Genomic DNA, 72,089 nt, shown 5'->3' with positions numbered 1-72,089 from the left:
TTGTACTTAATATTATATGGGATGTCCACTGGATGTGTAAATAATGACATAAAAAGTTGAAAGAATTTCTGCTTATATACCGCTTAATGGACGTTACGCTGGACGGCTCCCAGGTCTCATGTATGCATGCATGTAACCCTGCTTCCCAAGAGTGCTGCTGGAAATAACTATTTGTTGTTCACTTGCTTCAGGTGAACTGTTCAAGGTGTCGCTTGGAGTGGCTCTGGAGTGAAGCTGGCTGCTGTGGGGGCTACTTTAATTCATGTTACTGCTTTGTTGTGTTTGGCCACCCTGACTTAATAACAAGGTTGGTCAGCCAGCAGGACCCTGCTGTCCTCCGTGTTTCTGTCTCACAGAGCCCAGCCAAGGCTGCTGGTCACGCATGTGTGTGTGTCCCTGTTCAAGGTGGCTAATACAGTGTTTATTGGCCATTGATGGTGCATGTGTGTGTGTGTGTGCGTGTGTGTGCGTGTGTGTGCGTGTGCGTGTGCGTGCGTGTGTGTGTGTGTGTGTGTGTGTGTGTGTGTGTGTGTGTGTGTGTGTGTGTGTGTGACAGCAACTAAAGTGTGTAGGTGAGGGGTTATTCACCTAGAGAGTGCAGGCTGTAATTTAAAACAACTAGAGCAAATCCCTCTCTCTCTCTCCCTTGCTCGTTCTCTCTCACAAACACACTCTATTTATTACACAGACTAGCAGGCAGCTGATTGGTGGAGATTACTAAAACATCCTGCCTGTCTCAGCAGCACCCTGCCGACCCTCTGACAGGACTTGTGTGTGTGTGTGTGCAGTCAGGGTCAGTCATTCTCCATCACCCACAGGGACCACAGGGAATATGTCCTTTAACCGCTCTCCCTACATTCGTTCCTCCGTCCTCATCCCTCCTTTCTCCTCCGTGACTTGTCCCTCCCTCTATTTTCTCTTCTTTCTCTCTTCCTTCCCTCTATCCCCTTCTGCATTCCCAAGACAGACTAATTATACATGTCCCAAGGGAAATTTGGTCAGGACCAACCACTATCTACACCACAACTACAACACAACGACACAACTATATTACCTTGTCCTGCAAACCCCATCCAAACAACACTGCTCAGAGATGTTTTACCCTTAAGTAACACTTCCATATTAGATCAGAACAATTTATCTTTATAACCAGGCTTCACAGCTCAAGCTTTTAAAGCTGCTGTAATTAAACTTTACTTAAGAAAGGCTATTCTTCTCAGCAAACTATTTTTAAATTGTTTGGAAAATCCTTTAAAAAGCTGTCACAAATCAATTATGTGACAATTTGCACAGGACCGGTTTGTGTGAAGATTTTCAGTCAGGATTTCAGTTCATCATAGTACAGAAACAGCTCTGGTTAAAATGACCAATGAACTTCTAATTATGTCAGACAATGGACTCGTCTCTGGTCCTGCAAGACCTCAGCACTGCATTGGACACCATTGATCACAACATTTTATTATAACTGGAGATTGGAACATGTCGTTGGGATTAAAGGAACTGCACCAGATTGGTTCAAATCACACCTATCAGTTTCAATTTGTTCATGTCAATGACGACTCTTTCATGTGCACAACAGTTAGATATAGTTATATACTGAAGTTCCTTGTCAGGATCTCCCAATAAAATCGATCCAAAATGCTGCCGTGGCACAACTGATGGGATTTAGCTTGAGATTGTACTTTCATACATTAGCTTCGCTTTATTGACTGAGAAGGGTTTTGAAATAAATGAATGATTTTAGTGTACTAAAATCATGAATTTATTTTAAAACCCTTCTCCTGACTTGCAAAGCTCATCTCAAAAATTGTATGGTACCATATTATCTGAATATGGCACTTCTTTCTCGGAGACAAGAGTTTCTATAAGTAGAATGGGAGGAAGAGCTTTTAGCTTTCAGTGCCCCCTCTGTCTGTAAGGACTTTACTATGTTAAGTGCCTTGTGATATGGCACTATTTAAATACATTTTTACACCCACTAGCATAGAGTTTTCATGACCTATAAGTGACAGTTAAAAGTTCCAGATTGTTTCTCTTTTATCAGATTTTCTAGCTTGAGCCAAAGAATTTGGATGAAAAAAATCTTAACATGATACAACCAGCAGGTTGTACCACTGTTTAGCACAATTCAATACTGTTAAGCAATAACAGTTTAATGACGGCTTAAGTTTGACGAGGGCTTTTTTGGTACTCTAATGACTCTTTGATTTTGTTGGCTGCTTCAACCTGAAACTCAATGCTCAGTTAACAAACTGCAGAGAAGAGCAAAAACACACAGAGTGCATTTGTGTATGAAGGAAAGAAAGACGGTGTCAGGGACTGTCCAATCATATTAAGTCAAATATTTACAAAATAAGAAGAAAGTGAAAAATCTGAAGCAACCAATCAACGAGCAGCCTCAGGTCACCCAGCATCCCTAACACAGTATGTATACCGTATAAAGCAGGTCAGGAGGAGACCCAGTTCACCTTGTGACATGAACTCGGGTAAGAGAGTTCTCCTTCCCACGGTCATTCACACTTATAGGAATTGGTGAATTGTTGGGCATGTGGGTAGGTCTTGACCTTGCCAAGCAAAATGCCCGGAGATAACTGATGCTGTTATTTGTTGCCATATTAATCAAAGTGAATTGAATTAAATTTGAATGAAATAGAAACAATCCCAGCTTTTTGAATGGGTCTTTTAGTTCTGTTCTAACTCTCTCAGTATTTGCATCAAAAATCTAGTATTTGTTGGGTTTCATGAAATGTAAACGGGGGTGTTCACATACTTTTGTGTATAAGGGTATGAACTTTGACCACAAGATAACTAAAATATTTAAATGAAAATTACTAAAATCCTGAAGATATGTAGACTTCATAGTCGGTTATAGAGCTGAAAAGCAGTTGTTAATTCCATCTAGCACTTAGATTGAGGGGCATAATGAGCACTGCAGCTTGTAGCAGCTTCCTCTCCTCTCCTCTCCTCTCCTCTCCTCTCCTCTCCTCTCCTCTCCTCTCCTCTCCTCTCCTCTCCTCTCGTCCATTAGAGTTGACCCCTACATAAACCACAAGTCTGTAATGACAGACTAAACTAATGCCATTCATCATCTGCTTGGCTTTGACACCGCTCTAACCTTACTGTTCATTCACACACAACAGGGGTTGTATCACTGGACACACACCAACAGAGAGAAATACAGAGTGCATACTGTACACACACGCACGCACATACACACAAAAGACAGAGGTCTCACTACAGAGCAGAGCAGTAAAGTGGAACTCCAGTAAAATAGCACTGCGTGTAAAGCTGTGTGTATGTGTGTGTGTGTGTGTGTGTGTGTGTGTGTGTGTGTGTGTGTGTGTGTGTGTGTGTGTGTGTGTGTGTGTGTGTGTGTGTGTGTGTGTGTGTGTGTAAAGGAGAAACATGAGTCTGATTGCTGTAAAAGTCACTGGCCACCCTGCTGTCTCCTCGGGCTCTGTGCCTCTCTACTTTATTAAATCTCATTGGCTGCGTGTAGCTGTGCAGTTTTAGGGGTTTTAACTGGAAATTTGCTGGTTTGAGTCCCTGTATCAGCCGGCGACAGTATATACATCTTCATTTTGACATATGCTGTGTGAGACTACATGCAAACTTGACTTTCTGGCCTTCATGTCACCACAGTTCATTTCTCCCTATGAGCTATTGACTGGCCACCTATTGATCCCCAGACAATGTATCTCACAAATCATCTGTCTGTCGATCAATAGAGAAATCTCCCGGAAAATTCATATTGAGAAGCGGCGTGTGCTTTCTGCGCGCCTGCTGAATGGGAGATATTGAATGATTAGTTGATTAATCGGGCTGGTTTAAATTTGACCATGGCTAGCCCTATTAAAACAGTGGCTGGTGTAAATCAAGATGCTGCCGTTTGTGATTGAAATGAGCTGAGCTCTGCACACACAGCTTCTGACAATAACTCAGAGGTTGGGTTTTCATATTTTCATTGAAAGTAATAACCAGTAATAACTGGAAGGAAATCTGGCAAAGCCAAGGTCCTTGTTATGATGGATAATTCACATTTGATAGACTGAATATGATATGAATGTCTGTTCATCCACTGTAAGTATATTAAAGGTAGACCAGTATATGGAGCTGGTATTGTCCTGATATTAAAAATAGGATGTGGTCCTTTGGTGATGTGGTCCAGTCACCTTTGAATTAATGGATATGACACGGTGTGATCGATTACGTATTTATTAAACTGATCAATACAACACAGATTGTCTATGGGACAACCGTAACCTCATTGATTACGTAGAGACAGTTTGAAAGGTTTAGTGTATGTGAATGCAATTCTAGTTTGAGTCTTGTTTTAGTCAAAAGTGGTTTCAATGTGAAAATATGAAGCCGATGCTGTTGCATTAAAATACCACCGAGTCAATCTGACTAAATGAAATAAATTAAACATAAGAAATCAAAGTCAGGCAACAACAGTTAGTCAAATGAAGATAACAGCTCTTTTCACTGTGGCCTGTCTCTGCCATTGTATAGAAGCTGCATCAATGATTGAGCTAACCTTTGGAGGATTAGCTCAGCAGACAGCTGCCGCATAAACTGGCTTTTATCTTCTTGTAAAACTGAAACATTTGATCAAAAACACTAAACTATACTGGTAATTTCACTTCAGCTGGACTTATCAAAGTTAAAGGGTGTAATTGTTGCTCCTGGTGACCAAGGGGGGAAAAACATCTACAATTGTGCTGTCCTGGCAGGGATCAGCAAATATGGAAACTGTGAAGTTGTAGGAAAAAAAGGGTTTAAAGTCTGATGATTTTTAACCAAACTGTGAAACAGATATGCAATTTATGAAAGCATATTTTGATTCTGCAACTCAAAGATCACAGAGAAACACTACAAATACACAGTGTCCTTGCTGTAACTTTCTTGCTTATTTGAACCAATAAGCTAGTTCAATGAATTTGTCTTTAATTTAGTAAACATAAATATATGATTCAAAGGTAGCTCAGTCAGAGGAGGCTGTTATTTATACTAATGTTATTTCATAATTTAACAATCAACACCGAAACTAAATATTTCAGAGGATATAAATCCTTCCAACCTACTCACTTACTTCATGTTGGGATGCAAAGGGTTAAATGTAAGAAGCCTATTTTTCACCCTTTTAGAAATGCGCTGACTCTGCAGTGGGCCAAATAATAGTTATTTAACCAGACACTAATTGGTGGGCTGCTAACTTCATGACAACTTCCGCCCACTGTGAGGGACACAAATCTCAACCTAATAAACTAGCTATGAGCCTGTTGGTTCACTTCACTATTGTTTCAAATCTATTATCCACATTCCACACCATTTTCAGTTATGTGGAACTGTTGTGGATTCAAAGTGTGTAAAGGTAAAGACAGCTTGGCAATAACTTAACCACCTTCATTAGGTCATCCCCTGGAAGGGGAGTTACAGTTTTTCACAATTGCTAAGACACGTTTCTTGAAACCTTCCACCCTTTTCAACTTCAACTTCAACTTCTTTAATGTCAGTCCACCATATGACATACAGACCTACAGATGGATCGAAAAATCACAGTCCCACTGTGTGCAAATAAAAGGACAAAACAAGAAAAGCACAAATATACAACAAAAAAAACCAATAAAACAGACAACGTGCAAATATGTGTCCACAGTGCAAAAGTTCAGAGTCCAGTCACTTTTCTCAAAACTGTAAGCACAAAACCCAATTTTCAAACTACATTCACAAAACCTCTAAATCTGAATCTGAAAAACCAAACGTTCACCTCAAAACAGTTTCATCTGTGCAATTCAACAAAAAGTCAATGTGCAGTTAGAAAAATATTCATGCAGTAGAGTACTACTGTAATTGCACCCCTCACCCCTCCCCCTGTATGTCCTTTACTGTATATTTACTGAAACACACATTAGTACTCTAAATTTTCAATGACAGAAACTCATTTTACATGTCCTCTTCTCTGAATCTTTGAGTCGTTGTGTTTAACCTATGACACTTGTGCTTTAATTGAGTTAAACTTTTGCTACCTGTGGTCAACATTATGCATCACAAGTGCATCACAGTGGAAAATGTGTTTTAGTGAGTGAGAATGTGTTTAGAGTTTTGCCAAAAGAGTGTGTGGTTCAACAAAAGGGTTTAGGCTATTTGGTTCAGAGAATGGGGTTTAGTGTTATCGCAATTCAGAAAAGCTGTAACAGATGAGACTTGTCACAAATTAACATTCTTAATGTTTTTTAGATCAACAGTTGTGTTATGCTGTGGTATTGTTGGTATACAGTGAATAGCCCTATTAAACTAGTTAAGTAATCCATGTCATGGCAACTGAGAGAAACAACACTTCATCATTTCTGTAACACATGAAGGTCAGTTTGTCTGGAATATTTCAAGAGCTTTGAAAGTTTCTTCAAGTGCAGTCAAACTGTTTCAAACTAGCAAGATTGGGACGGCCCAAATTCAAACTTGAGTCCTCATAACGGCCGTTCACAAACCAGTGTCACTGTTGGTTGCCCCTTGGCTGAAATGTAGAAAAATTTAACATTAACCAGTCTGCAATTTTATGTCATAATCATAAACAGCAACAATAAAACATACATAAGGGATTAATTTAGTTATATATAACACAATGGTTCAAATTTAGTTGAGTACTGCCCCAATCTGCACACTGCAGTCAGGGTACTTGGTTTATTTCCCTTTTTAGAAAGAGCATAGTAGCAAAAAAAATCTGCCACTGACTGCATTTAGAATATTCTTCAGGATTTGTGTGGCCATTAGCTGCACAAAATATCTGATTTGAATTGTCCAAAAAAAGTTAGAATGCCGGGTTTGTTTACATAAAATTATCCCAGTTCCATAGTTTGAAGACCTAATTGAGCTGGTCACATACATCTATTCTAAGTGATCTGAATCAAGTATCAATAAACAGCTAACTAAACATAGCAAGATAGTCTGCTTCAAGAATTCAACCCTGAATTTATCAATGGCTTTAATGTGCACTTTGAGAACGACAGACATGCAGAGAATGAGTCATTTAACATGTCTCACTGAAAATCATGTTACCATATTTCACAATAAAACCAATCCTGTTTGAAACAGATTAACAATCACTCCTTTGACCTTTGAGACAAGATGACACCATGACCTACACACAAATACACACAGAGCAGGCATGTGTCAGTGAAGGGCATACGGTTGGTGTTTTAATTTGGAGAGTAGATAACATGATGTTATCAGGATGGAGAGATGACAGACTAACAGACAGAAACAGATGCAGGAAGATGGAAAGAGACAGAGAGAGATGTCCAGATAATATTAATATTACACTCACTGCATTTTCTTTTTTGTTTAATTTAGTTACACTTGTGTTGATTTTTTTTTTTTAGGTGAAAAAGATTCAAGTTTAAAAGTTTTTTGGTTCCTTTATTTACAGTATTAAAAGATTGTGTGTGTGTGTGTGTGTGTGTGTGTGTGTGTGTGTGTGTGTGTGTGTGTGTGTGTGTGTGTGTGTGTGTGTGTGTGTGTGTGTGTGTGTAAGTAGAAAATCTGAACTGCTGAATACAGTACAAGGCTTTTGATGTGTATTCATGCGCCTGTGAAGGACACAGGTATCAGCAGAGAGGGAGGGAGGTATGATGTTTGAAGGCAGGAACAGTGGAGACAATGACCTGATGAAAGATGGACAGATAAGTGAGCAGATAGATGGAGACAGAGACACAGAGCGGTGCAGGCTGAGAGGATTAAAGGAGCAGAGGTGCTGCTCTGTAGCACCCGGACATGATACACTACAAACACACACACTTTGTATAGTTACAGCCAATTGAAGGCAAGCAGCTCGGTCTCTGAGTCTACTGATTAACTATATCACAATTCGCAATGATTTCATTGACATACAGAGGAAAGCCATCAGAGGAGCAAAACAAAAGCTGTGTTTATGCTTATAGAGGGGTCAACCAGAGTCCCACCATGGATACAGTACTGTGCAAAAGTTTTTGGCCCTTTGGATGTTTAGATTCTTCTAAATCAGGGATGGGCAATATTTTTTTCCGCAAGGCCATCCTGACTTAGGTAAAGTAAACAAAGGGCCACACATCCGGCAATTTTATTAAAACATGAAACTCAGTACTGAATTATGTTAAACAACTTGAATTTGGTAGACATGATTACATTACAATAGGCTATTGAAGGCCTTGGTCCTTGTTTCAAAAAATATGCAGTAGGGGGTTGTTGTAGTCATTTGCCTTAAGATTCATAATGCTAATTGTGATTGTTATTTTTAGGGGTCATTTTTCTTTTTCTCTGAGGACTTTGCAGGCCAGACGAAGATGGTGCAATAAATGTATTTTGGACATGTGTCCTGTAAGAGAGGGTCTATAGAGCCCTCATCTCAACATAGAGTCAACCGCAGAAGAACTGTGGTGAGTGTAGGTGTTTTCAGTCTGCTAGGACCACAGTCTAGGTGCATTTAGGAAGTTGACAACTAGAATCTGTGATGGCTGCATCAGTCTCTTCTCATCCGTGTTTTCCCATCACGTCTGTGTGGTCCTTGTGTTCCCCAGTTTGTCTGGCTCTCTGTCTTCTGTATGTGTATCTGTGTCTGGCATGAGCATGGTTCTCCACCTTCCGGCTAAATTTTATTGTTTTATCACTTCATCTGCAAATGTAGGTTAAAACTCTACCATGCAAAGAAGAAACCAGATATAAACATGATCCACGAACACCGCCACCTTCTTTGGGCCCAAATTCATTTAAGATGGACTGAGGCGAAGTGGAAAACTGTCCTGTAGTCTAACAAATCTAAATTCTAAATTCTTTTTGGAAATCATGGAATGCTGCATTCTCTACGCTAAAGAGGAGAGGGACCATCCAGCTTGCTATCAGCGCACAGTTCAAAAACAAGCATCCGTGACAGTACATGGATGCATTAATGCACATGGGTAGCTTGCACATCTGGAAAGGAACCATAAATCCTTAAATGGACAGACAGGTTTTGGAGGAACATATCCTCCCATCCAGACAACCCCTTTTTCAGGGAAGGTCTTGCTTATTTCAGCAAGACAATGCCAAACCCCATTCTGCAAATACTACAACAGCATGACTCCGTAGTAAAAGATTCCTGGTGGTAAACTGGCCTCCTGCAGTCCAGACATGTCATACATTTAAAACATTTGGCGCATCATAAAATGAAAACTACGACAAAGGAGAACCCAAACTGTTGAGCAGCTGAAATCTTATATCAGGCAAGAATGGGACAACATTTCACTTTCGAAACTCCAGAAACCGATCTCCTCAGTTCCCAAACATTTACAGAGTGTTGTTGAAGGAAGAAGTGATGCAGCACAGTGGTAAATATGCCCCTGTCCCCGCCTTTTGAAATAGGGGTTGTACAAAAAGCTAACTGAAGCCCCACCAATGTGATGAGTTCACAGATGTGCTAAATCTGAGTTTAATGTGATGTGTATTCTTATGCCGTGTACGACGGTTTTGTGTTATTCTTTCAGCTACAGCCCCGGCAGTGTAAAACAGACAAGGGAGGAAATTAGGCGGTGGTGCAGTGGTTAGCACTGTCGCCTCACAGGAAGGGGGTTCTGCATTCAAACCTCAGCTGGGGGCCTTTCTGTGTGGAGTTCGCATGTTGTATGTCCTCCCTGTGCCTGCGTGGGTTCTGTCCAGGAACTCTGGCTTCCTCCTCCCATCCAAATATATGCTTGTTAGGTTAATTGGTGATTCTAAATTTCTCATAGGTGTGAATGAGAGCGTGAATGTTTGTGTGTTTCTGTCTGTCTCCATGTGTTGGCCCTGTGATGGACTGGCGAGCTGTCCAGGGTGTATCGTGCAAGTTCAGTGGTATTGGTGTGGCCTACAAAAAACACAATGAAATGGAATCTGTAGCTTAAAAAATCACCAGGTTAACCCAAAGAAGTTTATCAGTTTCTGAACACTCCAGCCTTTGCGGAGGACCGTCTCACTCCGCACACAAATCGCCACGGGATCTTCTATGATTGGTGATATTATTTTTCCAAGAGGAAATGATTGGTCAGTGGGCGGTTCTTTTAAATGTTTTGATCCGTTATCAAACTTAACCTTCTCAGAAGCAGGTTTGGTCTGCAGTTTGTTTTCTTAGCCTGCTTGTGGTTTGTGGTTGTAAATAGACATTTGGTTCCAGATTGGTTCAAATCCTACTTATCAGATAGATTCCAGTTTGTCCATGTCAACAATGAATCTTCCAGACAAACAAGAGTTAGTTATGGAGTTCCACAAGGCTCAGTGTTAGGCCCAATAATTTTTACTTTGTACATGCTTCCATTAGGAGATGTCATCAGGAAGCACTGCATAAACTCCATTGTTATGCAGATGACACTCAGCTATATCTTTCTATAAAACCAGATGAAACTAATCAGTTAGTAAAACTTGAAGCCTGTCTAAAAGACATAAAGGCCTGGATGACCAAAAACTTCCTGCTTCTAAATTCAGACAAAACTGAAGTTATTGTACTTGGTCCTAAACACCTCAGAAACTCTTTCTGTAATCACTTAGTTACTCTAGATGACGTTGTCTTGGCCTCCAGCAAAACTGTGAGGAACCTTGGAGTCATCTTTGATGAGGACTTGTCCTTTAGCCACCAGATAAAACAAATCTCCAGAACTGCCTTCTTTCATCTACATAATATTAATAAAATCAGGAAAATCCTTCCTCAGCGTGATGCAGAAAAACTCATTAATGCGTTTGTTACTTCTAGGCTAGATTATTGTAATTCCTTGTTGTTAGGATGTCCAAATTACTTATTAAAAACCTTGCAGCTGATCCAAAATGCTGCAGCAAGAGTACTGACGGGATTTAGCAAGAGAGATCATATTTCTCCAGTTTTAGCTTCTCTTCACTGGCTTCCTGTGAAATCAAGAATATAATTTAAAATTATCTTGATGACCTAAAAAGCCCTACATGACCAGGCTCCATCATATCTTAGAGATCTTATAGAACCATATAATCCTAGCAGAGCACTTCGCTCTCAGTACGCTAGTCTACTTGTGGTTCCAAGAGTTTCCAGAAGTAGAATGGGAGGCAGAGCCTTCAGTTTTCAGGCTCCTCTCCTGTGGAACCAGCTCCCAGTTTGTGTTCGAGGGGCAGAAACCCTCTCTAGCTTTAAGATTAGACTCAAAACGTTCCTTTTTGATAAAGCCTATAGTTAGGGCTGGCTCAGGTAGACCTGAACCAACTCTTAGTTATGCTGTTATAGGCCGACGCTGCTGGGGGACCTCATTACACGCTGAGCTTCTTTTCTTTCCTCCTACTCTTAACTGACTCATACCTCACCATCTTTTTCTCTCCCATAGTTTCTTCTTATTGTCTGTTGTCTCCATTCAGTTCCTTCGCTCGCGTAGTTTCTCTTCTTTCTTTTCCAGATGTCCCGTCATGGAGCTGCATGTCTCTGCCCTGCGCTTGTCATCTCCACCAACAGTTCTTCTCTTCTATCTCTATGCTGTCCTTTTCTCTCTCTGCTCTCCTCTCACCCCAACCGGTCGAGGCAGATGGCCGCCCACCTCTGAGCCTTGTTCTGTCGGAGGTTTCTTCCTGTTAAGAGGGAGTTTTTCCTTCCCTCTGTTGGAGGTTTTTCTCCATTAAAGAGGAGGGGTTTTTTCCCTCCTAGCTTATGTGGGAATTGTTGAATTGTTGGGTTTCTCTGTATAATATTGTAATGTCTTGCTGTGAGGATGTTAATGTGTTAAGTGCCATGAAATAACCTATGTTGTGATTTGGCGCTATATAAATAAAGTTGAATTGAATTTCATTGAATTTTCCCTCATTGTAGAAATCCAGAGACTGAAGGGAAAAAACAAGGCAGACAAGTGAAGAGACAGAGGCAGTTGCAAGGCGAAAACAGCTGTTTCTACGTGCCTCCCCCTGCTGTTTTGCAGTGATTATTTTGAATGTTCTAATAATTAAATGTAAATGAATAATCCTTTTTTTTGTGATGACAGTTTGTTTTTGTTTAGTTTCAGAAGCGAGCACCTAGATATTGTCTAGGCTACTGGAACTATCCATTTATTCTTTCAGTGTGATATAACAGTGAAATTTTGTTTGGTTCTCTAATTTTCTGACACCACTAATGTTTCCTCCTTTTTTAAGTGTAAAGACATCTTTCACAATATGAGTAAAAATTGACAGACTACATTGTGAACTTTTTTATTCTTTTTAAAAATTCTTTATTCACAGACACATCACATTCCAACTTATTATATGAAGTGAATTGTCTTTTAATTGTGTCCTAATATTTTTTTTCATGATGATATATTCAATTTGAATGTATTACTATAGTTAAATATGTATTTTGTATTCATCCTTTTTTTTATTATTGAAAATGCTTTCAGCCCTCTATATAGTATTTTCTTTACTTGTGTTCTGCCTGATGTGCTGTGTAATTATATATTTTTTTGAATTAATCTTTTTTTTTTTTTTTTTTTTTACTGTAAGAGAGAATTTATTTAGTAACACTGAGCTGTGAGTAAGTAACTGTGGTATTTGTCTGAAGTTACAGAATTGACATCAGGGCAAAGGGAGGAAACAGACAAGGAGGCTAGCTTCTGTGTGTTCATTTAATGACCACAGGATTTATTCAATAAGCCGTTTGCTTCCTAATTAATGCTCTAATTAGACTTCCTTCCTCTCTGCCACACAGCCACAGACGTACACACACACACACACACACACTTTACACAAGTGAAGTAGCGACCTTGTGATAACCTGTGTGTTCGTCGGTCAGTGGCCATGCCCCAACACACACGCACACAGAGAGGGTGGGCATGCACACAAAGACGTAATGTAAGAAAAATACACACTCTCGTACACACACACACACACACACACACACACACACACACACACACACACACACACACACACACACACACAGTTGTCCATTACCATCCATAGTGCAGGTGTGCCTCCCCCTGACAGCTGGATATTATCTGTAAACACTCAGATTGAATATATTCATCAGCGTTCCGACCCACGCTGCCTTAATGACCATTCAGAATTAATTAGTAAGTGTGAAGGGCGAGGTGGGGAGGAGGGAGAGGAGGGGAACGCAGTGTAACAGGAAATGCAAGCTGCTCAAGCCCCTTCACAGAAATACAGAACTGAAGAGAGGGGTCAGAGGTCAGGCTCGCAGAGCTAGAATGTGGGAAAGAAAAATTGGGACATCTCTAGTTGGGGTCATTCTCTGTTAGTTCTGTTATTTACCAACCAGAAGGATCAATTCTGCACTGCGTATTTGTTAAAATAAACTATAACTTTGCTGAGAGCAGGGCATCTGGATAAAGCCAACCAAGGCACCTGAAGTGAAGAGATTATTTTCTGTATGATTTAAGGTCAACACAATCTCATCCGCAATAAAATGCCAGCAGCTTTCTTTTAGTTTTCTCGAAGTAGAGCCGTATCACTGCAAGACAGCATCAGTGTCCAACAGGCTGAATAAGATCAGAAATACCTCAAAGGCTATTGGGTCTTAGTGTTCAAAAACAGTTCTCAGTAAGTAAGAAGAATAGTACCCCTGGGAAACATCCGTTTGTGGTATTGAATGATCATGGCTATGTCTGGTCCAAAGGGTGAGAATTTAAATTGTCAGGGGGATATTAATAGTCTGGGCTCATTGTAACTGAATATCTATGTAATCATTACTTTAAAGCAGCACTTACCAAGATCCATGATGTTTAAACAACAACGGATCAGTTGACTGTGTGTAATGTGAAGGTTGTCAGTTTCTTGTGATGAAACAACCAAACAGTGCTTTCCTGCCTCTTTCAGCTTGTTGTTTTTTGTTTCAGACGCACAACTTCACCAATCTGGTCTGCTCTCACTGCTCTCATTAACTTCTTCCCAGCAACAGAAGGCAAAAAACAATTGATATGTTCACCACTAGACGGTAACTATAGCAGAGTATTTTGCACTTACTTATGTTCATCAGGTCACAGATACATAGCTTAAGAAAAATGCTAATGAGGTTCTGTGTGCAGGATGTGTAGATATACAACTGTTTCCTAACATAATACGTTTTCAGACATGCTCATGAGAATGTATTTTAAATACAGTTTGTGTCTGTTAATATTTTGAATAAACACCTGATAGATGTATGTATCTTCTGCGGTTAAATCTGAAAGTTGCATGGTAATAATACCACAGCAGAATAAACTGTATGATCCATCTTCTGCAGACTCACTCATAATTGCAAAATTTTTAAAAAAAGAACCTCCAGATTTAAGATCAGGTTTATAGAGCACTGACACTGGATTTACAAAAGAACGAAAAACTGTAAATTCTGAACAAATGCAGCCTCACTTTCACTACTGGTCTCTCTCTCTCTCTCACTCTCTCTCTCTCTCTCTCTCTCTCTCTCTCTCTCTCTCTCTCTCTCTCTCTTTGTGTCTTTGTCTCTTTTAGATACATGTTTTTCAGTTGAACTATTTAAAGCAAAAATGTTTCTTTGTGTGCCTTTAATTTTCCACTGCCAGCTGAACCCTCACTGTCCTCACTACGGGTGATGTGGAAATTCTGTCACTTTATTTTAAATGGTCCTTATTTTACATAGTTTGAAAGCGCAGGGCTTCATTTCAAATGGTGAAAGTCATTGTGAGAGACAGCCACAGTAGTTCCTGACTTTGTAGTAATAGTGCATATTCTGCTTCATAAATATATTGAGGCAAAGGACAAATAAAAACAAATGGTCAGAAGGTGTTTCACTCTAATATGATTGATCTTAGTTTGGAGTGTCACACCTATATCAGACGTATGATGTTCCAGCTGAGTTAGACTAAATATAATTAATTTGTGCAGCTCATAAGGGCTATGTAAGTTTGGCACACGAGTTGTTTTTGTTTTTTGTTTTTTTTTCGATCAGTGCGATTCTATTTATCTTCATGGACACCCCCAAATTACTTCACCAATGTGGTCACTTTCTTCCTTTTCTAAATGATATATAACACCAAGTATCAATATATGGAAATGCTCATCATAGTCTCATCTCTGTTAGTTTGTATGACACTCCCTTTACTCCTCCATACTCACCTATCAACCTACTTACAACACACAGTTATTAACTTCATATTATTATTTATCACCTATAAATTAATACTTATGTCGGTACCTGTTTGCTTGTGGATCTTGGTAAAAACTCATTGCTGGGGAAAATGCCCTGTTCCATATACATCAAAATAGCATATTAAATCAGTCAATTTAATATGGAATTAGATAGTGCACATATAATATCCTCGTCCTTTGCTGTTCAGAGCTTTTGGGTGTCAGAATAAGCAACATAAAGCTGGGTAAGGCAGAACATGATGGCTGCAGAAAACTGGAGTCTGTGTTTTACTGGCCTGTGCCGCCATCTTATGGACAAAACAGTCTCAATCTTACGAGGAAAGAAAAATTAACACCAACATTTACAATATTTGAACATTTATTTATTCATCTTTGCTGCCATAACATGGATTACTACAGTATTTTAGTTGACAAAGTTTATTTGCAAACACATTAAGAAGGCAGGAAAGTCTACCAATTACCTGCATTTACATGGTCGCTGAAAGCCATTCCAGGTGAGAACGTTATGAAGCTGGTTAAGATTTTGCAAATAGTGTGCAAAACTGTTACACAGTACAACGTGACTAGTTTGAGGAATCTAAAATTTGAAATATGTTTTGTTTTTTATCAGACTACATATAGTTCTGATATTTTCAGTTTTGTTCTACACTGCAGTAAATAGTAAAAATAAAGATAGCTACCCCTTGAGGAGTTGTGTCCAAACTTTTGACTGGTACAGTATATGGTTAAAAAAACAAAAAACAATAACAGTTTTAGCAAAGAAACTTCAGGTATTAATAAGTGATCTGCTGGTGTAAAAGGGGTCCCTCGGTATTTTAGGTTGAATTATGATGGCTGTACATGTGAGTCCAAACCCCTGTTTTTCTTTGTATTGATGTATTTTTTACATTTTGTCTAATGTCATTTAACATCTAATAATATATTTCTGTAATGTCACATTGTTAACTGTGTAGATCCCAATAAAGATTAGTTACTGCTGTAGCATAGTTAATGGGGATCCACCATCAGGATTGTAGAAACATTGATTTAAAAAAAAAAAAAAAGAAATATCTGTTTCCTTGTGGTTTTGTTTAAAAACAGTCAAACTTGTCAGATTTCTGGTTGCAATATTGTATTTGTGTTTTTGTTACAAGTTACCCCAGCATGTGTTTAAGAACCTGGCTATAACAAAGGAACTCCATGTATTTGACATCAACTCAAGAGCTGTGTGATATTCTTACAGAGGCTTGAGTTGGTGCCATTTGTAGCCCACACGTGTGGTTAGCTTGTATAACAGTTTCGGGATTATATCTCAAAAACTGAGTGAGTTTCAGGTGCTGAAGCAAAATATGTTACAACCATACCCAGTCTCCCCTATCACAGTCACCGCTCAGGATGTGCCATTTCGACAACGTCGGGCAGCGCTGGAACAGTTCTGCACATGGACAGCAGATGGCGGTAATCGCGGCAGTATTACCTCACAGGCGGAAACCGATCAACAGGAAAAATAACAAAAGAAGAGACAGAACCATAGCAACGATTAAACAGAAATGGCGGTCTCGGCAGCTTGGATTTCGTACACTGCAAAGCTTTCGTGTTTATTTGTCTTGTTTACTACCGTCAGAACAAACGAAAACACAAGCTACGGCTTTAATACGACCCTGTCTGGTGACCAAAATGTTACATATGACGTTATGGATCATGATATAACTACACAGCCCACAGTCTTTGATTCGACAACTCCAACACCGAGATCCAGCAGGACAGTGGAGCCAACCCTGCCCGAGCCTCTGCCCGTCTCCGGTCGCCTGCTCACCGCTGTTACCAACGGTAACTCCACAATATTAATGTTCAAGTAACTCAACAGTAGTTTCTATCTCTCATATGCATCCGCTTCAAAGTGTTTTAAAGAACCTTGTTTTTCCCTTACCGGTGTATCATATCAAGGTAAGGCAAGTTTATTTGTATAGCACATTTCAACAACAAGGCAAATCAAAGTGCTTCACATAAAACCATTAAAAGCATCTAAACATAAGGCAGAAGAAAGGGACGTTTAAAAACAATTAAGAACAGTGGTTAAAACATAGAGCAAGCTAAAAAAAAAAAAAAAAAAAAATAGGATACAAGTTACAGTGCAGTTTAAGACATCCTCAAATCTGGTTCAGTGAAAGGCAGCAGCAAACAGGAATGTCTTCAGTCTTGATTTAAAGCAGCTAAGGGTCTCAGCAGACCTGCAGGTTTCTGGGACTTTGTTCCAGATATGTGGATGCCGATGGCGTCAAACTTTCTACAGTTAAGTTCAGAGAAATCCGAAATGATCATTATAGGCCCAGATGTATTACAAAATTATATTTCCTCCCATCTCAGTTCCCTGTCAGGTAACATTACTTCCTCCGGCAGAAACCTTGGCGTAATCTTTGACAACCATCAGCACATCAGCTGCTGTCCAATCATGCCTTTTTCAACTCAAATCTTCAAAATCAGAGTCATTTCTATCCCCCAATAACCGAGAAACAGTAATTCATGCTTTCATCGCATCCCGTTTAGATTACTGCAATGCACTATACTCCTGCCTGACACAATTTAACATAAATAAACTTCAACTCATAACCAGGTCCAACTGGAGGCAGCACATCTCGACTGTTTTAAAATCACTTCATTGGCTCCCTGTCCGTTTTTTGAATAGATTTTTAACATTTTAATGATCATTTCTAAGGCTTGCAGGGGCTGGCTCCTGAATATACATAGCTGACCTCGTGTCCCCCTACGAGCTTAAATGCAACCTGATATCGTCCAGTAGGTCGTTCCTGACCTCGAACTAACCTTCAAACTAAATGGACATTTTTCTGTTTGGGCCCCTCAGTTGTGGAACGACCTGCCAGAGGAGATCAGGGATGCTAACACACTGTCCTCTTTTAGGTCACTCTTCAAAACGCACTATTTTAGACTTGCCTTTTGTTGACTGCATTTTTAGGAATTCACTGTTTTATTGTCTTAGTTTTGTGCTATTTTAACATAATATTTTACTAACTGTTGCCTATTGTGTTATAAATATATGTAAAGCACTTTGCAAGTTGTTTTTGAAAAACGCTATAGAAATAAAGTTATTATTATTATTATTTTACACATCCCTGCATATTCTGTACATAATTTTTAATATGTTGTTAACGGTGATAATACATCTCCTTTATCATCTGAAGAAGTTTTTGAAAAAAATCCTCCTGTTGTAAAATGTTACTGTAGCCTGAGTGTAATAAGATGGGTGTCCTTCAGTGTGTGTGTGTGTGTGTGTGTGTGTGTGTGTGTGTGTGTGTGTGTTCAGTTGACAGCTTGTGTCCCTGTGATGATGACAAGGATGTGTGTGATGTCAACTGCTGCTGTGACAGAGACTGCGGTGAGGAGGCGGCTCTGTTCACCAGTTGCTCAGTCCGTGCTGTCAGGCAAGTATCGCAGCCCATCCAGAGGGGGAACACCACATTTCTGTCATTCGGTAGTAGAGGCACAGTTTAAAATTGATTGTGGAAGAGAAAAAATTACATAGCCTGATATTACCAGATCCAAATGCCCTGTGGGATTAGATAGTGTCTGGTCACGCTCCATTGGGGATTGTCTCCAGTCATTGCATTGTAATGGGGATGGACCTCACCTTAAATTTGAAATCATTGGAGCAGCCTTTACCAATTACACGATAGATAGATAGATAGATAGATAGATAGATAGATAGATAGATAGATAGATAGATAGATAGATATAATTTATTTATCCCACAAGGGGACATTTATTTGTTACAGTAGCATGAAAGATACGCCAAAAGCAATAAAAATGACAGAATTAAAATAGACATAGTGAAGGTATATATATATATATATATATAATAAAAAAAAATTGAAAAATGCACAGTATATACAAATAGAATAAAATAAAACAACATTAAATTTAATTTAATTAAACAACAAATTAACCAAGCAGGTGACCACCATGTAAAATGTGTTGCGTGCCAAAACTCACCAAACTGTAAACAGCAAACACTATTGCATGGCTTTGATTCTTTGATATTTGCTAGCATTGCTACAACATTGCGTATCCAAAGCACTTTTTTTCTTAGTACAACCCAAGCGTCACCCATTGGTTTGTGAACTGCCTTTTTTAAGCTTCCATTCACATTCGCATCTTTGTTTTTGGACATCATGTCAATCAAACCAGACAGGCCCCGAACATGGCTCTCCTTGAGGCCTAATGTAGAATTAATTATGGAACTATTTTCAGAAAGACCGCCAGAACACTGATGAGAAGGCACCATATTGATTTGGTACAAAAATGTATAGACTTTTTATTGCATGACAGAGATAGCAGCTTTTTGAATGGGAGTCCATTTGAGCCACATATTCATCAGAACCAGCCCCTCATATTGGTATTGCACTTTAAGGCACTTCCACATTGGCTTCACTTTTCAGACCCAGAAGCTACGTCTGTTTTTATGTATAGTTTATGGTAAAACCATGACACTCATTACTCTGATGCTCAGATTTTCTCTTTTTAACACAAATTCTGTTTTAATACATACATTCACCGACTTAGCCAACTTCAATGCAGTTTAGTTCAAGCAAATCCACACTTAAAAAGACCACTAGACCACAAGACCACTAAGAAGAAACCCTTTGACCTGCTGGAAGGCTTTTAAGATAACATGCATTATGCAGGAAGTCTTGATTTTCACTTGTGGTAGCTTAACGACTGAAAGAACAAGTTCAATGGAAGCAAATGGATATACATAACTATGTGAATAAAAAAAAAAAAAAAAAATTCTCTCTGCAGTTCAATGAAAAATGAGCACAGTGACATGGTGTTAAATATATACAGCTTGCCATTAAAATGCACCCTAATAAATTGCTACAGTATAGTAATCTACATATAAGCAACCTGCTCCACCATCGGAGGCTGTGGCTCCGATGGTGGAGCAGGTCGGAAGAGTGGGGGTTAAATCCCCGGCTCCTCCTGTCCACATGTCGAAGTGTCCTTGGGCAAGACACTGAACCCCAAGTTGCTCCCGATGGCGTACCATTGGTGTGTGAATATATTCCTGATGGCGAGCACCTTGTATGGTAGCTCAGCTCCATTAGTCTTTGAAAGTGTGTGTGAATGGGAAACAGTGTGAAGTACTTTGAGACCACTAAGGTGATAAAGCACTATATACAGTGGGTACGGAAAGTATTCAGACCCCTTTACAGTTTTCACTCTTTGTTTCATTGCAGCCATTTGCTAAAATCAAAAAAGTTCATTTTATTTCTCATTAATGTACACTAAGCACCCCATTTGACAGAAAAAAACAGAAATGTAGAAATTTGTGCAAATTTATTAAAAAAGAAAAACTGAAATATCACACGGTCTTAAGTATTCAGACCCTTTGCTGTGACACTCATATTTAACTCACATGCTGTCCATTTCTTCTTATCCTCCTTGAGATGGTTCTACTCCTTCATTGGAGTCCAGCTGTGTTTAATTAAACTGATTGGACTTGATTAGGAAAGGCACACACCTGTCTATAGAAGACCTTACAGCTCACAGTGCATGTCAGAGCAAATGAGAATCATGAGGTCGAAGGAACTGTCCAAGGAGCTCAGAGACAGAATTGTGGCAAGGCACGGATCTGGCCAAGGTTACAAAATAATTTCTGCAGCACTCAAGGTTCCTAAGAGCACAGTGGCCTCCATAATCCTTAAATGGAAGAAGTTTGGGACGACCAGAACTCTTCCTAGACCTGGCCGTCCAGCCAAACTGAGCAATCGTGGGAGAAGAGCCTTGGTGAGAGAGGTAAAGAAGAACCCAAAGATCACTGTGGCTGAGCTCCAGAGATGCAGTAGGGAGATGGGAGAAAGTTCCACAAAGTCAACTATCACTGCAGCCCTCCACCAGTCGGGGCTTTATGGCAGAGTGGCCCGACGGAAGCCTCTCCTCAGTGCAAGACATATGAAAGCCCATCATGCTATGGGGGTGTTTTTCAGCTGCAGGGACAGGACGACTGGTTGCAATTGAAGGAAAGATGAATGCGGCCAAGTACAGAGATATCCTGGAAGAAAACCTCTTCCAGAGTGCTCTGGACCTCAGACTGGGCCGAAGGTTCACCTTCCAACAAGACAATGACCCTAAGCACACAGCTAAAATAACAAAGGAGTGGCTTCGGAACAACTCTGTGACCATTCTTGACTGGTCCAGCCAGAGCCCTGACCTAAACCCAATTGAGCATCTCTGGAGAGACCTGAAAATGGCTGTCCACCAATGTTCACCATCCAACCTGACGGAACTGGAGAGGATCTGCAAGGAAGAATGGCAGAGGATCCCCAAATCCAGGTGTGAAAAGCTTGTTTCATCATTCCCAAGAAGACTCATGGCTGTACTAGCTCAAAAGGGTGCTTCTACTCAATACTGAGCAAAGAGTCTGAATACTTATGACCATGTGATATTTCAGTTTTTCTTTTTTAATAAATGTGCATAAATTTCTACATTTCTGTTTTTTTCTGTCAAGATGGGGTGCTGAGTGTACATTAATGAGAAATAAAATGAACTTTTTTGATTTTAGCAAATGGCTGCAATGAAACAAAGAGTGAAAAATTTAAAGGGGTCTGAATACTTTCCGTACCCACTGTAAGTGCAAGGCCATTTACCATTTCCTCCATGGTGTACTGGTTTGAATAGGACTAGTATGAATGTTTGCTTTGCACGTATTAACAAACTTTGTTTTACGTCACTTTGCAGTGGCAGCAAGCAGCTGTGCAGCCGTGATGTAGCGTCCTACTCTTTAAGGATTATGATAGACGGCTACTCGGCGGTGCAGTCATCCATCCTGAAGGAAACAAACTATGACATGTTTTGCATTCAGTCACAAAACCGTAAGTCAATCCAGGTGTTCATTTGGATTAAACATCGTTTATGAGGTTTTCTTTTCATTTTTACAAATTACAGCAATTGGCCATTAGTAGATTTAAATGAATGGTATTTAAAGGAAACGGTTGGTGGGATTTTTCCAATTTTCAGACTTTATGTAGACTTTATGTTCAAGAAACTTTATTGCCACTTTCATAAGGGACACACACTGTGGGGAAGCAAATGAACAATTATATAAAAATAATAGACTATGCTATACTGTGCAAATGTATTTCACCATATTGTAGCTGAATACTGTGCAGAATATTGGATGATAATAACTTCTTTGTTGGCTGATGTGGACCATACAGAGTAAGCAGCCATGCCACAGCTCAGCTAACTATTTGCTCTGTTTAGGTGTTGATGGATTATCTCATCCCTCGCCTGCTCTTCCAACTGACAACAACTTTCAGTCGCTCTTTAACCAGTTCACTAGCTTCATTTTTGGCTCAGAGAACTTTGATAAGTTGTCCACTTCAGAGCTCCAGTCCTCACCTGGATACCAGGTGAGTCTCTTTTATGGCAGTAACTGTTACTCTGATCATGTATTTTTCTTCATTTCTGCTTTTTTTCTACATTGTAGAACAAAACTGCAACTTTCATAAATGTGAAATGACACAAATGGATTATGTATTGATGTAAAGAAGTGTAAACAAAGCTAAATAAATTTAATATTTTAGATTCCTCAAAGGGAAGAGCCATTGTTTGCTTCGATGACAGCTTTGGTGATATTTTAACCAGCTTCATGAGGTCATTACCCGGAAGGGTTTCCAGTTAACAAGTCAGCCTTGTCAAATGTTAGCTGGTGGAATTTCTTGCCTTCTTAATGCATTTAAGATCATCAGTTGTGTAGTGGCGAGTTAGTGTTGGTATACAGAAACTATTCAACTAGTTTACTAATCTATTTTATGGCAAGAACCCTTCAGCTACCTAAAGAGGAACAACTTTAAAGTCCCTCTCCTCACATTGTTTAAACCCCTAAAACCACACCTGTTGGTCTAAATTAGATATTTAGAAGTTTTTTCCATCCCCTCATGCTGTAAATTTGCTTAGATGTCACTCTACACTTCAGCCTATATTCAGTATATGTGGAGCTATGAATAAGCAAATTGATTTATCTTCATCCACCAATTGGCCACTCACCTGCAGTTCGAGCTGGCAGCTTGATAAAAGCCCCACCACACAAGGTGACGGGATTGTTTCCTTCAGTATGTGACGTATGAAACCCTGTCTGTCTGAATCTGTGTTTTTGAGACAGTCTGTCACTGCAGTTCCAAAGCGGAAATGCTCTGCCATGGTGTTAAATGCTTATTTCTTATTTATGTCCTCTAGTATGTAAAAAAAAAAGCACCACATGGACATGTTATCCAGGATAAAATCTTGACTTTCAGTGGAGGGTATCTTAAGGACATGAATGTCAGTCAGCCAAGAACTTTTCTTCAAGTTCAGATTCAAAGTTTAGTCATTAAAACTTTTAAATATTGATGTAACTGGTCTTATGAGGACCACTCCCTGAAAAGAAAGGTCAAGAGTTCCCTCTGCTTCATTAGAGTCACCAGCCTCAGAAATCAACATTTAACACCTCAAATGAAGTCAAACTGCTGCAAAGAAACCACAGCATTGAGATGTAGTTAGAATTACACCTCCAGGCTCTGCAAGGGCTGTTTGACCAAGAAGAGAGTGATGGAGTGCTGCATTAGATGACCTGTTACTCATAGACACCTGACCTAAACCCAACTGAGGTGGTTTGGGATGAGTTTGAGTGCAGACTGAAGGAAAATCAGCCAACAAGTGTGGGAACTCCTCCAAGAATGTTGGAAAAGCTCTTATGATGACCTCATGAAGCCGGTTGAGAGAATGTGTTAAAACTGACATCAAACCAAAAGATGGAAAATCGAAATATGAAACATCGTTGGCTTTTTGTTGACCACGATCCATGTGTTATTTCACAGTTTTCATTGCTGTCACTCGGGACACTGTCAAACATAGTAAAAAAAAAAGCAAAAAAAAACATGAATAAGTATGTATCCAAATTTAGTGTGTGTTCATTCTCTGCTGGTGTTATTTGGTTTTAGTATGGTGATGTGATGGAGACAGCAGAAGAGAGCGGACAGAGGGGGATGTTCTGGTTCCCAGCTCCTGGTGTCACTGCTAACTGTGTGGACAACAGTCCTGCAGGTAACTACTATGTCACTTTTAACACTGTGGTGGAAGTTATGATTATGGTAATTGCAAAATGATATATTATTCATTGTTTTACACATAGAGTATAGTTATAAGTTACAAGTTCTATTCAATGAGTTTTAAATTCTTAATTTGGATTTTTCATGACTTTGCTACATTATTGATCCACCTGGTAATTGATGAATATTAATTGTATTCAAATATTTATCATTAACTGATGTTTGTGCTACACATTTGTTGAATTGTATTCCTATCTTTCTTTAACTGTCAAAGCTGTACCTCAGAATTTTGTCAGTCTACTATGAATTGTAAAAATAAATACTGGAGTCAATAGGACCAGAGTCTCTTTGGAACCTGTAGTGGCCCTCGGTGGTTTTGCACTTCATGACACCTCCCCATTGGCCATATTGTCAATGGTAATATTATAAACAGGCAACAACTCGTCAACCATTGGCTTGAACTCATCTTTAGTTGGGGGCAGCCGTACTTTTTTTTTTTATAATATATTTTGATAATAATGGAGTACTTTTAGTTAGTCTTTTTAAGAAGCTGATCAATGCAGGAGTCTGTTTATCTGAAAGACTCCAATATAAAAGTAGATACTTAACCTTTTGCAAATCTGACTATTCGTTGAAGATTTTAGTTTGACTAAACATACTTGATGTAAAGAAATGTATGTCTTCTGATCAGTGACCTAAAGAACCAGTGGATTGGATTCAGGAGGTGTATTGGCAGAAATGGAAAATATTATTTGTAATTAAGTTTTCATTAGTGTGTAATCATGTAAAACTAATAATTGTTGTGTTTTTGTTAACTTTGAGCCTTTCATATCTACATAGCCTTGTTGCACTGCCATGTTTCTACAGTTCCCCAGAACACACAAATCAAACATTGGCTCTAGAAAGGGACTTTTCATATATGCTTAGAAGAGGAAGGTGAGGCAAGGGGTGTTTAGGCTGTTGAAATCTGCAACCTCACCATTACTTAAATGTGTATGTACTATATTTCCTCAAAAGTTGTGTCTGTCAAAATACCATGCTGTTGATACAATTAGAATATTAGTAATACAAAAAAAATAGGTAAATTGGAATAGTGAAATTTTATGTTGAAGATTTTTGTTACATTTGGTATCCTCGAACAGAATGTGACCTTAAAATTGAGATTTTAATTGGTCCTCATTGAAACACTGATGACAAATAAAAGGGCTGTCTGAAATTGAAATTCCTTCAGGTTTCTGTCTTCTTAAGCATTTCACCAGTGGCATAAGAATGTTTAGAACAGCAGTTAGTCATTGGACGTGTCACATGACTGGCCCTCATAATACATACAGCCTTATACAAACATGGTCCAAAGTGCAAAACAAATACAAGTTAAACACAGTAAAGTCTGATTAGTCTGAATTACACCCCGTATCCTCTGAGTTATCCAGCAGAAATTCAGGACAGTAATGTCGTTAAACCTTCATGACTTTATTTAATCATATTAGGATTATTATCATTTTAAGATTCTGCTATTTTTTTAAATACTAATTAAGTGAATCTTTGCTAAAATCCACAACTTGTAATTTCACACAGTAACAGAGTTGAAAACAAAAACAGTATTTTTTTTTTTTTATCTTTATGAGTATTGTTCCTTTAGTTTTCCTGGTTCTATTCACAGTGTTTCTAAAGGACCAGAGCAGTGTGTGTTCCCGGCGTGTGGTCCTGGATCCCGACTGCAGCTTTCTACCGGCCCTCAGCATGGACACCTACACCAACATCCAGCTGTTTGCTGTGAGTCTCACTTCTACTGCGCCACACACTGTTCATCCTTTAAAGAAAAGATCTACTCTTAAAACACTTAATGATGTGATTAAAGGTGCACTCCACCAAAGTTTCAGTACATACATCTTTTGCAAGTTCTCGAACTTTATTCCAGTACAATAGCTGTAGAGACCATTCGAAGAGTTATTTACATTATTTTGGTGAGTTCAGTTATCTCTACCATCCTTTATTAGTCTGCCTCAGTTATTGTCATCTTCCGCATAACAAACCCAAAAGTTGAATTCCTTACAGAAAAAAAGACATTAATTTCACATGTGACCACATACGCATGTGACTTAAAATTTGAAAACGTGAACTATTTAGAGCTCATGTATTTTGCCAATGTGAAACATTGGGTTTCGGAACATTTTCACAGTGTAATGTGTGAAGCCCGTGTAGATTCCCATGTGAAACCTATGGAATTATGCGTGGAAACCATGCATATTTCAATGTGAAACACATACCGTTACCTATGTAAAACCCATGTGCATTGCCGTATGAGATCCAGAGGATTGCATGTGAAAACCAACCCATGACAAAAGAAACAAAAATGGGATACAGATCAAATTTTCATTTTCAAATATTCAATGCACGTGTTGACAAAACTGTCCATAAAGAGTTAATACCAATCAAGTTGACTGAGCAAATAAATTATGGCATGCTTACCAATCAGTAGCTTCACTTTGCCTTTGTCAAAGCTCTGTCTTTCTCTCCCCAACAATCCCCTTTTTTCTTCTGTGATGATTTGGTGCATGTACTGTCTTCACACAAGTTCTGAATGTACCAAAATCATTCATAGATACTGTTGAACCTTTGTGTTTGTCCATGCTCACATTACTGCACTTGTTTAAAATGTGTTGGTACAGTATTATATGTGATAACATGATTTCCACATGTGCTCCACATACTACAACATGTGGGAAACTTTTACACACGTTTGTCCCATGTTATCCTGTGTTGCAACATGTGAACACATGTAGGACATGTGGAAAACATTGGAAGCTAATGTGTTTTTTTTTCCTGTAAGGGATCCTACCATTAAATAATCCAGATACTTTAGCTTGAAAGTGTTTCTAAACTTTTACTTCTTTTTTTTTTCTTTTAATCTTTGATAAGAAAAAAAGCAACATGAAAGTTTGTTGATAAATTGCATACAACGAATGAACTGCTGTTGTGGAAATGCTTAAAGCACAGAGAAACTTCCAAAAAACAATCGATTATATTTCATTTAAAGACTAAATATTTTCTGCTCAACAGGGGAAGAATACAGATGCACCAGTAAGTACTCTTACTTTTTTATTATTAATTATTTTGATAAATGACAAAGTGATAAGGTATTTCCCAAGCAAAGACTACAAAATTGTGCCAGTTGCAGTTTTTTATGTGAGGATTTGTTAGTAATCTCAGTTTTCCATATTGAAATCTTTTGGAATGTTGGTCAGACAAAACAAACAATGTGAGTGTTTCAAACTTGCTCTTTGAAATTGTAATGAGCAATTCTTTTGAAACAATTTTCTTATATTTTCTACATCATTAATGTAGAAAATCAGCAGATAATGAAAATAATCACTCTTTTTTGCATGGTCAAATGCCAGTTGGAGTATATATGTATAGTATAGAAGTGGTCACATGGCCATGATGATAAGATAGGACTTGATTCCTGAGGGGAAATTTATGTTATAACAGCACAGAGAACGGCTAAGATGTAAGAAAAAACAAATAAGAAACTATTCAAATGTTGAAATTAGGCCACATTAGTTGTGAAAATATTTGCGCAAGAATCCAGTATTGCAACTCTTGTGGTAATGATTATGTAACTACAGACTAAATGCATCTACTGAGCCAACGTTACACTGTACAATGTCTAATTGTGGGGTTAAAAAAACCCACCATTTTAAAACCCAAATATTGCACTTTGGAGAGTTACATTTAGATAAAATACTTTAATACACTGTATATATTTATAAGATTCATTCTGAAACTAAAGGAAAACTGGAGCAGAATCAAGGACTCAGTTTGTCTGTAAATCCACCATTTCCCTTGCATTTTCCAAACATAGAGTATCTAAGGTTTATTTTTAGTGTTTTTGTAAGTGCCTGCTTTCATATATGTATACACTGTAGCCACACTGTCTCTCCATAATTTGAGCAATTACATTAGTTCACACTACTTGATACTGCAGTTTTTGTTGTGTTTTTTTATTGTTTGGTTTGTCAGATAGACAAACAGACAGACTAAATTTTGTTTTGGTGCCTTACAGAGACTTCAAATCCCATAATGCCCTCCCAGCCTCAGGCTCATGTTTTGAAATATAAAATGTACTTTTGAATGCGTTAAATGAATCAAAAAGCTGCATAAAAGTCCTTTCATCTTGCCTCACACTGCAAAAGGTTTGCACTGACACAACCGTGAGGTTAACTGCTGCAATCTAAAGAGAGAAAAATATTGAGAAAAAAAAATGTATCCAGAGTTTCCAAGAAAAAGGAAGTAGTCAGCTATGTTCATATTAGCACTGACGACACATTTGCTTTGCAATACTGTTTACTGAGTTGTCTCACAGCATGCTGCACTGTTTAGGCGGTTTCTCTGCTAACCAGGCAGCCATTAATTTCCATTTAGTTTATCATGGAATGAAACTCAACTCACCGAGACTTGATTAAGACACGTCTTCCATTACAGTTAATATTGCTTCTGCTATTATTTTGTCAAAAAAAGCTACTATTGCAGAATATGTACTAACACAATAACTACCTAACTACCCAATAACAACAATGTAACTCTGTCAATATGTAAACCACGCGTTTAAAGCATGCAGTTATATGAAGTTACCTTCTGAGTCCAGCAACTTTCATCTCTCCGCAAGTTGAAGTTTTGTTCTGAAGTGGAATAATTGCAAATCAACCGTTATCTTAGATATCCATTCTGAAAATATAAAAAACAGTCATAAAAAACAGCAGAAGGCTTATTTGGCTACAGAAACAGTGCTATCACCCTTTAAATTTACCGTAAACTAGTAAATTCTCCGTAGTCTGCTGGTGGAGCAGCATTGGAGCCGGCGACACCAACAGACTTAACAAACTGGTTAAGAAGGCCGGCTCCATCATTGGCTGCAAACTGGACAGTCTGGAAAAGGTGGTGGAGAAGAGGACGCTGAACAAACTGTTATCCATATTGGATAACCCGGACCATACTCTCTACCACCTACTGCAGGGACAGCGGAGCACGTTCTCCAGTAGACTCATCCAGCGCCGCTGTCACGAGGACAGATACAGGAGATCATTCCTGCCCACTGCGATTAGACTTTACAATAACTCACCTCTGGTCAAATCCATCACACATCAATAACACTGTTGCACTGTTGTTTGTTTTATTTTATTTTATTTTAGTTAAATTTAATGTTATTCTATTTTTATTTGTATATACGTAAGTTGTATATAATGTGCTTTTTTTATAATTAATGTTCTTAGTACCTCTATTTTATATTCTGTGATTTATTGCTTTGTCCTATACATGCCGCTGCTGTAACGACACAATTTCCCCTCGCGGGAAGGGATATATGAAAGCAGGAAAAATTCTCACTGGTGGAGGCTTGGATGTTACCAGTCCCATATCAAGTGTGTAAATTAATGTGTCTTGGTACGCTCCATAGAGAATTATTTGCAGTCATTGCATCCTACTGGGTGGGCCTGAACTCTGGTTTAATTTTAAAACGATTGGAACAGTTTTATCCAATTGATATCTGCCGAAACTGGCCGAGACTTTCCCCACTGACACTGGTCGCTGGTTGGTCTGTCCTTTAGAGTGGTTGAGCGAGCTTTAATGCTAACCGCATTTCCAGACTATAATCCTAGTGAAGGAAAATGAAGCTGGGAGCAATAGTCTGGTGGAGCCAGGCTAGCGTAGGTTGCGCAGTGGTCGGCACTGTCGCCTCACAGCAAAAAGGTCCTGGGTTTGAATCTGCTGGTCGACCAGAGGCTTTGTGTGTGGAGTTTGCATGTTCTTCCGTGCATGTGTGGGTGAAGAGTTATCTGTCTTTGATGAAGTGGCAATCTGTCCACGGTGTACCCCGCCTTCGCCCAACGTCAGCTCCAGCGCCCCCCCCCCCCCCCCCCCCCCCCCCACACACACACACACACACCATGACCTCGTACAGGATAAAGCAGGTTTAGATAAAATGGATGAATGTTCACTGAGTTTTGGGTTTCGGAAGGTTGTTCCTGTGGAGGTGGCTTCAGTCATCCTGCAGTCTACAGATGGGACTCAGACTGAGCTGAAGATCAGTGGTGGAGAAAGCCTCAGTCCTGTTCTGCTCAACCCCATGCTCTGTGGTAATGTGGTGCTGAAGGTAAGTCACTTAAATCCCATAAATTAATGTTTATGGGTAACTTTAGAATGAAATCTGCCAATGTAAACCTTTTGAAAATATATTTCATACTTTACCTGCCAAAACAGTACAACCAACTTGTAATAATCCTTTAATTCTATCGTATGTTGGGGTTAAAACGTTCTGTAGCCTGGCAACATCTGTCTTTAGAAAGCTTATTATTCCGTTGTTACTGTTTGATTAAATTATGTACCGAGGTCACGGTTAAACGTGGTTGTGACATGCATCTTGCCGTCACCGTGGTTTCTTCCAGCACAAACGAACAATGACCAGCTAAAGTATATTGTCCAAAGTGTTTTATTCGCACACAACAATACCGGTGCCCTTGTGCTCTCCTGGTGGGCATTCGAGCATGTGCTATCCATCCCGTCTGCAGCTAGCCTCCTGCTCCGTGTCCCCAGGAGACAGCCCCGTCCGGTGACCTGCCAGGTGCTTTTGTGTGGGGAGAGACCAAAACATGATTCACTGCAGCTGTGCTAAATAAGCCTCTTCCAGGCACCGTTCCCTGAACCACTCCCCCAATCAGTCCCTCCTGCAGCTGAGCCAAACCATGCCCCACTACCACAGTGGTGTTGGACTGTATAAAAGGTGGTTCTTATTTTTATGTCCTTCCCTTTTACATACATACGGGTGTCTGTAACTAGATGCACCAGCTGTTTATAATGTAAGTGTTTAGTGGAGAAGGGGAAAGCTATAATCTTAATGGCGATGTACTCCCAAGTTTCTTCCCTTGATCATCATCAGTTCCTGAGTTACACAAGATTTTTGTGAGCTCTGTGCCAGACTAGCGACATCATGTCCGTGATTTCTCCACGGACATAACCAAAGGGAGCACATCAAATTTTATGTTAAACTCTGGAAATCTGCAAGGGAGAACCTTAAAATGAATTAGAAAGCCCATGGCAAAGAAGCAATGAGCCTGGAGAGCAATTTTGAGTCACATTCGCGGTTCCGAGGGGCGGAACGCCAAATACCAAAACGCCAAATACCAAAACCATTGGTTTTGTTGTGAATTGGTGCCCCAGTGGTGAGGGAAAACATTCTGTACAAACAACCTGAACTGTATTGCAATGGCACTTCATGGTACCGCAATGGTTCTCTAACATGACAGTGTATTAAAAACAATCATCACACCCATCACCTCTCATCACTGGCTTCAGCACCCTGCTACTTCTTCTGTGTTCTCCAATAATTTGTCACAAACTGCAATGTTGCACTTCCTGCTCAAGTTTAGGTGTGTAAAGAAATCGCAGACGCACCCGGACCACTGCGCACAAAACCATGTGTATGTCAACTGCTGATTTTGATCAAGTGACAAAGCTTGAAATACTTACTCATGAAGGTTATAGCTTCCCTGTGCTCCATGCACAGCACGGTGCTACTCACCGTCCACGAGAACCAGGAGCCGTCTCTGAACTTTCTGATCCATCCTCGTAATGCAATCCAGGGGCAAGTTACACCAATATGCATTTTGCTCTTGAATTAGTCAATTGTAGACAAAACACTTTCACAAACTATCTCCTGGCTAAAGGGCCGTCCACCACATGGATATTACAGTTTTTCTGAATCGCTAAAACACTAAACACCATCCTCTAAACCAAACACTCAGTAGGCTGATGTTGTGCAGATACAGTACATGCTGCACAACATCAGGAGAATACGTCCTCTTCTCACTCAGAAGGCGGTGCAGGTTCTGGTCCAGGCTCTGGTCATCTTACGCTTAGACTATTGTAACTCCCTCCTGGCAGGTCTACCTGCTAGTGCCATCCAAACTCTGCAGCTCATCTAGAATGCCGCAGCTCGACTGGTCTTTAACCTACCTAAATTCACTCACACTACTCCACTCCTCCGCTCCCTTCACTGGTTGCCAGTAGCTGCCCGCATCCGTTTCAAAACATTGGTTCTTGCGTACCGTGCTGCGAACAGATCGGGTCCAGTCCACATCCAGGACATGGTCCAACCCTACACCCGCTCCCTCCGCTCTGCATCTGCCAATCGGCTTGTTGCTCCCTCACTGTGAGCTAAACACTCTACAAAATCACGACTGTTTGCTGTCCTGGCTCTTAAATGGTGAAATGAGCTCCCCAATGACATCAGGACAGCAGAAAGTCTATACGTTTTCCGATGCAAACTAAAAACACACCTCTTCCGACTTTACCTTGAATAGGTAGCACTTTAGTAGCGCTTAAAATGGCACTTACTTATAGCACTTTGTAGTTTGGCTTTCTTGAACAAAATTGTACTTTCTTGATTCTTGTTGTTCTGGGATTGTACCCTCATGGTTGAAATGCACTTATTTGGTTTGGTTAAAGGCGTCAGCTAAATGTAATGTAATGTAGCCTGAACCCATCTATTGAATCACACACTCTTCTGACGAAACCATAAACAATCTTCACCTAGTTGAGACACAATTTGCAGATGTCATTCATTCTTTTTACAAAACTCTTTAACAACATTCTCACTCACCAAAACACAGTTTTCACTGTGATGCACTTGTGGTGCATTATTTTGACCACAGGTAGCAAAAGTTCAATCAAAGCACAAGTGTCATAGCTTAAACACAACTACAACTGCAAATGATGTGATGAAACCAATATTAGCCAGTTCAGAGCTCACAGTTTGTTGACGGTTGAGGATTCATATCAACAACTGACAGAAGCAAGGGATGTCATGCGAGGTTGTAAGGGCACCTGTGTTCTCCCAGCAACAAAAGGCCCTCATAGAACAACACTACTAGACTGAAAAACAGCACCGAGTTACATATTGAAAATCTTGCAGGACTCAACAGTGTCAACATTTGGATCATTGACCGTGTACTCCAATGAAACATCTTCTCATTTCCATTTTGTCTTTGTACTTTTCCACAACTTTACAAAAATGCTGAATCTGCTGAGTTATGAAATGTTTTCCTTTTTTTGGAGGAAATTCAAAATGCATTTACTGTATTGTAAACAAACCTTTTTTCTGGAGCTACATGCCCTGCGTATTGTGTTTTCATTTTTTTTGATGCACTGTGTAACAACTGCTCAGTAGCGTTTTAATTCTGACAGTGATGATCTGACAACAGTTTGGTTTTGAGCACAAAATCAGAAGGGGATGGGTTAATGAAATTCTTCAAAGATGAGAGGATCTAGGAAAATCCAACACACTACAGCTGTACTCTTTTGAAGAAAAATTTGATTCATACTTTCAGATGAGTAACATAAGTTTGATCGTATCCTGGCGATCATAAAAAACATCAAAAAGGACCAAACAAACGTCAGAGTGCCAAAGACCATTTGGCGTTATGTCTCAAATAAATTTACGTCTTTTTTATGTGTAATTTGCAGCCTAATATTAGTTTATATAAGCTTATATAAGTTTTATATCACAGTAGCCAAGTCATTAGCCATTAGAAACCATGGCTATTCCCCAGCCAAGACCACTTCCTGGCCCCTAACAACCAGTCCTCCATGTCATTATGGTGAATGAAGCCTTTCCCCTCTCACGCAACGTTATGCTACCCTGAATGGAAATGACCTGAGTGAGGCTAAGAGGCTGTCCAGGTAAAGGCTATCAAGGGCCAGGAGGGTGGAAGAGAACTCGTTTGGGATCCTTCCCTCCAAGTGGGAAATATATCAATGAAGGTTGCAGCCTCAGGATGTGGATTAAGTGGTAAAGGTGACTTGGTCACTTTACCCAGAATTCATAGCAAATTAGTCTTACTTAAGATCGTCAAAAGGTAAGCATCTTTGTACAACAGAGTAATTAAGATGTAACTCTAAATTCTGACTTAATTAGGTCTAGGCCTTAGTCAAAGTCTGTCTTTGTGAAACAAGCCCCTGTAGAACACCATCCTCAAACCATGTTCTCATTGGTAATTAATTTATACCTGACAGAGTCAGCAAAAAACTGAACATTATAGTCATCATACCGTATAAGCAGACGTAATTGACTGTGCAGATATAACATGAATGATTCACATAGTAGTATAGCTGAACATTTGAACATAACATTGTAGTTAAAGGTTTTACAAAAAAAGTAAGTCATTATCTGCTGGAATAATAACACACTTTTGTCTCCTCAGGTTGCCTACGTGATAACACACAACCCAGCTGGTGAGATAGTAATTGCCGTTGTGTCTATGGTACTTGGATTTGTCCGTAAAGCCAGGCTGTCCGTGGAACAGGAGTTTCAGATCGCGTTTGTCCAGGTAGTATATTAGAAATTACCTTATGTGTAAGGATGTGTTGTCCAAAAGATTAGTGTTCTTGAAAACAGGAGGACATAATCTGTGGTATTTGAAGGAAACTCTACTGCATGTTGGCATTTTCATGGCAGTTTTGGCAACTCTTTAGCAGAGTTATTTAACCCTCTGGGGTCTTTTAGTTTGCCCCAGATATTTTACTATATAAACTATTGTATTGTAAAAGCTCATGAGTGGACCTTGAGCTGGTCGCCTCAAGCAGAATTGCAGTTTGGTGGAAAATCATTTTTAACCCATCTATAGCATTCAACACATCCTTTGCCTGTACACGTTAATAATTTAATGTCAAAGACCATTGGCTACAGGGGTTGTCCCAGAGGGTTTAATGTGGCTTGATTTCTTACTGAAGGCCCAAAAAAATTTAAATAAATGTAATAATTGTATAAATTTGTTATTCCTGACGCTGTCTTTTGAATAGGAGGACGGTGGGGATACAGCTGTCCACTTCAGTGGAAATCCAGGTTATGTTGTCGGACTGCCTCTGGTGTCTGGAACAAAAAAAGCAGAATATCCTTCACCTGCATCATTAGTAAATTTCCTTCACCCTTATACAAGGCAAGAGAAATATATTGATGCCTAAAGAAAGAAAAAATGAAGAAGATTTATTTGCAATTAAAGACAAAGTAAAGTAAAAAAAAAAAATTATTGTTGATTTGAAATTATGACAAAAAGTAAAACTCAAGTCATAAAAAAGTCAGAACTCAGGAATTTTCCTTGACAGTCTTCTTCACTGGGATTGCCAGAAGCGTGAACCCCAGAGACACACTGTCTACGCTCCATAGTGCTGATGACCAAGACTGTCTGCGGGGTCCACAACAGCGCTCTCCTGTCCTGTTTGGTCTGGACTCTGTGTCTGGCTGCACATTAAGGCATAGCATCCTCACACTCAACAGATCCCATCCCTGTGAAGACATACTGTAAGCTGTGTTCCAAATGGCGTACTTGTGCACTAACATTCACACTGTCAAGTACAAAAACATGCAGTGCACAAAAGGTACCAGAATGATGCACTCAAAACCCCCTCAAAAAAGAAGGGTGAAACTCTGGACACTTTCCACCCTAAACGGTGGCCATCTTGGCTATGTAGAGGAAGGGGCGGGGCCACCAGCGTGAAAAACTTTCAAATTAAGGCTCTAAAGACGCTTCAGATGTTCCTGAACACCTCACAAAAGTTGTTTTTTTTCACTACTGCTTGTGGAAAAAAGAATCAGTGCGTTTATTGAGTGTGTTAAACAGAGAAAATAAAAACATTAATTTCGGGGTAAAATAAGTCAAGCTGTAGATATTTGGCATGTGATGTGTTCGCATGCTGAGGTCATTTCCAGTCAGTGCAGAATAGCAGTGTGTGATTTGAAACAATACTACCCTGTCAAAATTCCTGCACTACATAAGTAACGAGTCCTAACAAAGAAGAGCTCTATTTGTTAGGGTACTACGGGAAGGACATCATTTGGAACACAGCAAAAGTGTCTCCTTATGTCTCAATACATTTGTGATGATAACTTGTTTGGTCCCCGTAGACTGCAGGATGTTGCCAACTGCTCCCTGGTCTCTCAGCTGCTTCTGGATGTTCTGAGAGGACCAAACGTTCCCCAGTATGTGGCTTCCTTTGGAAACTCCCCGTTGGACAGCCCACTGGACTGGGTGCAGATCAAGAACAAGTTCAATCCCACGGTGAGAACAATTTAACCATATCCTTCCTCACTACACAGTCTTTGTCATGGTAATCTTATATGTGATAGCAAAATCTTTCTACTGTGTGAGGCTGTGTAGTCAGAGGAGTTGGTAAGTGAGTAATCTTAGAAGACTTGAAGGTCTCAGGTTTTGAGAATGTTCACACTTCATCTTGAATCATGTAGAAGTGAAGCCACTGTCCAGCATTTTGTTTGTCATTTGCAGGAAGCACAGAGTTGCAGCATCCCACTGTCACTCCATTTAGAAATTGAGTGGACCAAATACGGGTCCTTGGTGAACCCCCAAGCTCAGATTGTAAGCATCAAAGAAGTGATCCAGACCAACACCAGCAGTTTGGTAAGACTCACATTTACTGGCACAGCATGCTGTTGGGCCATTGTCTCTCAGAACTAATCATTAAGACGTGTCGTCCTACAACTTTGGAAATCAGGTATGTTTATAGCCCTTCCAGATGAAGCTGCAGAGGGAGGTGAAATGAAAAGCGAGCCAGCATAGTTAGGGGGGAGATGCTTCACTCCTCTCTCATCTCACTTTCTGAAGGAGCCTTTCCATCCTGTCGTTTGATTCGTTGGTCCGGACCAAGGCAAATGATACATTGTATATTAGCTCTCATCCGTTTTTTGTGTACACTGAATTTTTGGTATTTTAAGGTATAGACAGAAAGGAAACCTGTAGGGTGACAGGAGGTTATGTGGTTGCACAAAACCACAGCATCCACGGCTGTCAATGACACTCTGGTGAGGAGAGCTTATGTGAAAATCGGGATTGACCAAAATACTTTACTCTGGACTTGTCTTAAGATCAAAATCTGTGGGACATGCAATATTATCCTTAAAACTTGGAAAAGTATTAAATAATAAATTATTAACTACTGACTTTAGATGCTGACAGATTACACCCTCCTCCTAGTTTACATTCAATACTGCTGGTCTAAAAGCAGGAAGTTGAATCTGTACGCTTGATTTGCCGACTGGATCTCTTTGCACTGTTTTTCTCAACCACATGATACCTGTATACTAGCCTCAATGAACCGAAGCAAACTGATCATTAAACAGGCAATGTGTGAAAACTTTAGAAACAAACAGAAATAAAACAATACAATTTGCAAACTTCTCTCTGGTTTTTAACTTGGTACTCAAGCAAAGTGGAATTAAGATCAATTAATGTGTTTGTGCGTTCTCCCACAGACCCGGCTGTCTGGAGGCAGCAGCATCTTTTCAATCAGAAGCTCCATAGCCTTCATACCGGTGTCTGCTGCTGCTCTTCCTGGATACACAGCAACACCCACTATCGATGCCAAACTGCCCTTTGACTTCTTCTTCCCTTTTGTCTGATCCAACTACAGGTTCCACTCACCACTGCATGGGAACATTTACCTTACACACGTGTACAGCATGTGGCATTTATCACCACGAGCGCTGTTTGGATGATCAGTCCGTCATTGTATATTGTCTGAGCAATGTATATAAGATTTTTCGTCAGACTATTTAATAAATTAAATCACTTTTTCACTTCATCAATCATCACTTATTGAAATCATTTATTTAAATATTTTTGACACAACATACAGTACATCCAAATGTCATTAAGCAGATGTAAATACAATTTGTATGTACAAGTTATTTGTCTGTGGAAGGTTTCACATATTTACAAGCACTTTAACCTCTACGGAGTGATATCCATAACAGCTATATATTTGATGTTCAGTAGATAAATGCAGACATATAAATGGTGTCCATCACTATGATGACAGGAATGATCTAATGATACAGATACTCAAAAAAAAGATGATCTCTACAATGGGATACTGAAATCAGGTGTAAAAAAAAATTTGATTAAGGAGTTTATAGTATGTGACAGTTTATAAAATGATGGTAAACAGTGGCTCCACAACAGTTAGCTGGATGAGTTAGAAGTCTATGCCGTGCTTCTTCAGGAGGGCTTGCAGCTTCTGGTTCTCTTGTGCCTAACAGGAACACGGAGAGAAGAATCAGTTTGTTGGTGGTACTTACTCAAAGCTTTTATGGCATATATTAGAGCATTTACAGACTATACTTAAATTGTACTAAACAATTTCTATATTTGTTTGCAGTACAGTATTATTTGAAATAGATGTTTTAAGTTTCATACCGGAACAATCTACTATACTTAGAAAGAGGCCCAAGCACAAAGTGAAAGCAAACAGAACAAATAATCTATAAAAAGCAGTTATTTAGATGTAAATTAATGAAAATATATATTGGGTTGAACGAGCTTCAACTATACAATTAAACAAGCTTATGGAAACTGTTTCAAAGAAGTGTTGATTCAACTTTCTGTGCTGTTGTTCATTTGCATTGTGTTACACTGACAGGTGTTACAGAGTTCTTTATGTCAGTGAGGGTAGACAAAATAACAGAAACACCTCTCTGTATAATGAAATAGATGACATTACATTACATTTAGCTGACCCTTTTGTCCAAAGCAACTTGCAAAAAGTGCATTTCAACCATGAGGGTACAAAACCCAGAACAAGAATCAAGAAAGTACAAATTTCTTCAAGAAAGCCAAACTACAAAGTGCTATCAGTAAGTGCCATTTTAAGCGCTACTAAAGTGCTACTGTTTTTTTCTTATTCAAGGTAAAGTCAGAAGAGCTGCGTTTTTAGTTTGCGGTGGAAGATGTATAGACTTTCTGCTGTCCTGATGTCATTGGGGACAAATACAGTTCAAGAGCACCGCAGAGTAATAGTCTATTTTATCATGCAAAATATTATCTGTGCTCAATTCAGCTTTCTGCATTACGGAAGTTAATTATGGCCATAAACAAAATATCGTTTGAAAGGTTTATATAGTCTGATTGATTGCCATTTGCCATTGTCATTACTGTTTTAACTCTGCCTAGTGCCAACATTAGATTTTATTTTCAGAGGTTTCGAAAACATCATGCTGGATTCAAACTACATGATACTGACGTGAAAGTATCATTAAGCAGAAGATGGGCTACAGAACATGTGTCATAACATGTCAATACAACCAGAGCGCAAAATTTTTGACTTTGTTGGACTAGTTATGAAGCTGATGTTATTGGAAACAAAGGGATTCATTGTTGACCACTACCACAGACTGTAGATAAAAGTGGACGTAGAGTCAGGGGCTGAAAAATGAGGCCGATGCGGAAGTGCCTTAAGATACAATACCAACGAGTGCTGCTAGAGGTCAGCTCCAAAGTCAATACATTTTTCCCACTCGTTATTACAGTGTCGTTACCTAAGGTCACTCCTTTTTATCAGTTTTCTTGCAGTCCATCTAAAAATAATCCCGTCATTAATTGGAAAATAAACTTTAAAAGCCATGTTTTTGGGGGCGTGTCTGTTTGATTGACAGGTGTAAGGTACAGTCAGGTTACGGCGATCGGTCGGCGCGACATAATATCGGCGGGTTTCTAATCAGATCGAGTCAGGTACACCGCTGGCTCCTCCCCCAGCTCGTCCAAATATGGTTACTTCCTGCTCCAAACCATTTGGAACTAGCAAGATGGCGCAGGACAAAATCTCAACTGAAACGGCCGTTCACAAACCAACAGGTGACGTCACTGCTGGCTGCCGCTTGGCCACTACTTTATATGTAAACATTCCTCATTAATTGTAGATATACTCGACTACCTCAAGACCCTGTAAACGAATGCTCTGTCCTACAACATGTTAATGTAGCTGAGAAACATTTTACCAATTTCTAACATGAAAACATCTTCGAAATCTTATGTCTCTCACTACCTAAAACAGACACCATGTTTTCTGACCTGGAAAATCCAGTACAGAAGGGTTCGATCTCAAACCACTTTTGTGACACACGACCCTTTTTTTCATCCTTCATTCATTCATTCTCTAATGTAAAAAGAAGCGGTTGTAAGAAATCACCAGTTTATCACTGCGTTCCTGCAGCTCAGTGATTCTTTTGATGATATGGTCATAGCTCTCCTTCAGCTTGTGCATCTTCTGGTCTGCACGGGTCTTCACTGACACCAGGATCCCTGCAAGCAAAGGTAAACACAGTTACCTCATCCTCATCCAACAATGCCGATTTGTTTTCAAGATACACATTTTAAACGCCCAAAAATTAAATTATAATCATGTATTGTATGTACTAATAAATGGGGGTGTAGTATTTATTAAAAATTATTTTGTATTAGGTGTTCTGATTATTTTGTTGACTCCCTGAATGCACCGTGGCACTCACCGTTGATAATCCTGGCCACCCTCCACAGTCGCAGCAGGATGAGGAGACCCACCCCATCGAAGGCATCCTCGTGGAAGACAACGACAATGTCTAACACGAAAGACACCACCACCACCAGACCATCAAACACCTCGAACCTGTGCTGGAAGAACTCCAGGCCGTACGCAAACAGCTTCCCAGCCAACTCCACCATGAAGAAGGTGAGAAGAGCCAGGCTCAGGTAGTGAAACAACTGTGAGAGGCAAACTTCGGTTAGTTAACAGCGTAGAAAATGTGTCAATAATAACTCAAAGGTTTCTTGGACTGGGTGGAAAACTGCGTCTCACCTCAGGAGCAAGATGGTTGTGTTCCAGCTTGATGACAGCAAGATCTATAAGCAGCTCCGCCAGGACAAAGATGGCATCCAGGATTACCAAACACACAACCAACACCTGGAAGAAAAGGCAGACAATCAGGAGAGGGTGGCTCTCTTACAGCTGACATTTACATGTCAACAAATCACCTCGACAAAACTCACTCTGATTTGATTGGTAGAAAGTGCTTTTATTTTAATGCCTGAGCAATTCTAATCTAAATGTCCAGTCACAAGAGCAATTTCTCTACTTCCAATACTTTCAGTAAATTTTTTTGTGGAAATATTTTTACGTAAAATAAAAGTGTCCCTCCTTCTTCAGAGGAAAGAACACAAATACAAGGTTTTGCATGAAACAAATGTTTATGGTCTGATATACATCTATTCAAGTAATGGACTTGGAATACTTCCTGCACAGCTGACAGTGCTGAAGCAATTTTATTCAAGTGCTGCTTCACAAAAGTTTTGAAGTTTTGCAAGTTGGATTTTCAACACTTTTCAGTTTGATGATTTTCTTTCTGCGCAATCTGGTTGCAGCGTGTTGAATGTGAGTATCTGCTGCTTTCCTTTCATTTTTTGATTTATATCACTGTGATATCTCAGTATCTGGGAGTTATGGACATGCAAAATAAACAGCTTGAATATCCAACCTTGGACAACTGTGATGAGCAATTTTTTGCCACAACATTTTATTTTAAAAGACTTTAGTAGCACCTGGAAGCGTCCGGAGCAGTAGAGCCTCTTCAGCGAGTCCTTGAAGGTCAGTGTTGTTGGGAACAGCCCTGAAGCCGGACTCAGCTCCTCGCTGGCAACATGCAGCTCCTCTTCCTCCAACTGGACCGGCTGTTCGTCGCCCACAGTGGTGAAATACTTTAGGTACCGAGACATTCCGGCAGGCTCCATGGAAGGAGAGGACCACGTCCCACCTCAGCTCACCTCAGAGGGAAAAACATAAATGTATGTTTCACTTCAAAACATTTGTCTTGATCTGTACAGTTCGATTACAACTTCATGAACTGCAACTTACAAACTATTTTTCCTGTTATTTCCGGAACACCTCGGTTTATTTGTGCTGATTAAGAGGGAACAAACGGGCTAAATATTAGAATATCTGCCGATAACTAACAGCCATCACAAAGCTGTCTTCCACAAAATGTAAAATCTGTGTCAGCGTCGAGGCCGATTTCTCAGCGTTAGGCAATCTGAGTTTACTTCTCCTTTTCTGTAGGTTTGCAACATGTTATTGATATAGCAAACTATTTTCAGTCTGGTGTTGAAAGGAAATGTTCGAGTCGCTGTCCTGTTTAATGATTCACCCTACACAATCCAAAAGCTACAAAGTCACAAAACTGTAACAGAAATCATCACAGTCCATCATCCCGCCGGGAAAGCCACTAAACTGCGACTTGCCTACATCCCCTCTCTGCATAGTTACAGTAGATGACATCAGGACAGAAGGGATGAAACACTGAAACACACAGGGCAGGAATAGGATTAGATTAGAATCACTGCCCTGCTCTTAAATTTAATCAAGTGATAAACAGCAGCACCAAACTCCATTCATTTTTTTTGGACCAATTTTCCAGTTTATACCAGCTTTTTAATTGAGAAAGCACATTTTTAAGTTTAATGGTGTACAACAAACTACAAACATCCCGGATAGAAGATTTTAGGAAAATCTTAACTGTTCTTCAACATGTATTCGTCCATGAAATTATGAAAGAAAGTCGCGAGTGTTTTTTGTTATGTAAATAAAAATCAACAGATTTGATGAGTTTAGATCAATCTGCAGAACTCGCAAAAGAAACAGACAATAGTTTAAACTTCTGTGAGTTTAAGTCACAAAAAGACTGTCCAACTTTTCGTACCAGATTTTGCAGAAATCAATGCAGCCGCTGTGTCTCTTATCTGCTTTAAGTATTCGCCGAAGCTCGGGGATCGCAGCTTGTGGGCAGGCTAAAACTCGTGATAAAAACATCCGTCCAGTTTTCTTTTAGCCAACCAAGCATTTTACTGACAGCAACATAGAACGGCCAGCCATCCGCTAGAAGACGGAGCGCGTGACAGCGGAAGTCGGTACTTTGTGTACGAGTAACCGTAGATAGTGGATTAAAATGGTAACGGCTTACCTTTATTCCAACGTGTACCCTTTGAAAACTTCTAATGCTCTTCTCGGGAATAAAAAAAAATACACTCATTTAACTTAACACCGAGGAAAACTCCGCCTCCCGCATACAAACCAACCCCATTCTGCTGCGTCCACCGGCAGCGTCGCGCCAAACTACGTTTCCATATTTTCAAGTTGTTTGCGGTATTGAGCAGCTGGAAACATTACACTTCAGAACATATAGAAGTATTTTATATATATATATATATAATAAACTGTAACACACTACTTACGATGAAAACCACGTGTATTGTTTTCTTGCATTGCCCCCAACAAAAAACACTGAACAAGAAAACAATCAGATGGAAGCATTTTTAAAACTGACACCAGAGTTGAGTTTCTGCCTACGAATGCTTCATTAGATTGAAAGCCGAATTAAATTGTTAATCCCACCACGTTTCCACCAAGATCTCGAATAAACTAGGCTGTATGACAATTAGTGTCCGAATTTGTTTCTTTTTGCTTTGAGCTTGCTTTGAAATCATGGGCTTGCTTTTTGATCCTTTATTTATGAACAGTAACCACTTGAGTTGTTGTGTGTGTATGTGTCCTAACAGGTGAAAGATTGGCATAATAAACAGCCATGACAATAAGAACAGAGCGGTACAGAGAAGGGGGTTATGCACTCGGAGACTGGTTGTGGCCCCAGAAGACAACATACAGTCCCAGCTGCAGTATTCAGGGAAGTCAAAACCCTGCAGGACCACTCGTCCACTTCCTGCATCAGTCTGTAGACAGTCTGACTGTCAAGCCAGATGGGCCTCATCCTGAAATGACTGCTGGCTCAGAGTTCCTGAAATTTTGTCAGGTTAGGGATATTCTGGCAGCAGGTGGAAGCCCAACACATCACAAAGAGTTTGTGTTGGTTTTTCCTTTTAATGTTGTCCAAAATTGGTTAAAAACATCAGAGAACTGCGAGGAGTGGTTGGCATGTTTCAACATTACCATAACACATTTAGTTGAACCAAAATCCCTCATACACTGTGCTGCTAGTGCTACAAATAGTTTAATCCGCTACTAAAAATAATCGTTGAGTTTTGTTTGTGCAGTGATCAGCTGTTTGAAGAAACTGAACCTTTCCAACAGCAAAATTAACACGCACAAAAACAAAAACAAAACAAAAAAAAAAAACTTACATTGTCAGCTGAAGGTATTGAGTGTTTGTTTGTCGTTTCATGAGCTTTGACAACATTGTTCCTCGGGCCTTTGATTAATGACTAAGCACTTAAAAGGTAACATTTTATGTACACACAAAGCTGCATCCTCAGAATTCAGATTTTACATTTGAGAAAATATGCTAATTTCATTTTAAAGTCATATGCAAGGGGCTGCATCCAGCACTAATTTTCTCAGATTGTTTCCATTTACAGCCTCAAATAACTCAAATTAGACAGCAAAAAAACCCTCATCTGTTTATATCACTTCTCAAGCAAACATTATTTAACTTGACAAATATTTGCAAATTTACCATCTCAAAATACATTTTTAATACAATTGGAAACAAGCTCAAGAGGTGTTCAGGGTTGTTGGTAGCCATTTTTGTTTTATTGCCCAAACAGATAATCCCCCCCCCCCCCCAAAAAAAAGTAGCATTTTAATGGCAATGAATATAATCTGTAGTTGCAGCCATTGCGTCGACCTCAGTCAGGTTGAGCCGCCAAACAGAGCGATGCACTGATAACTGGTCACATCCCAGCAGATCCACTGTTGATCCAAAGTCACATGGCAGGACAACTGTCAACACAAATGGAAGACAAAGTTGTATTAAAAATATCAAGACCCTCATATTTAATTCAATGGCTGTTACAGACAGCATGTTACAGGTCTTCAGTCAGGTTCTGGTGAACTGTTGTCACGTGAATCTGTGCCAAAAGTCCTGCGTTTCTCTTCCAATTCTCTAATTCCACAGCAGAGATGACGTCTCTGCCCCGGCAGTACAAGATTGGGTTCACAATTTTTACACGTGTAAATATATATACACACACACACATATATGTACATACATACAAATACTTCTGTATACCCAGTGACAGCATGTTTCACACACACACACACACACACACCTGCAGTCATTACCAGCTCCTTGGACATGGCTGCAGGCCGCCTGCAGGCCAGCTGCTCCACATGCTGCTGTAGAGAAATGAGGAGCGGTCAGTGAAACAATCACAACATCGATTTTTTTTTTTTTTTTTTGCTGACAGTCATCTGCTATGCTCAGAGTATTAGGTTCACCATGGTTTTTTTTTTGTCAGCATGATGTGTTATATTTAATCATCACAGCATACAGGGAAACAACTCATGCAAACATGGAATGCAGTTTTATGGAGAAAAAAAAAAAGCCTTCTAAGGTTATTTAACAGTCAGAGCCTTAAAGTATTAAGAGAAAAAAAAAATCCAACCATGTCCACATGAGACAAACAAATAAAAAACATAACTAGTTTGCCAGACTTGCCTTTAGCCCATCTGCAGCTTGAACTTTAGCTCCACGTCGAGCATCTCAGAGGCTCTGCCTGTAACACAATCATGGAAAACCGTTAACATGCATTCAAAACCACAGGTACTAAAGGTCAGTGTTTTTGGCGCTTTATCACCACCTTCTGGTGGTAGTAAGGCATAACTGTCATAAAGACTATCCTTATCAACTATTTGAATTCTCATGCATTTATGACTTAAAAAAAAAAAAGACCCATTCCTAATGAATGACAGAAAATAGTCAGTGGCCATTTAGATTTTGAACAAAAATGCCACCAAGACCCCAGTTTAACCCTCTTAAACATAAACATGCCGTTTCACTGGGTTTTTTTTTGTTTACACCCTGAACTCGGACTTAACCATTGGCCTTTTGAGAGCCAGCTAATTGTGTTTGAAGGCATCTACATTCATTGAATATCATTATAGGATTTTTTTTTTTACCACTAACTTTTTAAGAGATTAACCTATTCAGAAAAATAAAGCAGTGTTACTGAAAGGGAATCAGTAGGAGCCCAAAGTGTTCCTTCATTATTGATCTGATTTCTGGTCACTTCATTGGTTGTGCAAACCTTGTAGTGAATTCACCACAAAAAGCATACTTCTTCCTATCACGTATTCACCAAGGGTGGGAGAGGTTATTTAACAGATTCTATATCGGCCCAATTATTATTTTTTTTATATATATATATATATATATATATTATATATTTTTTTTATATATATAAGTATGGCTTTAAGACCGAGCAAAGGAGTTTATAGCAATGTTGCTAGAATAAAAAAAAAAAGCATTCTAAGCTGAATGGTCCGTTTGGTTTTACAACATGCAACCACCTAGTAGCACCCCATGTTGTGTAAGCATGCAATATGCGGCCCTTCACTAGGCCTGCCCTGCTGTTGGATCAGGACAGGCCACTCTCGTTGGGCCGCACTCTACAGCAGCTCAGCAGCAGCAGAACCTAAAACAGAATCTGCACAGCTGAAGCTCAGCACAGAGACTTCCTCTACCAGCGCTGTAACACTGAGCCAGACACGTAGCAACTGGTCAGCTGACTGAGAGCTGGGGGAGCATGTAGGGTCTGAAATGCTTTATTCATCTACACATTTACCTTTTAGTTCCAAAGGCAAGGCAGGCGGTTGGTAGCTTTAACCCATGGCAGAGGCTCAACCATGTTTATTCAACTGGGGAGCCAACATGTCTGAAAGGAAGATTGTGAGTGTCAGATTAGTGCAAAAAATGGGACAAGATATAAGCAGCATACTGGTCCAACCAATTAACAGTGATAAAATATGAATTGCCAGCCTCCAAGATATTTAATTCATCACTTTAGTAGTTTCAGCAAATTGCAGATCATTTCTCAGATGTGATACAGATATTTGTTCCAGATGACAGTAAACTGAATATATTCAGGGTTTGGTCTTTTTTCGCACCAACTTTGTTGTTTTTTAAGTTGTAAAAAAAGCTGCTTCTTTTTTTTTTTTTTTTTTTTACAACTATCGTTTCATTGACATTAATCAAATTATTATTTTTAAATGCAGTACATAATAACCAACTTGAATTATACTAAATCCTCTATTTGTAGAGCATGTAGTTTTCCTTTTGTTTAAGAGACCAATTTTGTAACCATAAACCCAGCCGTAGGATTTCACCCAATTAAAGTGTTCTTAAACGTTTGTTAATGTGCATTCTTAGCACAATACCTAATATGGTCAAATGGTATGCAACAATTACACAATCCAAAAATACCACATTATTAAAAAACACAAAAGTCTGGTGTTGGGAAACAGGATTTCTCATTATTTTATGTACACAAATACATTTTGGAGGGTTTCGGTACATATATTTTTCCACGGTGGGTTTTCAAAGATGTTTCGCGAGCGAACAGCAGTCAACGTGCTGAACTCACGTGCTTCCTGTTAACCACGCGAGAATTTTGGACGACGATCGCCCAGTAAATAAAGGAATCCATTAAACGCCAGTATTGTTGTAACACTGACCGGTAAGAACACAGATAATCTAATTTACGTTTGCCACCATTTTTGCACAAAAATAAATTAACTCGATGGGCAAATGCATTAGCTACATTACCGTTTCATCCTCGTGTTTTCTTTTTTTTTAACTTGAATATACTATAATTTAAGACAAATTACTACTGCTGTTACACCAACGTTTCTAAAATGAGCTGAAATACTTACCACAGTTAACAAAACGTCCAGCAGACTTTTACAAGCCATCGCCCAGGCCGAGTAAGAGACAGACCGGATGTCGCACATAGATTTATAAAGCGAAGACGCCGCTGTGCATTGTGGGAAAGGAATCTCTCCCAAAGATCTTCCTTTAAGCAGATGGACCACTAGTCTACCTTTTCCAACTGAACATTTAATTTCTATGTACTGTATTCTCAAAAGTAGCTGGCCGAAGTTTCTGTTGCAGTGCAATTGCAGCATCACAATTGCACGCTGTTAAACGTCCATAAACGGAGCATGGTCTCTCGTTTAGATTCACTTTTCCTCAGTAATATTTTTATTTGGGATAATTTGTGCCAAAGGACTATATGATATGATATTATATTCCAGTGCGCTATTAGAATGGTTTGGTACAAGGAATACCCTGGAAACAAGAAAAACGCAATGCATCAAAATGCTGCATTGCATTTATCTCCGAAGAGAAGAGAAGAATAAGTGATTGCGTGTGTATTTTAGTCCGAGTGAAAGGTTTGTATTAATCAGGTGCACAAATCTGGAGAGACGGCTGCTCTTATTGTGGTGAGAAGGAGACGCAGAGAAACTAAAGAATACATAGAGAACGATGTTTTACACCTGTGGAAACATTTGTGAGATGACAGAGACAAATATTTTTCAGACATATCCTTTGTCCAGCGATGGCATTTGTGAGTTATTGAATGAACTGAATGATGATTGACAGCCAATAACAAGGAGGACCCACGAAATACTAGCAATGTCAAAACTTTTTACGACTCAGCATTTTCCTGCCTCTGGGTCATTTCAGTGTATCTGTGCTTGGATATCCCACCCAGTCACAGTATTCAGGTGTGCTGTCACAGGTGCTGAATGTGTCCCGCAGAATTCACAGGTAGCTTCACCAGGTTCAGGAGCACTCGCGAGGAACTGAATGAAAAGTCACCTGCTCATCACAGAAAGATCTGGACCTGCTGATCGGTGTTTGTCTCATCCACCATCAACCTCCTGTTTTATTATTAAGCCTTTTTTTTTCCTCGCCTTTTTGTTTTCCCCAGAGTATTGATTTTCTTGCTGATAATCTCCTACATAGCATTTTGTTCTTGTTGTATTTATATTTCTTAATTTCAATTGGATCAGATTTCCTTTTCCTTTTGCGGTTGTTCTGTTTTCCATTGCTGGAATCACTTTAACACACGCAAACCCCCCATTTAAATACAGCGATTTGCACCTGATTTCAATGACGCAATTACTCTTAGTAAATCAACTGCAAAACGGGTGAACACAAATTTGCAAACTTTTGGAAGGAACACGCAATTCACTACCCTTTATTTGAGATCTTAGTGAATCAGGCCCATATTGTTTGGTTTTCACAAGTTCATCATGCTTTACTTATGCTAATCATGTTGATGTGTTTGGTATCAGTGTTAGTCTCTTATATGCATCATGCTCATCCAAAAATAGTTGGCAAAACTCATGATTATAGTTGACTAAAGAGGAAATACTCTGGTAAACTAGACATTAAAGCCTGTATTGGGAAATTCCAAATACATAAAGAGAAATGAACTGACTCCAACCAGAGCTTTTGACTCAAATATTTAAATATAAAATCAAAATTAGCTATGTTAGAAACAACAAAGTTGTAGACACATGATGAATTTGATGGCACTGAAACATAAAAAAATTAATCACCTGCAGTTGGACTGACAAAAAAAAAAAAATAGTCTTTCATTGTTTATGCCATGTTTAATAATAAACCAGACTTTGCTTTTGATTTTCGATTCAACAGAATATTTTAAATAATAAAACAGTTTTCCTTGGTTCTTTTTCTACCATTGAAACCATCCTTCTATTCAATCTGGGGTTGATTTTCCTCTTGCAGTCGCTTCCAGGCAGTTTGACTACATAGACCTCAAACTTGTTAATAATATTTGCAAATGCTGTCATATGAATATTGAGCTGCTTCCAAATGGTATTATAGCCTTTGCCTTTAACATGCTTGTGTGATCAAAGGGAGTCCAAAAGACCCAGAATAAACTTGAACTGGAGACTGCTGTAGCATAAATGCAAGTTTTAAAACATCAATGCACATGGAGGTACTTCTGAAGGAAGGTATGGGCTGCATTGACACTGAGGGTGTTTGCCTCTCATTTGTGAATAAATAACAATAACAAGCAATAATTACCCCGATGCACTGGTCCATCTCAGATAACTCCAGGTACATGAAGTTCTGCCAAATAAAATATACACAATCCTTTAGCAGGGAAAAAAACTAACTAAAGTAATTGACGACATATTGGTCTCTGACCAGTCTGTTGTCTGAAAAGGAGATCACTGTCCAAGTCCATCTCCAGCACCACTCTGGGGACCCTCCCTTTCCTCAGACAGGCATGGGCAAGATTGTAGGTGCACTGTGCTGATGTGTGGGTGTCTGCAAAAGGAGTTAAAATAAACGGCTGATTGGCATAAGCCTTGTCTCCCAGCAACACACCACAGAATTCACCTGAGAACAAAAACTGCAATTATTAAAATTAAATGGCAGAGTAAAACTTTGACACTATCCTGATGTTCAAGGTGCGCAATTAGCCTAACATTTGTAGTTTACCTTGTATTAATCTCTGGTAAAATGTACAGATCCTGAAGACTCGGGAGTAGTGAACCGAGGCAGGCCACGTTTATCGTTAATGTTGCTGCAGACAAAGTCAGCTTAAACAATTAGTGTTGCAATTTAATGCACAAAATTAAGTAATGTAGTTGAAAATAATGAGTGATGATTTTCTTACCTGAACATTTATACTGTGAAAAGATTTTCTGTTAACAAATCCCACCTCGTGCACTGATGTGGGGCGTTTTATCCTGATGTGAGTCCAATCCAATTAATAACATAAGGGAAAGCTGTAAGACAAATAATGACTACTACGACTTTTGTTATTTTTTTTGTAATAGACTAAATCATGTTACCTGCAATGTTGTAAAATTGATCCCTGATGGAGCACATTCTTCGCAACATTTTCCAGCTCATGCTGGGGGATCCCGAGGTGTTCCCAGGGCAGCTGGAAGATATAATCCCTCCAGCGTGTTCTGGGTCTTCCCCGGGGTCTCCTGCCAGTTGGCGTGCCTGGAAAACCTCCAGAGGGAGGCACCCAGGAGGAATCTTGATCAGATGCCTGAACCACCTCAACTGACTCCTTTCGATGCGAAGGAGTAGCGCCTCAACTCTAAGTTCCCTCCTGATATCCGAGCTCCTTACCCTATCCCTAAGGCTGAGCCCGGCGACCCTACGGAGGAAACTCATTTCAGCTGCTTGTAGCCGTGACCCTTAGTTTGTGACCATAGGTGAGGGTCAGAACATAGAACGTAGGTAAACTGAAAGTTTCGCCTTCCGGCTCAGCTCCCTCTTCACCATCACGGTCCAGTGCAGCGCCTGTTGTACCGCTGCAGCCGCACCGATCCGCCTGTCGATCTCCCGCTCCATCCTCCCCTCAATCGTGAACAAGACCCCGACATACTTAAACTCCTTCGCTTGAGGCAGGCACTCCGTCCCCACCTGGAGGGAGCAATCCACCGGTTTCCGGCAGAGAACCATGGCCTCAGATTTGGAGGTGCTAACCCTCATCCCCGCCGCTTCACACTTGGCACACTCCCTCTCCAGGAGCTTGGTTCCAGAGCCAATGCTGTGCGTGGAGGTGAGCCCAACTATATCTGGCTGGTACCGCTCCACCTCCTGCACTAGCTCCGGGTCTTTCCCCGCTAGCGAAGTGAAGTTCCACATCCCTAGAGCTAGTCTATGACGCCGACGATGGGCTCAGACTGGGCCCCTGGCCTCTGGCCCGGCCCGCCGCCCGATCTGCATTGCACCCGACCCCGATGCTTGTCCCTGCGGGTGGTGGGTCCACAGGGTGCCTGCTCCATGTTGTTTCTTCGAGCTGGATCTGACCAGTCCACATGGGCGAAGGCCCGGCACCAGACGCTCGCCGGCGAGCTCCCCTCCCGGGTCTGGCTCCGGGAGGATTCCCCTGGTTTCCCTGACCCGGGCAAGGTGAAATCAGACTGGGCTGCTATTCATTGGGTCTTTTTGAACTGCTCTTAGTCTGAGCTCTCACCTGAGACCAGTTTTCCTTGGGAGACTCTACCAGGGGCTGATGCCCCGGACAACATAGCTCCCAGGATCACGGACCCACTCAAACCCCTCCACCACGTTGAGGTGGCGATTCGCAGAGAACATGTCCCGAAAGACGTTTTCCTGTCGGAAAGCCCTTCTCAGTGTCACCGCTTCCTCGTCAATGACATCATCGCATAACGGGCAAGTCGTTGTAAGGGAGAAACAGGGAGACAGACACATGACCATGCGCTTCATATATTGCCGTTAACACAAATCATCTCAACAACTGTAATATGATACACATCAAACCTTAAATGACAATATAAACAGTTTTCAAAAACATAACCCTGTTTTAATGCTTATTTTAAATCAAATTGTAAATCAATATCCATTAGAATAGTGAATAACAAATTTGTATCATGTGCCATCAAAATGTGTGCAGTAGTAGCATTACATCTTTCATATGATTAGGTTGGACTACTTCATTAAAGTTACAGTGTTTTATTATTGCATTTAAAGAAAAACATGGAATGGGTAGTTTGTTGCAAAATATACACCACTGTGTTTGCCTATGTTGGACTATTCGTAATGATTTCCATACATACAGCATTATTTGTTGCTCATATCATGCAGTTCAAATTATGTCAATGATGTCTTTTGAGGAAGTCTTTGCAGGACCTTATATGGTGACATGGTGTAAACGTAGCCTGATTTATGAATTATAATAATTCTGAGAGTAAAAGATGGCTTAAAGTCCAAATAGGTGTCAGGTGATCATTACTGTATTCAGCTTTAAAAACAACCAAACAAGGTGAGAAAATTCTTGGAAAATTAGTGTTATTGTTTTATATAGCCTAACACCATCAACGCAAATGAATAGAATGTGTTGTTGTTGTTGTTGTTGTTGTTTTAAATCCATGATCCATTGACTGACAAATGTGTCAGTTTGGATTAAGTGTATCACATTTGGGCCTCTCAACACAATTCTCTGGCTTCTTTTTTCCCCAAAGATTTGAGTATTTTTAGTTTTTTGTGATCCTGTTGAAATTTATCTTTCGATATGATGTTGCAGCACCACTGATTTTGAATTGAGAGGGAGAGGGAAAGGGAAGCTAAAAGAACAACATAACACTAAAACAGAAGATAAGTTTAAAATATCCCAGCAATTTCTGGAAATGAGGCTGATTAATGCTAAATGGCGAATCATACTAAATATGAAAAGTATTTAACTACTGCATTATAGTACTAATTAATAATGCATTATAGTATAGTATTAGAAATATTATTAGTGTACAATAGTAATCTACTATAGAAGAACTGGCTGCTGGTCGCTACCTTCCTAAAATAATGAATGGCCTAAGTCATTTTTTGACAAAAATGATTTTGTTGCCTAAGAAATTTCCCCTCGGGGATTAATAAAGTGTATAAAATAAAATAAAAAATAAAAAAAATCAAAATCAAATCAAATAAATCATCTCCTCATGAAGCTCTGGTAAAATTGCCTACATCCTCAGTTGAACAGATTATGCAATTCTACCCCTGTAGTATAATGGCCTATGTCAAGAGTGTGAATTAGGACATTTTATTTTGCCTAAGTCAAAAGACAATGTGACTTAGGCAATTTTACAAGCTTTTCAAGAGGTTGGCTGCATCAAGAAGAACGAAAATCTACCTAGCCACTGGAGTTATTTCCATGATTCAGGGCTCGTCCCCTATTGGTAAGTGATGAGGTTTACTATAAAATAGGCTAGGCTATAAATATTGCATAGTCTTTTTAGTCAGCATTTTAGTCAATGGAAATCTCACTTGAACATAATATTAGTAATCATAACATCATTTGACCAGTGTTATAGTATGCCTGTTGTGCAGTGTCTAGAGGCAGCTTGTGCACCCCTAAGGGTGCATGCACACCACTTTGGGAACCTCTGATATAGCTTAATACAAGTGACCACAAGGCAATTAATATTTTTCAGAATGATCACACATTTGACCGTACACCTCAAAGGGTTGAAATGTTTTTCAATTTTGGTAGGAGATGCACTTGACAATTCTTGACAAGTCACATTGTCTTTTGGCTTTCAGGCCTCATCCACTGAAAATGACAATGAGACCATTGTTGAAGAGCTGAAGCAGCATGTACCAGGCCAAGACTCTGTTTCAGGTGGAGCAGATAATAGCTTAAACACTATCGTTGATGTTGTTGAAGATGCCAAGCAGACACATCCATACTATGAAGAGGACATATCTGATGACAATGATGTCATCAGCGATCCAGACTATACCCCATCCTGTGATGTGTCCTCTGCTCCTGAAAATGAAGGCAGCCTAACCATGGTGGCACCAACTCCAGAACAGCAGAATGAGGATGAGGATGTTGATTTAAACAATATGGTCAAAAGGAAAATAAATAAATGCCTTAGTCCGGGAACATGGAAGCAAAAATGAATCCAAGGAGAAACGTCTCAAATAATGTCATACAAGAGCCAAGGTGGCAAAGGAATAAGTGCAAAGGCTATGGGTCCTCCCTGCAACTCCAAGTTATGTCAGTGAGTCTCAACTCGAGACTGCCAAGTCATTGCAGAAGAACAGCGGCAGTGGATATTTCAGAAGACCTACAAAGACAAGAAGTTCCTTCACCCAGGCACAACCATCTCCCAACTACATCGGGAATATCAACAGGCAGCTGCAACTACTGGAGTGAGGGCCGTTGGAATATGATATTTCACAGATGTGTTCCATGAAGAGAACTATTCCGTATTCATTCAGCAAAAAGATCAGTGTGATGTTTGTGTTTCATTCAAGCATGGAAATATCAGTAAGGCCGAAAATGATGCACATGTCACCCAGAAAGATGAAGCGAGGCAAGAGAAATCCTGTGACAAGGCTTCTGCGAATAGTGAGAAGTCCGTTTGGACAATGGACTAGGTCCATTTCAAGCTATCCTTCTCGGAGGACTCTGCGTGGGAAGCACTGCCACAGACGGTACATGTGCCAAATGAGCTGATAGCATGGATAAGAATGTTTCCATGTGCTCTGCCAATCAAGGAGAGAAAGTTCCAGGACCTCCAGTCAATGAAACACATCATGCCTGTCGAGTGTCATCACTTCTTTGATAATTTGCCACATCAATAGGCATCAGTCAAGAACCCAGCAAAGAGCTGGGGGGAGAAGTGAGGAGATGCACATGCCTCCTCAGCATTATGTTGAGTTAGTTTGTTAGCTATGCTTTATTGTTGGCAGAGTTGAAGGTTTAAAATTGCTTGAGTCACAAAGGCATGTTCAAAAGTTTGCCTCAGTCATTTATTCCTCTTATGTTACATAATTGACAGACATTGTTATTAGTATGTCAATAGTCATCTATTGTCAAAACCTTTTTGACTGAAATTATAAATAAATATCATGCAGTCAGCATTTGGTTACATTTTTTATGTTTCCTGAAAAACCTGAAAAAATAACTTGCCCATTATTTTAGGAATAGGAATTAGCTCTAAATGTATTGTGATGAGTCAGGAAGAAAATGCCACTAATTTTTTACATTCAAATACACACAAATCACAGGTAATTACATTAATGCCCAACTCATGTCACTTATGGTGCCTACTATGAACATTTGAACAACTGCTAGGCATTCTGGGGAAAAAAACGTTACTATCCCGACCTACAGTATATTCTACTGCCACATTATATACAAACTCATACTTAACATTTTACAATAAAAGTAATAATTGTAACTAATCATACAATAGTGCTACATGTCAGGAGTGGCGCTATGTGTTGACAAATGAAGTCCTGCCCTTTTTTGATCTTGAAAAAGTGTGACTTGACAGAGTGACTGGAGTTTACTTCCCAAACACAACAGCTTGTTTTTGTCTACCACATATTTGGGAACACTTTATGTATACTTTCATTATGATGTAATACAAAATTCAGATGACATCGCTAACTAATGGCACTTGTGATACTTTGTTGAAAATCAGCTGCAAAACCTGTGAAACTTATGAAGTTCCATAAATTGGGAAATAAAGACCACACCTGTTCTCCTAAGCCAAATACTGTATCCAAGCCTTTCTCCTTGCAATGATACAACATTGCCTCTCAATTCCCTGGGTTTTACGAGCCTTTTCGTGTTGTTATTTTTTAATAAGCCAAATATTCAATTTCCCAATGGTGTGGTCTGTGCAGATGCAGTGTTTTAATATTATTACCTCACATTATTTTGGTTGTTGTAATATTTAGCAAGAGTAAGATTGCACCCGTTTGAGTTTACCTATCTCTCAGGAGCAAACTACATTTATACTCTTCGCTATCAGCGATTGGACATTCCCATACAGCACCGGATAGGCCCTATTTATGTTCGCTTGGACACAGCAAAGTGCAAGCACAGGTGCAAGTGCGCATTATTATTATTAAAATGCCTGTACTGATAAATTCTTCTTCTACCATTTAAAATTGTTTGTTAACTATTATCTCTATCTACCATTTGACCTTTAAAAGGAGGAGGGGAAATATTAAGAACTGAGAAGCCTCCTATTTAAAATGTATTAAAAATCCATACTGTAATTATTTACATACCCGCTTTGATCATTGTTTACTCCACTTGATTCAATTTTTAGCAAAAGCATAATATACTGGTAAACACAAGTGCCGACGCAACTCTCGATGCAGTAATAAAGTAGGAGTGATAGATGTTTGGAAGATGTGCAAGCCAATTTCAATCATAGACAAACAAATCAGCTCCTCTTGTTCCCTTTAAAAAATGCTGAGGCACAGCCTATTGTCCATTTCTAATGGTTTATGATGGAGCAGACCAGCACCGCCATGCAAACTTTACACAGGAGAAAACTGACATACTGTATTTGTCTTGGAGGATCAATCTTGAAATCACCTAATTTTTGGTACAACGAGTCACCCTCCATGGGCTGATGATGTTAAATTGGATTGGGAAGAGGAAACTAATATGTCCCCCTTGTATAAACAATGTTAAGGAGTGAATATTAGTAAATTGCACACACTTAAAGCTCCCAATGCAATTAATTTGTGTATAACACTGATGAAGCGCAATGTGCTCCAAACATCACTGATGTTGTGGTGCTAATAAATAAACTGCATCGGGAGCTCTGAACATGTCTAAATTACTTTCAAATCATTATTTAAATGACCTAAACTGCCATGCTTAAATTGCTCTAGCCTTGTAGTGTCACACTCCGTGGCCTAAACCAGATGAGAAGATGAAACGTTTTTTTGAATTTAAAATTGAAACCAAAATCAAACAGCAAATCCTTCCCGACACCCCCTCTTGTGCTGTTCTGCCCATCTCGGCACCGCTGGGTTCAAGTTGATCCATGAAAATTGCAACTCAGTGCAGGGTTTGAAAAATGACACTTGTGCTTTTTAAAAATTTTTTATTTTGCGTTCAAGAATAAAGTGGAAATGTTGAGAAAAAACTTTTGAGAATAAATCAAACTTCTTGCTTCATGTATATGATTCCACAAGCTGATGTTGACGAACTCATGCAATTGTACTTCAGAATCTGTTTAAGTAACAAGGGAATTATGTCTCCTTTACCACATCAACACAGTTTGGTAATAATTATTAAGACTTTGAAGAGATTGTGCCGAAAATGTTGTCTGTTTAGAAGGAGAAACCACACAAACTTGGAGGAAATTGGCACATTTGTGCAGACCAAAATAGCTGGAAATGGACAGATGCAAGGGTATCAATGGCTACAGCTATGCACAATACAAAGAGGATATGTTGTATCACAAGACACAATGGGACAATTGGTCAAGTTGTTTTATCCTGAAGGTGTGGAGCTGAGGCGAGCGTGGCCACGTTTCTTTTACTTTTCAACATTTTCTTCTCGAAATATAATATCAACTTTATTCTCAAAATGTTGACTTTATTGTCAATATTTTAATTATACTTTTTTTTTTTTTTCAACATTTCCACTTTATTGTTGAAATGCCAAGTAAAACAAAATCTTCCTTCTCTATTTTTTTTGTCTAAATGTGGCCCTAATAATTCATTGTATTTTTCCTTTTAACAAAGCCTCATTAAAAAACAACAGAATGGAAAAAGTAATCATTTCCCCCTTTCTTTAAGCCTATTACTTTCAGTGCCACTCCAACGACAATACAAATATACCCAATGAGCACAAAATTAAACATGGTTAACATAAGAAGCAACAGTTCACATATTAAGCCACGTGGTATTGCTAAAAGCTGCATCGTTGTCATGTTGGAATATAAATATTTTAAAAGCATTATAACTGCAGTCCATAGCAGATAAAAAAAAGTCAGTCACTGTTGGTGTGGTGCAGGTAATGTAGTCAAAGGTTTACAGCTGGGGTTGATGGATACTTGAAGAGTGCACACTCCTGAAATAACAAGAAACAAGAGAATTTGATGATGAAACAAAAAGGAAATGTAACTTTATTGCACAGATTTTGTCCTTTTTTTCAAATGTTGAAACAGAGTTCAAAGAGCTATACCTTATTTATATGGATAAGGTTCAGCTGGAATGCATAATAATATTACAATCTAAATACCAAAACTTCAAAATTAAGAAAAATACAATGGAATCATAGATTAGGTGAATTTAATTTCCCAAATCTAAGTTATAGTGCCCTTTCTCGTTTTCAGAGACTGTTAAACTGACATGCTGTATATTTCTATATAAACAAGAGATCAGACTGCATGTAATATGTGAAAGATCACACTTGGAGTGATGAATCCAAAGAATAAGGATCAACAAGTGTGCAGTTTCCCCTCAGCTCTACAGAACATTTTAAATGCTTTTAGGTCATTGTTTTGGTCTTTCCTGGCAGCAACTTTACAAAATAAATATTGGTTCACTTTTAGCCAACCCAGGGTCATATAAGGTGCAATCAAAAAATTCTTACACGCTTACTGTTGCGCATGAACTAAACATAGTGAGTACAGATGGAGCAAGGGAAAGCAATAGCATCTCCACTCAAGGTTTAGGCCCTGGTGAAATTGCAAATGCGCACGTTCCAGTGATCCCGAAATAACAAATGCAATTAAAAAAATAACAATAACTCTACTGAGTAAGTATTTACTTAGTAGAGCTATTGCTTTCCTGGGTAATTCATTCTTTTTTCTTTTTTTTGCATAAACTCTTCAGCTCTCTGGTATTCCCGCAAACTATTTGTCCTCGTGGCAGTTGTAATTCTGTTTATTTCTATGGCTAGAAATTGTAAGAGTTTCCAATGAACAAGGCAATTTCTACTTTTTTACTGAGCTGTAGGCTATGCATCCGTTTGGCTTATTGTCACAGTAACATGATGGGCCACAGCTGCTTACAGGTTTAGTTACGAGCAGCATTTTCTTTAAAAATTACAACAATTTTGCACATGAAGATGTACCTGAGGCTGATGACGAAGCATTTATTTTTGTGCCACTAATTAATCAGATCACATAAAAGCAGAATTGTAGGATAAAAATTATAAGGCTTGCTCAGCTTATATTTTATGTACAATTAGCGTCCCAAGAGAAGTTTGTACTGATGCGTCAGCTGCCTTAACCCTGCTTGTATAAACCCACAAGTATTTTTTTGGGTCAAATTTCTAACTTGGGAAGCAAGACTATCTCACAAATGTGACGACTTCCAGAAAATGTTGCTCGAGTTGCAACGATTTACAAAAGGTGATGGATGCTCTACAAGTTCTTAAGTTTTTTCCAGAATCAGAGCAAGTTAAGCATAATACTTTGTTATTGTTAATCAGCTACTAAGCTTTGAAAAGCACTCTCATTTGAATGTATAGCTTCATCTGCCCTATAAAAGTCCCAGGTTGCTGGTGACCTTAGATATGTAATAGTGTCAGAAAAACAACCTAAGTATTTGAGGGTTAACTTCTGTCATTAACAGACACTACCTATCCATCACCAAACAGCCCACAGAAACATTTAGAGACGTACTGCTGTACATCATGGAGCATCTACAAACAGACATTTTTTTTAGGTGTCGGTACGAACCAAAACTGAGCTAAGAGTGAATATTGGCCTTAGTACATCAAATGCTCACAAATATTACTCATTATAAATTCAAATGTTGCTCTACGCCTGATGGATATGTAAATAAACAACTGTTTGCTACAAGCCCCCAAAAGATCAATTAAAACATTTAGAAGGAAGCTTTAGCTGTGCCCTTGTCCTCAACTATTTCAAATTCTCAACTTCCAACATATTTACCACCTTCTTTGAATTGGAGACTGCTTGTAAAAAAAAAAAAGGAGAAGAAGTCATGATGACTTCCAGTGCATGGTTTGTGTAAAAGTCCATATGAAAATGGAGATACATAACAGGGAGAGGGCTCAAACCTGTTAACATTGAGTGTGATGATACTCTTGACAGGTGTGCTCTTAGGACCAGCGGCGGGATGGAAAACTTGCTCTTGATTGGCCTGTTTGGGCCGACGGATGACATACGGATCCGTAGAATGTGAGGGATAAGTGTCAAATGTGCCAGCTTTCATTCCTCCAATCTAAAACAAGAAAAATTCACATAAACACAAAACAGAAACCAATAAATAAATACAACAAACAAAAAGAATCATACTAGACATCATATATTTCTTTTAATGCTGATGAAGCTGAGCATATCGGGAGAGTCACCCGTTTGCTGGGAGACGATGGCTTGAAGGGAACTTGAGAGAATTTCTGTTCAGGTGGGAGGGGCTTCTGTGCTAGTTTGAGTGGTTTGTCACTGTAATATGGATTTCCTTGGAAATAATTTCTGGGGTGAAGGTTGAACTTGAAGGGGCCATCTCTTAGCTTGGAACGATTGATTGCTGCCTCCTTCTGTAACACAAACAAATACAAACACATTAAAAATTCTACATTTAATGTTAAATTACATGTTAATTACGTTTTTTTTGGTAAAAATAATTTAATTTAAAAGTAATTTGTTGTAGTGCCTGTTTTTACAAGCTTAATGAACACTAAAACCCCCAAAATTCAGTCTCACATTTAATTGGTCTTTTTTTGTTTTGTTTTAGCTATCCTCCATTCTGGTAAGATATTGTGCTAGTCAAGTTCTTTACTGTAATCTGGTTGTAAACAAATTCCCAGTTGAGTTTCACTTTATTTGACAAAACAATTATCTGTAAAATCATTTTTCAAAGAAAGTAACCAATTCAAACTACTATTCTCGTATTGGACTTTAAGATGCATTAAAGTAATTATTTTGGCCACTTGGGGTCAGCAGAACAACATGCACACACAAAATAAACCCCACATGTTTATGTAGTTATATTTCAATATTGACTGAGCTCTAATGTTTAAGTTTTTTTGGCCACTTGCTGTCAAGACTGCAGCTGTCTCACATATGTTGATATTCAAATGACGGTTCCCTCTAATGGCCAAAGTAATTAGGATGGGGGCAAAGAAATCGGTCGGGTGATATAGCAATAGGGCCCCAAAGTTGCTTTGCAAATCATGTAAACCCATACTGAATTGAAAATAGAACAAAGACCAAATCAAATATTGAATCTGCAAAATGATATTGTTCTATGAAAAATATCTGCTCATTGATGCCAGCAACACATTTCTAAAAAGTTGATACAGGGGCAGCAAAAGACTGGAAATGTTGAGTAGTGTTAAAAAAAACACCTTGCGGAAAGTATCACAATAAATGATTTTAAGTGGTAACAGGTCAGTAATATGATTGGATATAAAAAGAGCATCACAGAGAAAGGCAGAGTCTCTCAGCAGTGAAGATGGGGATCAGTTCGCCACTCTATGAAAGACAGACAAATTGTGCAACAATCTAAGAATATTGCTCTTCAATGTAAAATTGCAAAACATTTGGGGATTTGATCATCTAGGGTACATAAAATCATTAAAATATTCTAAGAATCCTGGAGGAATATTCATACGCAAGGGACAAGGCTGAAAATCAGTATTGGACATGATCTTCAGGCCGTCAGGCAGCACTGTATTAAAAACAGACACACTTCAGTAGAACACTTCCCAAAACTATTTTCTGTTCACACATTTCATCGCTGCATATACAAATGAAGGTTAACACTCTACAATGCAAAGAAGAAACATTGTCCTATGGTGTAACAAATCCAAATGTGAAATTCTTTTTGGAGCTCATGGACACTGCATTCTCCGGGCTAAAGAGGAGAGGGACCATCCAGTTTGTTTTCAGCACAGAACTAAAAAGCCAGCATCCGTGATAGTATGATAGTGCATTAGTGCACACGGCATGGAAGCTTGCACACATGGGAAAGAACCATTATTCCTGAATAATATACGTTTCGGAGCAAGACATGCTACCGTCCAGGTGTTTTTTTTTCAGGGAAGGCTTTGCTTATTTCAGGAAAACAATGCTTAACTGTATTCTGCACATATTACAGCAGCATGACTCTGTAGTAAGAAGAATCCAAGTTCTAAACCGGCCTGCCTACAGTCCAAAATGGTCACCCATTGAAAACACTCGCGCATCATGAATCAATAAATAAGACAAAAGAGAACCTTAACTGTTGAGCAGCTGAAATCCTATATCAGGCAAGAATGAGACACATTTCCCTTCAGAAACTCCAGTAACTGGTCTCCTCAGTTCCCAAAAGTTTACAGTGTTGTTTAAAGAAGAAGTGATGCAAAACAGTGGTAAACATGCCCCTGTCCCATTTTTTTGTTAAATGTGTTGCTGGCATCAAATTCAAAATGAGCATATATTTTCCAAAAAACAATAATATTTCTCAGTATTAACATTTGATATTATCTATGTTCTATTTTGCATTAAATACGTATTCATAAGCATATAAACCCACATGTTTTATGGGTGATAATTTGCAAATCATGATTTCTATATCATTACAGGCTGTATTTATTTGCATTTTACACAGCAAGCCAACTGTTTTGGAAATTAGCACTTAGTATATCAATGTGTGTATTCGCACACACATACGAAAAAGTGTGAAAAAGTGTGAAAAAGTGTTTGCCCCCTCCTGATTTCTTATTTTTTTGCATTTCTGTCACACTTAAATGTTTCAGATCATCAAAAAAAATTAAATATTAGTCAAAGATAACACAAGTAAACACAAAATGCAGTTTTTAAATGAAGGTTTTTATTATTAAGGGAGAAAAAAAAAATCCAAACCCACATGGCCCTGTGTGAAAAAGTGTTTGCCCCCTCCTGTTAAAACATAACTTAACTGTGGTTTATCACACCTGAATTCAATTTCTCTAGCCACACCTGTTCTCAATCAAGAAATCACTTCAATAGGACCTGCCTGACAAAGTGAAGGAGACCAAAAGATCCTCAAAAGCTAGACATCATGCCGAGATCCAAAGAAATTCAGGAACAAATGAGAAAGAAAGTAATTGAGATCTAGCAGTCTGGAAAAGGTTATAAAGCCATTTCTAAAGCTTTGGGACTCCAGTGAACCACAGTGAGAACCATTATTCACAAATGGAGAAAACATGGAACACTGGTGAACCTTCCCAGGAGTGGCCGGCCGACCAAAATTACCCCAAAAGAACAGCGACGACTCATCCGAGAGGTCACAAAAGACCCCACGACACCATCCAAAGAACTGCAGGCCTCACTTGCCTGAGTTAAGGTCAGTGTTCATGACTCCACCATCAGAAAGAGACTGGGCAAAAATGGCTGCATGGCAGAGTTCCAAGACCAAAACCACCGCTGAGCAAAAAGAACATTAAGGCTCGTCTCATTTTTGCTAGAAAACATCTTGATGATCCCTGAGACTTTTGGGAAAATACTCTGTGGACTGACGAGACAAAAGTTGAACTTTTTGGAAGGTGTGTTCCCGTTACATCTGGCATAAAAGCAACACCACATTTCAGAAGAAGAACATCATACCAACAGTAAAATATGGTGGTGGTAGTGTGATGGTCTGGGGCTGTTTTGCTGCTTCAGGACCTGGAAGACTTGCTGTGATAAATGGAACCATGAATTCTACTGTCTACCAAAAAATCCTGAAGGAGAATGTCCGGCCATCTGTTCGTGACCTCAAGCTGAAGCCAACTTGGGTTCTGCAGCAGGACAATGATCCAAAACACACCAGCAAGTCCACCTCTGAATGGATGAAGAAAAACAAAATGAAGACTTTGGAGTGGCCTAGTCAAAGTCCTGACCTGAATCCTCTTGAGATGCTGTGGCATGACCTTAAAAAGGAGGTTGGTGCTGGAAAACCCTCCAATGTGGCTGAATTACAACAACTCTGTCAAGATGAGTCGGCCAACATTCCTCCACAGCTGTAAAAGACTCATTGCAAGTTATCGCAAACGCTTGATTGCAGTTGTTGCTGCTAAGGGTGGCCCAACCAGTTTAGGTTTAGGGGGCAAACACTTTTTCACACAGGGCCATGTGGGTTTGGATGTTTTTTCTCCCTGAATAATAAAAATATTCATTTAAAAACTGCATTTTGTGTTTACTTGTGTTATCTTTGACTAATATTTAAATTTGTTTGATGATCTTATTCTTGGTTCATTTCTTATTTTTTTTTTGCATGTTTGTCACACTTAAATGAGATGATAAATGTGACAAACATGCAAAAAAATAAGAAAGGGAGCAAACACTTTTTCACACCACTGTACATTTATCAATGTTGGAAGCATTAATTGACACTTTTGTGGTCAAATGATGCCTTGATAAAATAGATGATCTATTCTACAAAATTACCTTCTAAGTTAACTATAACTGGTGTGTTGCAGCAGTACTTTAGCTTGATGTTTCTGTAGTAAAATATTTCAAAGGCTCTGATATCTCACTCAGCAGTCAGATGATGATTATTAACATTATTTACATTCTTCACAATCACTAATCAACCTGATTTTACATGAGTGGTGTGGAAGCTGATGAATAAATGGCAACTAAAACATCTTTTCACCCACTAACTAAAGTAATATATAATCTAGATTTTTACTTCATTATAGTTTTAGCTTTTCCCTCCTAGCTTATGTGGGAATTGTTGAATTGTTGGGTTTCTCTGTATAATATTGTAATGTCTTGCTGCAAGAACTTTAATGTGTTAAGTGCCATGAATTAACCTATGTTGTGATTTGGCGCTACATAAATAAAGTTGAATTGAATTGAATTGAATTGAATAGTTCAAAACTTTATGTAAAAAAAAGACCTAAGCTAAAATCAGCTTAAATGTTACCTTCAGTACTTCATTGGCTCTGTCATATGGGTCTGAGGCATACAGCTCCATTTTGGACAGGGTTACATTCGGGTAGCTGCATGAGAAAACACATCGGTTACTTAAGCTGCATTAATAAAACTTTTCAATTGAATGAATAAGCTACAGTACCTTCAAAATGAGCAAATACTACAACAAATCCTTCTCGTGATCACAATCATGCAGGTAAATTGGATTAATTATATAATGCACATGGTTACTGATCCTTGTTTTCACTGGGACCATGGCACCATGATGGATTTTGTTTTACATTTTAACACACATTTACCTTCCCTGAAAGTTTATTATTGATTTATGTTCACTGAGTAACTAGAAACTGTCCTAAATCATAGGTTGGCAATTCAACACATGCAATTATTTTGCTAACAATTTTTTTTTTTTTAATTCTCAGGGTGTTTTCACCTGGTCCTCTTTAAACTAAGCTATTTAAGAGGTGTTGCCATATTTGATTCATAACTGTTATTTTTTTGATTTTTCTGTGTTGCAGCTGAACTGCACATACTGAAAGGTGTTCCAAATATTTTGTCAACCCAATGCAGGAGAAAATATTAAGAACACCTCTCAATTTACGGAGAAGCAAAGCGAGCCTGGGTCACTTTGTGTTCACAATACACAGGATAAGTGAACTGTACCAGGGACTGGAAAGCACACCAAACTCTCCATCTGAGTTAGTTTTCGGGGCTGAAAGTGACCAAGTGGAAAAAACACCCTAAAATTGTATTAAGTCTTGAGGGAAAAAAAAGTAGCAAATATGCTTGTTGAGCAATTTTGAACCATTTTTGCTTGCCATAAACCTGTAACCACTGCCTTTCTTGGGTGGTGAAGTGACAATGTTGCGTTCATGTGAGCGATGAGTTTTCTGGGCAATTGACAGTGGGCTCATGGCTTCAATGGGTCCTGACAAAGTCCCGAAGTAACTCCCTGATCCAGAGCTGAAGACAGACAGAAGCAACCAAAAAGACAGATGTTTATATTTGTGCTTATCTATAGACACATCCTTTTGGTTTAAGAGCTTAGAGGATAGACAAAGTAAGTTTTTGTACTGAATCCCATACTCAAAGCTTAAATTTCAAACATCTATTATTCCACTCATTAGACACAAAATTATGTTGTTTTTTTTGGCCAGAACAAACTATTCCTTTTAAAAAAAAAAAACGTGTAAATGAGAATAATGATAATAGAGTTTTGGTTCCTAAATACTTTCACATTCCTAAGCATTTTATTTGGTTGTATTGTCTTACGGCTTCTTGATCCCATTACAGGGCAGGAAGGCCTTGCCCAGGTTCCTCTTGTCCTGCTGGATGCGGTTCTGTCTGGCAAGTTTTAACGGATCACTCAGTGCCTCTCGTTCAAAAACTCGTTCGAAGGACTTGTCGAAAAAGCCGCTCTGCAGAGCACATCGTTGTTTAGCGACACCCATCTGCATCTGGCGGCTACGATACGCAGACTCGTTGAATGGACCTGGATTTAAAATGTAGACAAAATGTACATGCAACCTGCTTATATTTTTGACATTGATGTCTAGAGAGGGATGCGTGTGTTTCACCGATCATTAATAAGTCCAATAAAACATTTTTGTAAAAGTATTTTTCCCACATCCAACACATAGATTACGAGAACCAACTCTTAACTTAACCAGACCTTGACATGTGCCATTATTACCAGATTGTCAATTTTATTCACTTCATCTGAGTGGTCATAACATTTTGGCTCATTATTTTATGTTATTGGTCAGAGCATTAGAGCATCCACCTCAAAGTTAGTTTCTACTGCATCTGTACTTTAAATCTATATGACAAATAAACTTGAACTTATATGCACATACATACATTTTCTATGAATAAAATCATTGTGTTTAGTTTTGTGTTTGTAATTTTGCTTTCCAGTAATTTAACCCTTAACCTTTAAATGTTCCCTCTTCTTAAAATGGGACTCCATAGTAATGGCCACTATTCAAATGTAAGTACATTTTTTGTTTTGTCGAGAGCTTATATCCCATTTTCAATTAAAGATAAACGACATACAAGGTATCATACAAGGCTGGATCAGAAAGTTCAGAGCCTTCTCCTGTTACATGTGAAAGGTGCACAGTGCCATGATGTGCACAGAGCAGGAAGAAGTTATAATTCTTCAAAGTAAGTGTTTAAAATTTTGTAGCTTGATCAACATCCGTGTGTGCCCATCATCATGCCACTGTTCAGGTTGTTTGCAATGAATGTTCTCCCTCACACATCAGGGAAAACTGCAGTTTCCATAGAAATGTTAACGCACATAAAGGGCTGTATTGCTGAGGCGCACAGACATCCATGACGCACAGGAGGCGAGGCGCATGGACCCAGATCAATATATAGATGTGTTATATATATAACACATCTATATATATATATATCTATATCTATATATATATAGTTACATATATCTACTTTGTCATCAACATAACATTCAAACCAGCAATGTAATTAATGCTGCTAAGCCATAACTATTCCATAAGCAACTTTCAATTGAAAATTATATAAGCAAATCTAATTTAAAATCTTATTCTGCTCAATATTTTTTAATTAGCCGCTCATCCCCAACCCCACTGCCCCCACCCACCCTACACCAGTTTGAGGGAAGACTGGTTTACCTTTCAATATTGAGTCCTATTCTAATTATCATCATCTATTGTACAAATCAAAGATAACATCCAATAGCCTTAAATAATTGCCAAGCAAAGTGTCAGTTTTTATTATCTTATAATATTGTGTGTATAGCTTTATGTTGTTTTTTTTGTGTAAAAACATTGCAGTAAACATGACTGTGCTGTCAGACACACAGAGTGCAGCCAAAAGAAACACTCCAGTGGCCCTGTTGTCACTGCAGCAGCAATACATTGCCACTTGCTGCAGTTTCTTTTGTTTGGGACCCCCCTGCTGTGGCAACCAAAGAAATATGTGCTTTATATCCTCCACCTCATCCGCAAGGTCATATTCTATGTCAGAAGGAGATCCCTTTTCCAGGTTTTTGTCACTGTTGCTGCCACACTTCACCAAGGAACCACTGAGCCGCATGACTTATTTTATATGCATTAACAGTCATAAGGTACTTTCGTTGACCATTTATGGTTGAATGTGGGTGTGTTGAGGGTGCAATATGAGGCTGAACTATGTACACACATTTCCACATGGACAGTGATTTCTAAAGGGAACATTGTGTGCAGATGTGCACACGCACAGATTTCTAAATATAAAAAAAATAAATTAAAATACACCATTTTAGGCTTTTATGCTTTTAATATGTATCCTACACACTGTTTACACATGAGGCCCCTAATGCGCCTTTTTCGGTCTTGGACAGTGATGTTCTGCCCCTCTTTAAATGCAAATTTCCCTCAAAACACCTCGCCCAGCTTTTTTCTCTATTGTCGTAGTGTTTTTTGAAGCATTTCAGGGGTCAGTGTTGCTGATTTCCCAATTTTGACACAGAATTGGATGTGCAAACTCTGGTCATGTCAATGGATGAATCCTCCTGCTCCGTCCCCGTAAACAGTGCTGCAAAAAGTTCACATGTGGCAGGAGCATTCTCTGGCCTTCTTTATCACACCCTCGTAGGCTTTTATTGGGAAGTAATCTGGTAGATATGCAAGAAAAATAGATGCTTACGGCAGGTGGCTGGTGTGTACTTGTCTCCTATGGAGATGTAGCTCATCTCCTTAAAGACACCCAGACGCTCCATATCACTCTTCCCCTCACCCAATGGCATATTTACACACTGGACACACACACACACACACACACACACACACACACACACACACACACACACACACACACACACACACACTTATTTAACACCTTTGAAAAGCACTATTGTAAAACTGTGTGTTTATTCTTAAGATAAGGTTTAATGTCATTTAAAGTAGATTAAGACGTGAGACTATGTTTACTTACTGTGATGTGACACACTGCTGTGTTTAAGTCCAATTTGCATTGGTTGAACCTTGAAAAATGTTCTTTAACCATAAAGGCAACAATGTAACACCCTTAAGTACAAAGCAGTTCTAGGCAATACCACCACTAACTTTGGCCTTACGATTTACCAGAGCTAAATAAAAATATAAACTAATAAACTGACCAGTCAGTGCATTTTCCTTTATATTAGTGTATAAAACATACATTACAAATACAAAGACTTTACACATAGATGTAGGTTTATACATACCTGCCGTTGAGGTGGAGCTGTTATCTATCTATCTGTCTGTCTGTCTGTCTGTCTACTCTGTATATTGGGTTCCTTTCTATACAGGTTGGTTGCCTTGGAGAAGGGAAACTGTGAAGCTGAAAAGATCACATGTGGAAGTAAGGAATGCTGCCCACAAAATAAAAGCATGAACTTAATTTGACAAATTACAAATTGTGTCCTACAAAAACAGTGTACAAATACACTGATATTTATATGATACTACACTTTGTGAAAATTTAAATTATTATTTCCCAAAATTACCCAAATCCACCAGATGGGACTAATTTTAAGGCATAATAATACAGTTTTTGTAAGGCCATGCCCCTCACACCATGAGTTGGATTGACTTGAAATTTGACACACAGGTCAAGCTTAATGTGCTCTACAGAAAAGCCTTTTAAACCATAGAGCTCTGCCATGATACATTTTCCGCCATTTCGAATTTTCTGAAAAACACATATTTGATAATTCCTCCTAAACTGTAGGTCCCATTGCTATCACATTTTCTGGAGATCACCATTGAACAAAGCTGATTAAAAGTTTATAAAGCTTGTTGATATCTTATTTGGTTCATAAGATATTGACCAATTAAAGTCTTCCCTGAAGACTGTCTTTGCTGTATCTCTCCCCAAGGTGTTGTGCTGTTGCCTGGAAGTGGATACCTTTGAATCTTACATGATTGGCATAAAGAAAGTTTTTTTCATGTGCACACTAAACAACTGGCAGATGTTGTGCTTCCAAGTTGATGGTGGAATAACTCATTAACTCTGAGTTAGTGAGGTAAGTTTGGAGGAATTGGCGCTGGGCAGATGATGCAATACCTTCAAAAGAAATTGTCAAAGTAGAGCACAAGAAAAAAAGGAGTGCAAACTGTCAGATATAATGGAACTTCAGATATAGTCTTACATTTACTTGGCTGTTGATAAAGAATGTAAAAATGTCACATATACTCTTTCTATAGGTAGCGCCCTGAGTTCATGGACAAAATTTCCCTATTTGGTTTAGAATGTGAGTAAATAATTATTTCCTCCCCAGTTTTTGTTTCTCATGGCTCCAATGGCAGCTTTCTTCTAAAGCAAAACTCATCACAAGTCACAAGTGTAAGAGTCAGACTAATACCACATCCTGTGTGTCAATTTCATGGGCACTCCCAGGAAACAATGGAACCCCGTCCCCTTGGCCTGCAGAGCCTCTTTCCCTCCAAACACAAGAACAAAGAGAGGCTCTACCCCTATGTTTTGTTAACTTAAACAGGATGGAAACACTGAGTTTGTGGATGCATTCATTATAAAAAAAAAAATAAAAAAAAAAAATCATCTATTCATCCAATAGTCCATCCAGCCCTCCTTCTGCTAATGCTGAACCAAAATAAATTGTTGGAAAGGCTTCGGGATCCGATGTTTAAATGTGCACACGGCACACCAGATGTTCAGTGAATCAACACCACCACCTGCACTATAGTTTTTTCAACTCAGTAATACCAAATGGACCCTTAAGGTACCATTAACTGACACTTAATAACCTATGTTAGTGAGACCACACACACTCACAAAGCCAGCAACCAACAAAAGGAAGATAAAAAAGAAAAGAAAAACGTTTTGTCATCCTGCTTGATTGTATGGAATGTGGTGTCCAGAACAATTGACTCCATTTTTTGGGGTTTTATTTTAGTACTCACAGTGGTTACCTGGAGCGCTTTCTGAGCAGTTTAACAAGTCCCTTTTCACTAGCTCAGCCAGCTAGCTCGGAAGGCTAGCTCCACGACATTAACTATTGAGTCAATGTGCACTGCCACTCACAGTCCACACACAGCATTTACTGGTCTGCAGTCTTATCAAACTACAGCTTAGCTTACACTAAGAGAAAAAAATGCAATACATGTATCAGCTTTTACTTCTCACTTGCTTTCCTCAAAGTTTCACTGGATGCTCCCCCACTCTCCTATTCGCTCTAACAAAAACAGCTGTGCCCCCCAATCATGTCCCCACAGCAACACGACACAGCTAAGTTACATGACTCAAACAACCAATTATATACAATAAAACTAAAAAGCACAGGCTGTACTCTAAATACATTACATGCTTACCAAGTATACTCATTTATAGTGAAAATATAGATTATATTGAACTGAACATGCAGAACAGGCTCACTTCAAACACGTTTTTTTTCTCCGCAAACAAATATACACAAATATTGCTTAGTCTTCTTCCACCACCAAAAATATATATCAAAAGCTGAACATATATGAATTGATATTAATATCAATATGAATGGATATAACAGAAGAACACAGGTTAACCAACAAACAGGACTTCATGACTCATTTATGTCCCCAAACTAATAGTAAGGGCTAATTAATTTGATTAATTAGCCCTTACTTTTAAATCAATTAAAATACATGATTAAATAATTATAGGAATTGATTAGAAAAAAAAATCTATTATATTGAATAAATGAAATAAGGAGATACATGAATGGGAATTACATAAGGATTGTTAAGTTACCTGAACAACATTGTAAGTAATGAGATGTAATACCAGTGTCCTCTGGATGGCAATGTGGTCACACAGTAAAGAGATACGTGTCACTGAAATATTTATCCAAAGCTTTACAGTCTGTTTTATCTGGTGAGTCTCTCATCTACAGAAACCAGAGGAGAGAAACAGAACTCCACAACGGTTGTGTTTTTGAGTCCTGTCCTTAATGATAATTTCAGTTGTGTGTGTGTGTGTATTAATTCCTGCGTATAATCTTTATAATGAATTCATTATAATTATTTTAATTAAAGATGAAATCTCACTGAGTTCCTGTGATAAGATAAACCCTCTTTCACCCTGTGGGGAGTCTCGCTTAGGAATGCTTGTTCTCAC

General features: G+C 39.1%; 3 protein-coding genes, 1 long non-coding RNA gene and 1 other non-coding gene across 8 annotated transcripts; 1 reads left to right on the top strand and 4 right to left on the bottom strand.

The window, feature by feature from the left end:
* The first annotated feature begins 21,825 nt into the window (after positions 1-21,825).
* Positions 21,826-37,833, top strand: tctn1 (tectonic family member 1). The gene is made up of 12 exons (XM_069171288.1): positions 21,826-21,956; positions 22,348-22,496; positions 24,066-24,168; positions 25,834-25,946; positions 27,234-27,254; positions 30,187-30,321; positions 34,427-34,552; positions 35,025-35,113; positions 35,338-35,475; positions 36,127-36,280; positions 36,506-36,637; positions 37,489-37,833. The coding sequence occupies exons 1-12, from the start codon at positions 21,875-21,877 to the stop codon at positions 37,633-37,635; spliced, it is 1,389 nt and encodes a 462-aa protein (XP_069027389.1). The 5' UTR covers positions 21,826-21,874; the 3' UTR covers positions 37,636-37,833.
* Positions 37,827-43,100, bottom strand: hvcn1 (hydrogen voltage-gated channel 1). 3 transcript variants are annotated; one of them, XM_069171291.1, is made up of 6 exons: positions 43,000-43,100; positions 41,585-41,806; positions 40,845-40,949; positions 40,519-40,750; positions 40,200-40,312; positions 37,827-38,267 (listed from the first exon to the last, which is right to left on the bottom strand). In XM_069171291.1, the coding sequence occupies exons 2-6, from the start codon at positions 41,771-41,773 to the stop codon at positions 38,211-38,213; spliced, it is 696 nt and encodes a 231-aa protein (XP_069027392.1). In that variant the 5' UTR covers positions 41,774-41,806; positions 43,000-43,100; the 3' UTR covers positions 37,827-38,210. The 3 variants fall into 3 exon arrangements, with proteins under 3 accessions (XP_069027392.1, XP_069027393.1, XP_069027391.1); XM_069171292.1 differs by lacking the exon at positions 43,000-43,100 and adding an exon at positions 42,739-42,979; XM_069171290.1 differs by lacking the exon at positions 43,000-43,100 and having other exon boundaries at positions 41,585-42,691.
* Positions 43,101-43,770: 670 nt separating this feature from the next.
* LOC138211736 (uncharacterized) lies at positions 43,771-47,783 on the bottom strand. 2 transcript variants are annotated; one of them, XR_011179350.1, is made up of 5 exons: positions 47,703-47,783; positions 46,616-46,705; positions 45,490-45,547; positions 45,101-45,167; positions 43,771-44,771 (listed from the first exon to the last, which is right to left on the bottom strand). It is a non-coding gene; the product is annotated as an uncharacterized lncRNA (long non-coding RNA). The 2 variants fall into 2 exon arrangements; XR_011179349.1 differs by having other exon boundaries at positions 43,772-44,771; positions 45,101-45,164.
* Positions 46,371-46,571, bottom strand: LOC138211799 (small nucleolar RNA SNORA74). The gene has a single exon (XR_011179356.1). It is a non-coding gene; the product is annotated as a small nucleolar RNA SNORA74 (small nucleolar RNA).
* A 9,196-nt stretch (positions 47,784-56,979) lies between the features above and the next one.
* cfap96 (cilia and flagella associated protein 96) lies at positions 56,980-69,365 on the bottom strand. Its single transcript, XM_069171839.1, has 8 exons — positions 69,199-69,365; positions 68,640-68,748; positions 66,240-66,459; positions 65,793-65,930; positions 64,960-65,035; positions 60,440-60,625; positions 60,146-60,309; positions 56,980-58,183 (listed from the first exon to the last, which is right to left on the bottom strand). The coding sequence occupies exons 2-8, from the start codon at positions 68,737-68,739 to the stop codon at positions 58,144-58,146; spliced, it is 924 nt and encodes a 307-aa protein (XP_069027940.1). The 5' UTR covers positions 68,740-68,748; positions 69,199-69,365; the 3' UTR covers positions 56,980-58,143.
* Between the last annotated feature and the right edge of the window lie 2,724 nt (positions 69,366-72,089).

This window comes from Embiotoca jacksoni, unplaced genomic scaffold, assembly GCF_022577435.1.
Source record: "Embiotoca jacksoni isolate LCO1_2020_lvr unplaced genomic scaffold, fEmbJac1.0.p SCAF_5, whole genome shotgun sequence".
Taxonomy (NCBI): Eukaryota; Metazoa; Chordata; class Actinopteri; family Embiotocidae; genus Embiotoca; species Embiotoca jacksoni.
This window is presented reverse-complemented; position numbering and strand designations above follow the sequence as displayed.

Excerpts from the sequence above, each read along its gene's own strand:
- tctn1 (XM_069171288.1), top strand. The coding sequence starts at position 21,875 with ATGATAGACGGCTACTCGGCGGTGCAGTCATCCATCCTGAAGGAAACA. Across the intron at positions 21,957-22,347 it reads TTGCATTCAGTCACAAAACC|GTGTTGATGGATTATCTCAT; the intron begins GTAAGTCAATCC and ends TGCTCTGTTTAG. Across the intron at positions 34,553-35,024 it reads TTCAGATCGCGTTTGTCCAG|GAGGACGGTGGGGATACAGC; the intron begins GTAGTATATTAG and ends TCTTTTGAATAG.
- hvcn1 (XM_069171291.1), bottom strand. The coding sequence starts at position 41,773 with ATGGAGCCTGCCGGAATGTCTCGGTACCTAAAGTATTTCACCACTGTG. Across the intron at positions 40,950-41,584 it reads ACTGCTCCGGACGCTTCCAG|GTGTTGGTTGTGTGTTTGGT; the intron begins GTGCTACTAAAG and ends CTTTTCTTCCAG. Across the intron at positions 38,268-40,199 it reads AGGAACGCAGTGATAAACTG|GCACAAGAGAACCAGAAGCT; the intron begins GTGATTTCTTAC and ends TGTTCCTGTTAG.
- cfap96 (XM_069171839.1), bottom strand. The coding sequence starts at position 68,739 with ATGCCATTGGGTGAGGGGAAGAGTGATATGGAGCGTCTGGGTGTCTTT. Across the intron at positions 60,626-64,959 it reads GAGCCAATGAAGTACTGAAG|AAGGAGGCAGCAATCAATCG; the intron begins GTAACATTTAAG and ends TTTGTGTTACAG. Across the intron at positions 58,184-60,145 it reads ATCACACTCAATGTTAACAG|GAGTGTGCACTCTTCAAGTA; the intron begins GTTTGAGCCCTC and ends TTGTTATTTCAG.